Source organism: Triticum urartu, chromosome 7A (assembly GCF_056163025.1).
Source record: "Triticum urartu cultivar PI428250 chromosome 7A, HENAU_Tu73, whole genome shotgun sequence".
Classification (NCBI taxonomy): domain Eukaryota; kingdom Viridiplantae; phylum Streptophyta; class Magnoliopsida; order Poales; family Poaceae; genus Triticum; species Triticum urartu.
The window spans coordinates 486,271,665-486,342,267 of record NC_141879.1 but is presented as its reverse complement, the minus strand read 5'-3'; the positions used below and the strand labels follow the sequence as shown (position 1 = coordinate 486,342,267).

Genomic DNA, 70,603 nt, shown 5'->3' with positions numbered 1-70,603 from the left:
AGTCTTGCATACCGAACTTCTTCAGGAAATCTTTGAGATACTTCTCTTGAGATATGAAGATGCCATTCCGTTGTTGTCGTATTTGAAGACCAAGGAAGAACTTCAGCTCCCCCATCATGGACATCTGATATTGCTCTTGCATCATATATCCAAACTCTTCATTGTACTTCTGATTGGTGCAGCCGAAGATAATGTCATCCACATATATTTGGCACACAAACAGTTCACCATCATATGTCTTCGTGAAAAGAGTGGGATCCAGGGAACCAGGTATGAAGCCTTTGCTCTTCAGGAAGTATTTGAGTGTGTCATACCAGGCCCTAGGGGCTTGTTTGAGGCCATACAGTGCCTTGTTGAGCTTGTATACCATGTCAGGATGTTTTGGATCTTCAAAGCCAGGCGGTTGTGCAACATACACTTCTTCAATCTTGCCATTGAGAAAGGCACTTTTCACATCCATTTGATATAGAAGTATGTTATGATGATTTGCATAGGCCAGCAGAATGCGTATTTCTTCAAGCCTAGCCACGGGAGCAAATGTTTCATCGAAGTCAATGCCTTCCACTTGAGTATATCCTTGAGCAACAAGACGAGCTTTGTTTCTGACAACTTGACCATGCCCATCTTGTTTGTTGCGGTATATCCATTTGGTGCCTATTATGTTGTGCTTCCGTGGATCAGGATGCTTAACCAGTTCCCATACATTATTCAGCTCAAACTGTTGAAGCTCTTCTTGCATAGCTTGAATCCATTCAGGTTCCATGAAGGCTTCTTCAACTTTCTTGGGTTTTGATATTGATACGAATGCGAAGTGCCCACAGAAATTTGCTAGCTGAGTTGCCCTTGAACGAGTGAGTGGACCAGGTGCATTGATGTTGTCAATTATTCTGTCAATCTGCACTTCATTTGCAACACGAGGATGTACAGGGCGAAGACTTTGCTCTTGCTGATCTGTGTTGTTGTTGGGAGGAATGTCTTCAGGCTGAGCATTGTCTTCATGTTGATCAGGTGCTGAGATGATAAGTTCTTCTTCATGATGTGCTTCAGAAGGTATAATCTCTCCAGTTCCCATAAGCTTGATTGATTCACTAGCTGGGACTTCATCTAGCACATTTGGCAGTTGCTCTCTTTGTGAACCATTTGTCTCATCGAACCGCACATCCACTGTTTCAACCACTTTGTAATGAAAGAGATTGAAGACTCTGTAGGAGTGCGAATCCTTTCCATATCCAAGCATGAAGCCCTCATGTGCTTTTGGTGCAAACTTTGAGGTGTGGTGTGGGTCCTTGATCCAGCACCTTGCGCCAAATACTCTGAAGTAACTGACATTTGGCTTCTTGCCAGTTAGGAGTTCATAAGATGTCGTGTTCAGAAGCTTGTGAAGATAAACACGATTGATTGTATGACATGCAGTGTCAATGGCTTCAGTCCAGAATTTTCTTGGAGTCTTGTATTCATCTAGCATTGTTCTGGCCATCTCAATGAGTGTTCTGTTCTTGCGTTCGACGACGCCATTCTGCTGTGGCGTGTACGGAGCTGAGAATTCATGTGTGATGCCCAAGGTATCAAGATATGTATCAAGGCCAGTGTTCTTGAATTCAGTGCCATTGTCACTTCTGATGTGCTTTATCTTGGCGCCAAAATTGTTCATAGCTCGATTGGCGAAGCGTCTGAAGACATCCTGCACTTCAGTCTTGTAAAGGATTATGTGCACCCAAGTATATCTAGAGTAATCATCAACAATGACAAAGCCATAGAGGCAAGCAGAAGTAGTAAAAGTTGAGTAGTGAGTGGGACAGAAAAGATCCATGTGGAGCAGTTCGAAGGGTTGTGTAGTAGTCATAATTGTCTTCGAAGGATGTTTTGCCCTTGTCATCTTCCCTGCTTCACAGGCACCGCATAAGTGATCTTTCTTGAACTTGACGCCCTCGATGCCTATGACATGCTTCTTCTTCGCAAGGGTGTGGAGGTTCCTCATGCCAGCATGCCCAAGCCTCCGATGCCAAAGCCAGCATTCTGAAGCTTTTGCAAGAAGACATACTGCAAGTTGTGGCCCTGCTGAGAAATCTACCACATACAAATCATCTTTCCGATACCCTTCAAACACTAGAGACTTGTCAGATTCCATTAGTACTAGGCAACGATATTTTCCAAACATTACGATCATGTTTAAATCGCAAAGCATTGAGACAGACATTAAGTTGAAGCCAAGGGATTCAACAAGCATGACTTTATCCATGTGTTGATCCTTTGAGATTGCAACTCTACCTAGACCCAATACCTTACTTTTACCAGTGTTAGCAAATGTGATGTGGCTCTTGTCGGATGGGCGTAAGGTTGAGTCCATAAGAAGGCTTCTTTTGCCAGTCATGTGATTTGTACACCCACTGTCAATAATCCATTCTGAAGACTTTGAAGACGCTGGTGTCGTACCCTACAGTGCAGTTAGGGGGATAGGCTTCACGAAGAGAATTGTGAAGCAAAAACATTTGACGAACCAGTGGGTTATGAAAACTTAGATCCAGATTAGGACTAATAGGGAGAGTAGCATGCGATTCAGGAACGAAGTACATAATGATGCCATTCGGGCATTTTATCTTGCGCCCTACAAGATTTTTAAGGTCCCCAGCATTAGCGTCAGAAGATTTTGTTTTTCTGCTGGAGACCTTTCCCTGCAAAAGAGAGTTAAGCTTTCTTAACCACCCACATCTTCAAGGGTGGCTTAGAAGCAATAAGTCTAAGTGCAGCATCTGAGAATTTTGGCTTTGAAGCCTTAGCAAACAGTCTTGCAGGTGGACAATAATACTCATAGGAATAAGCAGAATAATTTTTGGTCATATGAACATGACGGTTCGATGAACCGCTCTCATATTCATATGCCTGAGTATGGTTTCCCTGCAAAACATTTGCGTTAGTGTGACTCAGGTGATTCCTTTGTTTGTATGAAGCCTTTGGACCGTATGAAGCTTTTGGTCTGAGGTTTGTCTTCTTCAAGTGAGGTGTCATGAAGACATTCACAGGAAGATTTTCCAGACACTTTTTTGGAACCCAGATCTTCTTCATAGGCGGTCCATTCCTGCAGTTAGTACCAATGTACCTGGCAAACACTTCACAATTCTGATTCTTAAACAGTTTATAGTTTGCATCAAAGGATTCATCAATGATAATGGGGTTAGCACAATTGAAGCCAGATAAATTGGATGGATCTGCTGAAAGTTCCTTTGTAGCAACCCATGTGGTTTTGGGGTACTGCTCAGGTTTCCAGTAAGAGCCATCTGCATTTATTTTCCTTACAAACCCAACACCCTCTTTCCTAGGGTTTCGGTTTAGAATCTGCTTCTTGAGGACATCACATAATGTCTGATGTCCTTTAAGACTTTTGTACATCCCTTTTTCAAGCAATGTCTTCAACCTAGCATTCTCATCAGCAATAGCAGTGGTATCCTCAGCAGAGGGGTTAGTTACCACATCAACAGTTGAAGATATTGCAACAGCAGCAGCAGTGGAACATTCAGCAACAGAATTAGCATTATCACGCTCAATGCATTTAAGACATGGTGGTTCAAATCCTTCCTGAGCGGAACTGATCTGTTTGGCGCGAAGTGACTCGTTTTCCTTTTGAAGATCTTCATGAGCCGCTCTCAATTTCTCAAGTTCTTGCTTCCTTTGAAGATAATCATAGGAAAGCTTTTCATGAGTTGTTGAGAGAGTATCAAGATGATCTTCAAGTTCCTGATACTTAATGTGAAGATTTTTTATGTCTTCAATTAAGGATTCAGATCGAGTCATTTCAGCACCCAATAGATCATCGCTTCTGTCTAACAGTTTTTGAATATGTTCCATAGCTTTTTGTTGTTCAGTTGCAATTTTAGCAAGTGTTTTGTAGCTGGGTTTTGAATCACAGTCAGAGTCATCGTCACTGGATGTTTGATAGCGAGTAGTGCGTGTGTTTACCTTGGCACCACGTGCCATGAAGCAGTAGGTAGGAGTGGAGTCGTTCTTGTCATTTGCATCGGTGTCGGTGATGAAGTCATTGTCTTCAGTGTTGAAGATGGACTTGGCGACATATGCTGTAGCCAGACTCGCAATGCCAGAATCAGACACCTCCTCAGACTCCACCTCTGCCTCCTCAGAAGCGGACTCCTCCTCTGAATCCATTTCCTTGCCAACAAACGCACGCGCCTTGCCAGATGAGCTCTTCTTGTGTGATGAAGACTTTGAGGAAGACTTGGAAGAAGACTTTGAGTATTTCTTCTTCTTCTTGTCGTCAGAATCATATTCCTTGCTCTTCTTCTTTCTTCTGTTCTCATTGTCCCACTGTGGACACTCAGAGATGAAGTGTCCAGTTTTCTTGCACTTGTGACACGTTTTCTTCTAGTAGTCATGAGCAGAAGCTTCATCATTCCTTGAGCTTGATCGTGAAGATTTTCTGAAGTCTTTCTTCTTGGTGAATTTTTGGAACTTCTTCACTAGCATTGCAAGTTCCCTTCCAATGTCTTCAGGATCATCAGAACTGCTGTCAGATTCTTCTTCAGATGAGGAAACAGCTTTTGCCTTCAAGGCACGAGTTCGCCCATAGTTTGGACCGTAGATGTCTCTTTTCTCAGAAAGCTGAAACTCATGTGTGTTGAGCCTCTCAAGTATGTCAGACGGATCGAGTGTCTTGAAATCAGGACGTTCTTGAATCATCAGGGCTAGAATGTCAAATGAACTATCAAGTGATCTCAGCAGCGTCTTGACGATTTCATGTTTGGTGATCTCAGTGGCGCCGAGGGCTTGAAGCTCATTTGTGATGTCAGTGAGCCGGTCAAATGTGTGTTGGACATTCTCATTGTCATTTCGCTTGAAGCGGTTGAAGAGGTTGCGAAGAACACTGATTCTCTGATCTCTCTGGGTTGAGATGCCTTCATTGACTTTGGAGAGCCAGTCCCAGACCAGCTTGGATGTCTTCAAGGCACTCACACGGCCATACTGTCCTTTCGTCAGATGACCACAGATGATTTTTTTGGCAGTAGAGTCCAGTTCAGTGAACTTCTTGACATCAGCAGCAGTGACACCTTCCCCAGCCTTGGGAACGCCATTCTCGACGACATACCATAGGTCGACGTCAATGGCTTCAAGATGCATGCGCATCTTATTCTTCCAGTAGGGATATTCAGTTCCATCGAAGACGGGGCACACAGCAGAGACTTTGATTATCCCTGCAGTCGACATAGCTAAAACTCCAGGTGGTTAAACCGAATCACACAGAACAAGGGAGCACCTTGCTCTGATACCAATTGAAAGTGCGTTATATCGACTAGAGGGGGGTGAATAGGCGATTTTTATGAAAGTCTTCAAAACATGGGAGTTATGAAGACAAACAGCGAAGATTATGCCTATTACTATGCAGCGGAAGTTAGATTACACTAGGCCAGCCATGGTCAAGTATTCAATAGAGTGAAAGCACAATGACAAATAGCTGTAGTGTAATAAGGATCAGGAAGGAAGAAGTTATGAAGCCAAACAGATCATACATTCATGTTGTGAAGACAAAAGATAGAGCAAGCATGCAATGGCTTCACAAAGAGTAACAGTAAGAAAAAGGAAGTGAAGATGAAACCAGTGACTCGTTGAAGACAATGATGTGTTGGACCAGTTCCAGTTGCTGTGACAACTGTACGTCTGGTTGGAGCGGCTAGGTATTTAAACCTTAGGACACACAGTCCCGGACACCCAGTCCTGAACACGCAGCTCGGGACACCAAGTCCTCACTGTATTCTCCTTGAGCTAAGGTCACATAGTCCTCGCCCAATCACTCTGGTAAGTCTTCAAGGTAGACTCCCAAACCTTCACAAACTTCGTTCACTGGCAATCCACAATGTCTCTTGGATGCTCTGAACGCGACGCCTAACCGTCTGGAGGATTCACAGTCCTCAAGTGTAATAAGTCTTCAGATCACACAGACAAGAAGACTTAAGTGATGCCCAATGTTCTCTGGCTCTGGGTGGTTAGGGCTTTTCTCCTCGCTAGGAATTTTCTCTCAAAGGCTTCGAGGTGGGTTGCTCTCAAACGACAAAAGCCGTGCACTGAAATCTGAGCAGCCAACCGTTTATGGTTGTAGGGGGTGGGCTATTTATAGCCACTTGGCAACCCGACCTGATTTGTCCGAAATGACCCTGGGTCACTAAGGAACTGACACGTGTCTCAACGGTCGGATTTCAAACTCTCATGGCAACTTTACTTGGGCTACAAGCAAAGCTGACTTGTCCGGCTCTGGTCAAGATTCGCTCTCATTGTCTTCACTCGAAGACATAGGTTTTTGGTTTAGGCATCACTTCGGTCATTCTGACTGGTTCTCCTAGACCCCACTTAACAGTACGGTGGTTCCTATGACTCAACACAAAAGAAAAAGAACTACGAAAGATCTAAGTCTTCGAGCTCCATAGGCTTCATAACGTGTCTTCATTTGTCATAGTCTTCAATGTGAATATCTTCATATACCACCTTTGGCTTCAATGTCTTCATACATTTTTAGGGGTCATCTCTGGTAGTAAAACCGAATCAATGAGGGACTTCTACCTGTGTTATCCTGCAATTCTCACAAACACATTAGTCCCTCAACTAGGTTTGTCGTCAATACTCCAAAACCAACTAGGGGTGGCACTAGATGCACTTACAATCACACCTCCCTACTTGCTGTTCGTGCGCCAAGGGGGACTCCTGAGCATCGCGACTCAGGAGCCTAACTTGTCACGTAGCCCCTCACTCCTTGGTCCCGTCCTGGTTTCCAGTCGGGACTATTGCTGGGTGAGGTACGCGCGGGGCCGGGCTCTGCCGGCGTAGAACCTAAGGAAGTAGGAAGGAAAAGCGCAAATTTCAAGGAGTTCAAAAGCAAATATTACAGTCCACACTGTTATCTCGATGCCCAACGCAAGTTTAAACGCCTCCCCGAGGCATGATACATGTGCAGGAACTAAAAGCAGGACAGGAGCCGCGACGGAGTCACTTATCAGCGGTGGAGCAGCGCGGATCGGGTTCGCCTCACGGAGCAGCGGGGTCGGCAGCACCTTGCTCCGGCTTGGTGCTGAAGGCCCGGAACTTCCCCAACCGAGCCTCCGCGCGACCCTTCACGGCCTCGGCAGCGGCAGCGGCACGCTCACCACTCACTGGCTCCAGTAGGCCGTCGAGGTCGACACCGGGATCGCGAAGGTAGATGTGGGTGAGGACCCGCGTCAGTGCTGCAGAAGACAGGACACGCGCCTCGGCCTCGGCCGTGGGGCCAAGGCCAAGGGCGACATCTTCAAGAGTGTGAACCAGGAAGGGAAGCAGCTTGGCGGGGCCGTCCTCGGGGCCAGCCAGTGGTCTCTCCAGGCCGCTGTCGTAAAGCGTCCTCAGTGAGGAGCGAGCCCTCGCTTCCATCTCCGTGAAGGCCACGCGGTCCTCGGCAAGAACCAGGGCCTCGTCGTCCAGCTTGGCCTTCCTCGCCCCCAACTCCTGCTCCAGCGCGCCTAGGCGGTCGCGGCGCTTCCTGAGCTTGGCCTCCCGGCCCTCGACGGCCACCTCGCGAGCCTTCACGCCTTCTTCCTGCTCTTGGCGAAGGCGGACCTCTTTCGCGAGCTGATCCCGCAGGCCTTGCAGCTCGTCCTCCAGCGCCTTGCAGCGACCACGGACGTCGACCACCTCCCCCAGGGCTGCATCACGAGCAGCCTTCGCCTCCAGGACGGCCTGCTTCTCCTCGTCGCATGCCGTTGAGGCCTGGACCAGCGTTGCCCGAATCGAGGCGTCGGAGCGAACCCATCCTGAAGCCAGCTCCAAGCGCCCGGCCACCAAGCGGGGGTCGGCGCCAAGAAGATCCTGACGCAGTCGGTCCAGCTCAGCAACAGCACGATCCAGAACGGCAGAGGGAGTCGGAGAGACAGCGGCCGGTGGAGTAGGAGGAGAAGGCGGCAGCGCAGCCATGGCATCCTGAGGCGGAGTCTGCCGCGCCCCAACAGCTGTAGTGGCAGCGGCAGGCAAGAGCACCTCGGGATCCACTTGGGCCGTGGGGGCTGAGCTCGCCCCAGCCGGCTCAGCCAGGCCTCGCGAGGACGACCGGGCAGGAGAAGCCTGTGCGTCGCGGTCACCCTCCTTCGCGGGCAGAAGCGCCGCCATGGATGGAACCTCGGGAGCCCCCTTCAGCTTCTTTGCTGCGGGCGCCAGCCTATCCAAAAGAATGCGGACGTCAAGCCTCAGAAGCAGAGCAAGAGATAAAGACAAGAATCGAATGCTTACGGGTCGTCGCCAGTGAGCTCAAGCGGCCTCCGGCCAAATTTGAAGCCTGAAAGCCGGCTGGAAGGGTCAACCTCGGGAAGCTTGGAGGCGGAAGGTGCGTCTGCGGTTCGCCCCGGTGCCGGGGGAGACCCGCGGGAAATCATCCCGGTCCTGTCCTTCTTCGGGATCGAGGGCGAGCTCCCGCCGTCCTGCTCGTCGTTGTCCTCGTCGTTGTCTTTGCCGTCATCCTCATCGTCATCGCTCGGAGAGAGGCGGAGAGCGCGGGACCTGCGCCGGGGGAGGGGAGCCCTCGACTCTCCGTCAGTCGCCTCAGAGTCAGGCCCTTTTCCCCGCTCCCCTCCTTCCTCCTCTTCGCTGGAGTCGTCGGAGGGCACGTCCACCGGTCCCTCAGGAGCTTCCAGGGGCACAGGCCCCTCCCCGTTGAATACGGGCATGGACTTCACCACCCGCTCCCAGTCGTCGCGAAGAAACAAGGGCGTAGGAGCGCCCTCCAACCTTGCCACATTGCCCCCGACCAGAGATTGGAGAACCGCAGCCAGGTCTCCGTCGGCCAAGGCCGCGGGGCTCAGACGGGGCCTCCACATTGGAAGTGAGTACTGCTGAAGCGGAGCCAGCTGGTGCTCCAGGAACTCCCTCAGCAGCGACGCGCCGGTCAGCTTCGCCGCCGCCATGTCGGTCGGCCTCAGATCCGCGTCCATCTTCTCCAACACCATCTTCGCGCGGGGATCCGCAAGCTCCACTCGACCCCAGTCGCTGGAGCTCGTGGGCTGCTCTGTGGGCAAGATCAGCCGAGGGTGGATGCGCCCAGCATCCACCAAGATCCACATGCTCCTGAAGCCCTCAATCCTTTTCCCAGGATTCGAGATAGCAATGGCGCCACCGTACGCGATGAAGCTCGCGCACGCGGAAGTAGGACCGCGAGAGGTCCAGAGGTAGAAGTAGTGGCGCAGCAAGGCCATTGAGGGCTGCACCCCAACGTGGGCCTCGCAATAATAAGCAAAGATTGCCAGGAGAAGGACGGAGTTGGGATGGAGATGCAGGGCCTGTAGCTTGTAATGGCGGAGGACAGAGAAGAAGAACTCGGAGAAGGGAGGCACCCGGCCAGCAACAATGGCACTTACAAAGAGCAGATAGAAGGTGCTCCTTTGACCCTCAGGGGTGGCGGAGCCGGCCTTGAACACCTTCGCCCCGTCGATGCCCCGTGCCGTCGCCATCCGGCGCAACCGGGCAAGGCTCGCCTCCGACACATTCGGCGGGTCCAGGGCAGACGAGTACCAAGCTGCGGCCGGGGGCTGGCGAGGCGCCATGGCTTCCTAGGTCGCACGTGAAGGAAATATGCCCTAGAGGCAATAATAAAGTTATTATTTATTTCCTTATGATCATGATAAATGTTTATTATTCATGCTAGAATTGTATTAACCAGAAACATAATACATGTGTGAATACATAGACAAACAAAGTGTCACTAGTATGCCTCTACTTGACTAGCTCGTTAATCAAAGATGGTTATGTTTCCTAACCATGAACAATGAGTTGTTATTTGATTAACGGGATCACATCATTAAGAGAATGATCTGATTGACATGACCCATTCCATTAGCTTAGCACCCGATCGTTTAGTATGTTGCTACTGCTTTCTTCATGACTTATACATGTTCCTATAACTATGAGATTATGCAACTCCCGTTTACCGGAGGAACACTTTGGGTACTACCAAACGTCACAACGTAACTGGGTGATTATAAAGGAGTACTACAGGTGTCTCCAAAGGTACATGTTGGGTTGGCGTATTTCGAGATTAGGTTTTGTCACTCTGATTGTCGGAGAGGTATCTCTGGGCCCTCTCGGTAATGCACATCACTTAAGCCTTGCAAGCATTGCAACTAAATGAGTTAGTTGCGGGATGATGTATTACAGAACGAGTAAAGAGACTTGCCGGTAACGAGATTGAACTAGGTATTGGATACCGACGATCGAATCTCGGGCAAGTAACATACCGATGACAAAGGGAACAACGTATGTTGTTATGCGGTCTGACCGATAAAGATCTTCGTAGAATATGTAGGAGCCAATATGGGCATCCAGGTCCCGCTATTGGTTATTGACCGGAGACATGTCTCGGTCATGTCTACATTATTCTCGAACCCGTTGGGTCCGCACGCTTAAGGTTACGATGACAGTTATATTATGAGTTTATGCATTTTGATGTGCCGAAGGTTGTTCGGAGTCCCGGATGTGATCACGGACATGACGAGGAGTCTCGAAATGGTCGAGACATAAAGATTGATATATTGGAAGCCTATGTTTGGATATCGGAAGTGTTCCGGGTGAAATCGGGATTTTACCGGAGTACCGGGAGGTTACCGAAACCCCCCGGGGAGCTATATGGGCCTTAGTGGGCCTTAGTGGAAAAGAGAAGGGGCTGCCCTAGATGGGCTGCGCGCCACCCTCCCTCCCCTAGTCCTATTAGGACAAGGAGAGGTGGCCGGCCCCCCTCTCTCTTTTCCCCCTCCGCGAATCCTATTCCAACTAGGATTGGGGGGGGAATCCTACTCCCAGAGGGAGTAGGACTCTCCTGGCACGCCAAGCTTGGTCGGCCAGCCTCCCCCCCTCTAGTCCTTTATATACTGAGGCAGAGGCACCCCAGAAACACACAAGTTGATCCACGTGATCTATTCCTTAGCCGTGTGCGGTGCCCCTAGCCACCATATTCCTCGATAATACTGTAGCGGAGTTTAGGCGAAGCCCTGCTGCTGTAGTGCATCAAGATCGTCACCACGCCGTCGTGCTGACGAAACTCTTCCCCGACACTTTGCTGGATCGGAGTCCGGGGATCGTCATCGAGCTGAACGTGTGCTCGAACTCAGAGGTGCCGTAGTTTCGGTGCTTGATCGGTCGGATCGGGAAGACATATGACTACTTCCTCTACGTTGCATCAACGCTTCCGCAGTCGGTCTGCGTGGGTACGTAGACAACACTCTCCCCACTCGTTGCTATGCATCACATGATCTTGCGTGTGCGTAGGAAATTTTTTGAAATTACTACGAAACCCAACAGTGGTATCAGAGCCTAGGTTATTTATGTTGATGTTATATGCACGAGTAGAACACAAGTGAGTTGTGGGCGATATAAGTCATACTGCCTACCAGCATGTCATACTTTCGTTCGGCAGCATTGTTGGACGAGACGACCCGGACCAACATTACGCGTACGCTTACGCGAGACCGGTTCCCCCGACGTGCTTTGCACATAGGTGGCTTGCGGGCGACAGTCTCTCCAACTTTAGTTGAACCAAGTGTGGCTACGCCCGGTCCTTGCGAAGGTTAAAACGGAGTCTATTTGACAAACTATCGTTGTGGTTTTGATGCATAGGTGAGATTGGTTCTTGCTTAAGCCCGTAGCAGCCACGTAAAACTTGCAACAACAAAGTAGAGGACGTCTAACTTGTTTTTGCAGGGCATGTTGTGATGTGATATGGTCAAGGCATGATGCTGAATTTTATTGTATGAGATGATCATGTTTTGTAACTGAGTTATCGGCAACTGGCAGGAGCCATATGGTTGTCGTTTTATTGTATGCAATGTAATCGCGATGTAATGCTTTACTTTTATCACTAAGCGGTAGCGATAGTCGTAGAAGCATAAACTTGGCGAGACGACAACGATGCTACGATGGAGATCAAGGTGTCACGCCGGTGACGATGGTGATCATGACGGTGCTTCGGAGATGGAGATCACAAGCACAAGATGATGGTGGCCATATCATATCACTTATATTGATTGCATGTGATGTTTATCCTTTTATGCATCTTATCTTGCTTTGATTGACGGTAGCATTATAAGATGATCTCTCACTAAATTATCAAGAAGTGTTCTCCCTGAGTATGCACCGTTGCGAAAGTTCTTCGTGCTGAGACACCACGTGATGATCGGGTGTGATAGGTTCTACGTTCAAATACAACGGGTGCAAAACAGTTGCACACGCGGAATACTCAGGTTATACTTGACGAGCCAAGCATATACAGATATGGCCTCGGAACACGGAGACCGAAAGGTCAAGCGTGAATCATATAGTAGATATGATCAACATAATGATGTTCACCAATGAAACTACTCCATCTCACGTGATGATCGGACATGGTTTAGTTGATTTGGATCACGTGATCACTTAGAAGATTAGAGGGATGTCTATCTAAGTGGGAGTTCTTAAGTAATATGATTAATTGAACTTAAATTTATCATGAACTTAGTCCTGGTAGTATTTTGCAAATTATGTTGTAGATCAATAGCTTGCGTTGTTGTTTTCATATGTTTATTTTGATATGTTCCTAGAGAAAAATTGTGTTGAAAGATGTTAGTAGCAATGATGCGGATTGGATCCGTGATCTGAGGTTTATCCTCATTGCTGCACAGAAGAATTATGTCCTTGATGCACCGCTAGGTGACAGACCTATTGCAGGAGCAGATGCAGACGTTATGAACGTTTGGCTGGCTCAATATGATGACTACTTGATAGTTTAGTGCACCATGCTTAACGGCTTAGAATCGGGACTTCAAAGACGTTTTGAACGTCATGGACCATATGAGATGTTCCAGGAATTGAAGTTAATATTTCAAGCAAATACCCGAGTTGAGAGATATGAAGTCTCCAACAAGTTCTATAGCTAAAAGATGGAGGAGAATCGCTCAACTAGTGAGCATGTGCTCAGATTGTCTGGGTACTACAATCACTTGAATCAAGTGGGAGTTAATCTTCCAGATAAAATAGTGATTGACATAATTCTCTAGTCACCATCACCAAGTTAGTAGAACTTCGTGATGAACTATAATATGCAAGGGATGACTAAAGTGATTCCCAAGCTCTTCGTGATGTTGAAATCGACGAAGGTAGAAAGAGCATCAAGTGTTGATGGTAGACAAGACCACTAGTTTCAATAAAAGGGCAAAGGGAAGAAGGGGAACTTCAAGAAGAACGGCAAGCAAGTTGCTGCTCAAGTGAAGAAGCCCAAGTCTGGTCCTAAGCCTGAGACTAAGTGTTTCTACTGCAAAGGGACTGGTCACTGGAAGCGGAACTACCCCAAGTAATTGGCAGATAAGAAGGATGGCAAAGTGAACATAAGTATATTTGATATACATGTTATTGATGTGTACTTTACTAGTGTTTATAGCAACCCCTCAGTATTTGATACTAGTTCAGTTGCTAAGATTAGTAACTCGAAACGGGAGTTGCAGAATAAACAGAGACTAGTTAAGGGAGAAGTGACGATGTGTGTTGGAAGTGGTTCCAAGATTGATATGATCATCATCGCACACTCCCCTATACTTTCGGGATTAGTGTTGAACCTAAATAAGTGTTATTTGGTTTTTGCGTTGAGCATGAATATGATTTGATCATGTTCATTGCAATTCGGTTATTCATTAAAGTCAGAGAATAATTGTTGTTCTGTTTACATGAATAAAACCTTCGATGGTCATACACCCAATGAAACAAGTTCATTGGATCTCGATCGTAGTGATACACATATTCATAATATTGAAACCAAAAGATGCAAAGTTAATAATGATAGTGCAACTTATTTGTAGCACTGCCGTTTAGGTTATATTGGTGTAAAGCGCATGAAGAAACTCCATGCTGATGGAATTTTGGAATCACTTGATTATGAATCACTTGATGCTTGCGAACCATGCCTCATGGGCAAGATGACTAAGACTCCATTCTCCGGAGCGAGCAACTGACTTATTGGAAATAATACATACTGATGTATGCGGTCCGATGAGTGTTAAGGCTCACGGCAAGTATCGTTATTTTTTGAACTTCACAGATGATTTGAGCAGATATGGGTATATCTACTTGATGAAACATAAGTCTGAAACATTTGAAAAGTTCAAAGAATTTCAGAGTGAAGTGGAAAATCATTGTGACAAGAAAATAAAGTTTCTACGATCTGATCGCGGAGACAAATATTTGAGTTACGAGTTTGGTCTTCAATTAAAACAATGCGGAATAGTTTCACAAACTCATGCCACATGGAACACCACAGCATAATGGTGTGTCCGAACGTCATAACCGTACTTTATTGGGTATAGTGCAATCTATGATGTCTCTTACCGATCTACCACTATCATTTTGGGGTTATGCATTAGAGACAGCTACATTCACGTTAAATAGGGCACCATCTAAATCCGTTGAGACAACACCATGTGAACTATGGTTTGGCAAGAAACCAAAGTTGTCATTTCTGAAAGTTTGGGGCTGCGATGCTTATGTGAAAAAGCTTCAACCTGATAAGCTCGAACCCAAATCGGAGAAATGTGTCTTCATAGGATATCCAAAGGAAACTATTGGATACACCTTCTATCACAGATCCGAAGGCAAGATTTTTGTTGCTAAATTCGGAAACTTTCTAGAGAAGGAGTTTCTCTCGAAAGAAGTGAGTGGGAGGAAAGTAGAACTTGACGAGGTAAATGTACCTGCTCCCTTATTGGAATGTAGTACATCACAGAAAACTGTTTCTGTGACACCTACACCAGTTAGTGAGGAAGCTAATGATGATGATCATGAAACTTCAGAACAAGATACTACTGAACCTCGTAGATCGACCAGAATAAGATCCGCACCAGAGTGGTACGGTAATCCCGTTCTGGAAGTCATGATGCTAGATCATGGTGAACCTACGAACTATGAAGAAGTGATGGTGAGCCCAGATTCCGCAAAGTGGCTTGAAGCCATGAAATCTGAGATATGATCCATGTATGAGAACAAAGTATGGACTTTGGTTGACTTGCCGATGATCGGCAAGCCATAGAAAATAAATGGATCTTCAAGAGGAAGACGGACGCTGATAGTAGTGTTACTATCTACAAAGCTAGAATTGTCGCAAAAGGTTTTCGACAAGTTCAAGGTGTTGACTACGATGAGACTTTCTCACCCGTAGCGATGCTTAAGTCTGTCCGAATCATGTTAGCAATTGCCGCATTTTATGATTATGAAATTTGGCAGATGGATGTCAAAAACTGCATTCCTGAATGGATTTCTGGAAGAAGAGCTGTATATGATGCAACCAGAAGGTTTTTGTCGATCCAAAGGGAGCTAACAAAGTGTGCAAGCTCCAGCGATCCATTTATGGACTGGTGCAAGCCTCTCGGAGTTGGAATAAACGTTTTGATAGTGTGATCAAAGCATTTGGTTTTATACAGACTTTTGGAGAAGCCTGTATTTACAAGAAAGTGAGTGGGAGCACTACAACATTTCTGATAAGTATATGTGAATGACATATTGTTGATCGGAAATAATGTAGAATTATTCTGCAAAGCATAAAGGAGTGTTTGAAAGGAGTTTTTCAAAGAAAGACCTCAGTGAAGCTGCTTACATATTAAGTATCAAGATCTATAGAGATAGATCAAGACACTTGATAAGTTTTTTCAATGAGTACATACCTTGACAAGATTTTGAAGTAGTTCAAAATGGAACAGTCAAAGAAAAGGTTTCTTGCCTGTGTTACAAGGTGTGAAGTTGAGTAAGACTCAAAGCCCGACCACGGCAGAAGATAGAAAGAGAATGAAAGTCATTCCCTATGCCTCAGTCATAGGTTCTATAAAGTATGCCATGCTGTATACCAGATCTATTGTATGCCCTACCATTGAGTTTGGCAAGGGAGTACGATAGTGATCTAGGAGTAGATCACTGGACAGCGGTCAAAATTATCCTTAGTGGAATAAGGATATGTTTCTCAATTATGGAAGTGGAAAAAAAAAGGTTCGTCGTAAAGGGTTACGCCGATGCAAGTTCTGACACTAATCTAGATGACTCTAAGTCTCAGTATAGATACATATTGAAAGTGGGAGCAATTAGCTAGAGTAGCTCCATGCAGAGCATTGTTGACATAGAAATTTGCAAAATACATGCGGATCTGAATGTGGCAGACCCGTTGACTAAGATTCTCTCACAAGCAAAACATGATCACACCTTAGTACTCCTTGGGTGTTAATCACATAGCGATGTGAACTAGATTACTGAATCTAGTAAACCCTTTGGGTGTTGGTCACATGGCGATGTGAACTATGGGTGTTAATCACATGATGATGTGAACTATTGATGTTAATCACATGGTGATGTGATCTAGATTATTGACTCTAGTGCAAGTGGGAGACTGAAGGAATATGCCCTAGAGGCAATAATAAAGTTATTATTTATTTCCTTATGATCATGATAAATGTTTATTATTCATGCTAGAATTGTATTAACCAAAAACATAATACATGTGTGAATACATAGACAAACAAAGTGTCACTAGTATGCCTCTACTTGACTAGCTCGTTAATCAAAGATGGTTATGTTTCCTAACCATGAACAATGAGTTGTTATTTGATTAATGGGATCACATCATTAAGAGAATGATCTTATTGACATGACCCATTCCATTAGCTTAGCACCCGATCGTTTAGTATGTTGCTATTGCTTTCTTCATGACTTATACATGTTCCTATAACTATGAGATTATGCAACTCCCATTTACCGGAGGAACACTTTGGGTACTACCAAACGTCACAACGTAACTGGGTGATTATAAAGGAGTACTACAGGTGTCTCCAAAGGTACATGTTGGGTTGGCGTATTTCGAGATTAGGTTTTGTCACTCCGATTATCGGAGAGGTATCTTTGGGCCCTCTCGGTAATGCACATCACTTAAGCCTTGCAAGCATTGCAACTAAATGAGTTAGTTGCGGGATGATGTATTACAGAACGAGTAAAGAGACTTGCCGGTAATGAGATTGAACTAGGTATTGGATACCAACGACCGAATCTCGGGCAAGTAACATACCGATGACAAAGGGAACAACGTATGTTGTTATGCGGTCTGACCGATAAAGATCTTCGTAGAATATGTAGGAGCCAATATGGGCATCCAGGTCCCACTATTGGTTATTGACCAGAGACATGTCTCGGTCATGTCTACATTGTTCTCGAACCCGTAGGGTCCGCACGCTTAAGGTTACGATGACAGTTATATTATGAGTTTATGCATTTTGATGTGCCGAAGGTTGTTCGGAGTCCCGGATGTGATCACGGACATGACGAGGAGTCTCGAAATGGTCGAGACATAAAGATTGATATATTGGAAGCCTATGTTTGGATATTAGAAGTTTTCCGGGTGAAATCGGGATTTTACCGGAGTACCGGGAGGTTACCGGAACCCCCCGGGGAGCTATATGGGCCTTAGTGGGCCTTAGTGGAAAAGAGAAGGGGCTGCCCTAGATGGGCTGCGCGCCACCCTCCCTCCCCTAGTCCTATTAGGACAAGGAGAGGTTGCCGGCCCCCCCCCTCTCTCTTTTCCCCCTCCGCGAATCCTATTCCAACTAGGATTGGGGGGGGGGGGAATCCTACTCCCATAGGGAGTAGGACTCTCCTGGTGCGCCAAGCTTGGCCGGCCAGCCTCCCCCCCTATAGTCCTTTATATACTGAGGCAGAGGCACCCCAGAAACACACAAGTTGATCCACGTGATCTATTCCTTAGCCGTGTGCGGTGCCCCAGCCACCATATTCCTCGATAATACTGTAGCGGAGTTTAGGCGAAGCCCTGCTGCTGTAGTGCATCAAGATCGTCACCACGCCGTCGTGCTGACGAAACTCTTCCCCGACACTTTGCTGGATCGGAGTCCGGGGATCGTCATCGAGCTGAACGTGTGCTCGAACTCGGAGGTGCCGTAGTTTCGGTGCTTGATCGGTCGGATCGGGAAGACGTACGACTACTTCCTCTACGTTGCGTCAACGCTTCTGTAGTCGGTCTGCGTGGGTACGTAGACAACACTCTCCCCACTCATTGCTATGCATCACATGATCTTGCGTGTGCGTAGGAAATTTTTTGAAATTACTACGAAACCCAACAGCACGGTCAGAGCAGATCTGGAAATTTCGGAGGGAGGAAGGAGAGGCGCAAGAAAGGGGGATCTGAGCAGCAACCGGGGAAAGCAAGAAGCAGGGCCTAGACGGATGCCACTCCTTTATCAACTCGCGCGGTTGCTAAGGCGCCCACGTCTAGTCAACCGCCACGTGGCGCCCAAGGCCGCAGGCTGTTAGGGCCCTCGGCGCTTCGCTCTTGCCCTTCTGCCTCCCTGCACGGCCAAGTCCGGGCGCGCCTTGGGCCCGGGGGCTACTGTCGGTGTTCTAGGAACGGGGCTCCCCAGACTTGCCTACCTGCGGCCTGCGGCGTGGCTCAAAGGGGACCCCAGCACGGCCCATCTTCACCAACACAAACCCAAGACCCTCGCGAGGGGCCAAGCCTCGTGGGGCGGACGATGCGGAGCTTCCTCAGGCACGGCCTTGTCAGGCTGGCTCACAAGGAGGCGGAGAGATCAAGGCGGGGTACCTCACAAGGTGCCCGTGACGCAAGCCATGACGACTCAGGGCGCCAGGTGGGTGCCAGCCCGCGCAGCGTCCTCCTTTCCTCTTTGGTGCAAAGGGGGCAAGCGCAGCCGCGGAGTACCGAGGCATCAGGCAAAGGTTGCCATTTCGGTGCAACGAGACCAAGACCAGGAGGACTACGAGATGGAGGTCACCGTGGAGCCCAAGACGACGTCATCACCAGAGCTTTGCGCAGGCGAAGACTACTTTTGTCAGGATAGCTGATACTTGTTGTTCCCCTTCAAATTAGCCCGCCAATGTTGGCTCCTTTCCCGCTCGATATTTGGGAAGAGGACCAGGGCCTCTATAAATAGGACCAGCCACCCACATAGCAAGGGGGTTCGGTCGGTTGGAGGAAGCAGAGAGAGAGAGAGAGAGAAGGGTGATTGAACTCCTCCGAGCAGTTCATCGCCCTAGCCAAGAACAGACCCTCGCGAGGCTGTTCTTCCTTGTATTGTTCATCATCATCAGCCCAAGAGGCAATCCACCACACCACACACTGGAGTAGGGTATTACACCACAACGGTGGCCCGAACCAGTATAAACCCTGTGTCTCTTGTGTTGTTCTTTCCTTAGTTTTAGATCCTAGCATGGCGGAGGGGTGCAAGTAGGTAGGAGGCAAAATCTCCGCGCGCACCCCAGTGTTCGAACCTCAAGGGTCTGCCGGAACCCGAAATCCGACACAACCACCCTTCCACGGGCACCCCTCCACCGTCTACTGTTCATCCAGCCCTCCACACCACGGGGTCCTGTTCAACCACCCCTCCACGGGCACCCCTCCACCGTCTACTGTTCATCCAGTCCTCCACCACATCATGGGGTCTTGTTCATCCAGAGGCAACGCCACCGCTCACTGTTCATCCACCCCCCCCCCCCTCCTGCAACGCTCATTGTTCATCCAATCAATCAGCTTCAGTTAGCAGCAGTAGCGAAGGAATCGCTCGATCGGGTTCAGTTAACAGCCATCGATCGATCGCTCGGGTTCAGTAATGCGTAGCCTGCAGTGCAATCGCTCGGGTTCAGTTAGAGCCCAACGCCTCGCTCGGGTTCAGTTAGATCCAACGCCTCGCACACACGCGCGTACGTGTACGAGAGAAACGCACATCGCTCGGCCCCTGACCTCCCACTGTAACCGGGAACTCCCTGAAATTTTCCTCCCCCTCGCTTCTATCACGGTTTTTTCCGTCATGGAAGGCCCAAAGAATGTCATGCAGCTGCGTCTCCGGCCCGCCCAGGACGAAAAGCCCATTTTCTGTCATGATTTTTTGTCATAGAAGTAGGAGCCCACCACATCTATGATGATACCGGGGTTTGTCACAATTATCGTCATAGAAGTGTCATATGTATGACAGAAAAAAATTTCGTTTGGCCCAAAATGTCATGGATGTGTCTTTTTTTGTAGTGATACATATTGAAAGTGGGAGCAATTAGCTAGAGTAGCTCCGTGCAGAGCATTGTAGACATAGAAATTTGGGAAATACATACAGATCTGAATGTTGCAGACCCGTAGACTAAACTTCTCTCACAAGCAAAACATGATCAATCTTTGTGTGTTAATCACATAGCAATGTGAACTAGATTATTGACTCTAGTAAACCCTTTGGGTATTAGTCACATGGAGATGTGAACTAATCACATAAAGATGTGAACTAGATTATTGACTCTAGTGCAAGTGGGAGATTGAAGGAAATATGCCCTAGAGGCAATAATAAAGTTAATATTTATTTCCTTATATCATGATAAATGTTTATTATTCATGCTAGAATTGTATTAACCGGAAACTTAGTACATGTGCAAATACATAGACAAACAGAGTGTCACTAATATGCATCTACTTGACTAGCTCGTTGAATCAAAGATGGTTAAGTTTCCTAGCCACAGACATGAGTTGTCATTTGATTAACGGGATCACATCATGAGAGAATGATGTGATTGACTTGACCGATTCCGTTAGCTTAGCACGATGATCGTTTAGTTTGTTGCTACTGCTTTCTTCATGATTTATACATGTTCCTCTGACTATGAGATTATGCAACTCCTGAATATCGGAGGAACACTTTGTGTGCTACCAAACGTCACAACGTAACTGGGTGATTATAAAGGTGCTCTACATGTGTCTCCGATGGTGTTTGTTGAGTTGGCATGGATCGAGATTAGGATTTGTCACTCCAATTGTCGAAGAGGTATCCCTGGGCCCTCTCGGTAATGCACATCACTATAAGCCTTGCGAGCAATGTGACTAATGAGTTAGTTACGGGATGTTGCATTACGGAACGAGAAAAGAGACTTGCCGGTAACGATATTGAACTAGGTATTGAGGTACCGATGATCGAATCTCAGGCAAGTAACATACCGATGACAAAGGGAACAACGTATACCGTTATGCGATTTGACCGATAAAGATCTTTGTAGAATATGTAGGAACCAATATGAGCATCCAGGTTCCGCTATTGGTTATTGACCGGAGATGAGTCTCGGTCATGTCTACATAGTTCTCGAACCTATAGGGTCCGCACGCTTAACATTCGGTGACGATCGGTATTATGAGTTTATGTGTTTTGATGTACCGAAGGTTGTTCAGAGTCCCGGATGAGATTAGGGACATGACGAGGAGTCTCGAAATGTTTGAGACGTAAAGATCGATATGTTGAAAGGCTATATTCGGACATCGGAAAGGTTCTGAGTGGTTTGGGTATTTATCGGAGTACCGGAGAGTTACGGAATTCGTCAGGGAATATATGGGCCTTATTGGGCTTTAGGGGAAAGAGAGAGAGGAGGCTGCGCACCCCCAAGGCCTAGTCCGAATTGGACTAGGGGGAGGGGTGGCGCCCCCTTCTTCCTTCTCTTCTCTTTTCCTTTTCCTTCTCTCCTACTCCGGTGGGAGTAGGACTCCCTAGGGTGCGCCATAGTAGAGGGCTGGCCCTCCCCCTCCTCCACTCCTTTATATACGGGGGAGGGGGACACCCCATGGATACACAAATTGATCAGTTGATCTTTTAGCCATGCGCGGTGCCCCCCTTCACCATAATCCACCTCGGTTATATCGTAGCGGTGCTTAGGTGAAGCCCTATTCCAGTAGCAACATCATCACCATCATCACGCCGTCGTGCTGACGAAACTCTCCCACGAAACTCTACTGGATTGTGAGTTTGCAGGACATCACCGAGCTGAACGTGCGCAAATCACGGAGGTGTCGTACATTCGGTACTAGGATCGGTCGATCGTGAAGACGTACGACTACATCAACCGCGTTGTCATAATGCTTCCACTTACGGTCTACAAGGGTATGTAGACGATACTCTCCCCTCTCGTTGCTATACATCACCATGATCTTGCGTGTGCGTAAGAAAACAGTTGAAATTACTGCGCTACCCAACAAACGACTCCGTGATTGACCTCGCCGAGACCATCATCGACCCCTAATACGCCAACATGAAAAAAGACAACGATACAAAGGACTTGAACACGTGGGAGGTACCTTTGAATCTAGCCTACATAACCTACGCGACCAAGGACACATACACATGCTACGACATGTACAGGCGGATCTTGGACATGAGGGCATGTCTGCTTCCCATAACTGACGAGTACATGGACAGTCGCAACGTCATGATCAAGCGTGCCAAGAAGGTCTAGATGTTGTACTTTATCTGTTTATAAGCACCTTTATCATCTGAGTGTTTCATGCATTAGCCTATGTGTCGTAATTATCTATTTTGTCTGAAATATTTTTTTAAGAACCCATTAATCTGTTTGCTTTTTTAGTGGCTATTTGCTTATATATGTAACTAGTTCACTTGTCCATTTTAAAAAAAACTAGTTCACTCGCCTGCCGTGCTTTGAATCTCCTTCCTCCCAACATATTCCCCTTCTCAAGTGGACCCAGCAGGTCTCGTACACAGATATATGGGACCAACCACCTATCCATTTATATTTCTTTATTTTGTTTAATCTTTCGTCCTCTTCCTATACAGCGGCCGGCCATTATAGCCTATGGCGTTGGCCAGGCCATCTCTCTACTCCCACACATTGTTCGGTGGTGGCAGCTCCACGAGCCCACCCTGCACCCGAACAAGTCAACCCTTGTACTCCCCTCCGCCTGCATCTTCCCTCGCTCCGATTCGTTCGGTTCGAGGTCTCGACGTCATCCTCTGCCTTGGTGTTCTCGTCGCGGTGCCGCCGTCTGTCATTCCCAACATGGTCAGCAAAACAAGAGGAATCGAAAGACAATTGTTCATCGAGAGGCTGACAGTCCCGGGCCCACCAGGTCCATGGCCTAGGTTTTGTTGTTTAACATGGGCAACCCACGACATGTTTCAACATTTTTTGGATCCAGCAGTATCAAGCGGCCTCTGGGCCTCCCGACCTAGCTTGTCTATAACATCAGTAGTCTAAGTTATATTTTTTTTTCAAGACGACGCACAGCTCAGTTCTATTTTTCTATAAGAATGCAAAACTGAATCTATGTTTTCTATAAGAATGCAAAACTGAACCTATATTTATATTTTATTTTATTACATATATATATATGTATAATAGAAACAACACAAGGTTCCGTTAAACCTGTCGTTCGTACAACCATTTTATAGACCATCCCACTTCCTTTATTTTTCGTTTTCATTAATCCTATATCTGAATTTTCTCCCATTTTCTTTTTCAATGTAAACTGAGTTTTCTTCCAATACTTTTTCCTAAAACCAACTCAAGTGTCCCATGTCTAACCTAAAAAATAATAATACCCCACATCCTATTAACTCATCAAATTAAAATGATATTTTATTTCGTAAATTGAAAGTTTTTACAAAATAATAATAATAATTGTTTATATATAACTTGGCAAGTTAACTCCTAATGATTGTGTACATAAGCTTGCAAAGATTTTACTGACCGATGCAGTAATAGACGTGCAATCATGTGTTTATGTTTTTATAACATTTCTCCGTCCAGCCCAACAGGATATTTTCACCCAGCCCAGCAAGTTCGCGGATTTCAAGAAAAATACAAATGGGTTTTAAATTCTACCATATATATAAACGGGCTACATAGATGCTACATCATTGTTTCACCCAGCCCACCAAATAGACTAAAAACAAATAGACTGGCTGACATGTGGGCCAGTAGGTCAAAGCCTAAGCAAGGCATTGGATTTACATCCAACGGCCGGCATTCTTCTTTAATCTCTCGTCTTCTTCCCCCAGCGCTGTCGGGACCTCCTGCTACAGCCTCCCGCGTCCAGCGGCGTTGTTTTGTGCGCCTCAGCGAAACGCTACCCCGCCGACGGCCAGGCCATCCCTCCACTCCGCACCTCCTCTTATTCTCTACCGAGTGTAGGACCACCCCGCACCCGAACCAATCAAGTTCCCACTCCTCTCCGTCTGCGACTCCATTGCCGCGTCTTCCCCATCTCCGGGTCGTTCCAGTCTGGGGCCTCGCCGTCGTCCACCACCTCGCTGCGCTCGGCGCGGGGTGGTCAACAAACGAGAGTCATCGGAAGAGGACTGTACGTGGAGAGCCTGACGGCTGGGACCCACGAGGTCCATGGTCGCATGTAAGGAAAGTTCCTCCTTATTAAGTTGTTTCCTCCCCCTGACAGCTGGGACCCATCGGCTGTACCTTTGCACGGAAGGAAGTGCCTCCTTGTTATGCGAGAAAAACCATTCCTCCCGATGACAGCTGGGACCCGACAGATTTGGTGGCTGACTTGTGGGCCTACTAAGCAGACGTGTACACGGGGCTTTATCAACTTAATCAACAAATGATTCTAGCAGCTGGACCATTGGATGTTAATCCAACAACCGTGCTCCTTCTTCAACCTCTGTTCTTGCTCCTGTCTCCTGTGGGTGGCAGTGCTGCCGCGCACCCGAACCAGTCAAGTTTCCCACTCCTCTCCATCTACGACTCCACTATCGCGTCTTCCCCATCTCTGGGTCATTCCAGTCTGGGGCCTCGCCGTCGTCCATCGGCCTTGGTGCGCTCGGCACGGTGTGGTCAATGTGGTCAACAACCAAGAGTCATCGGAAGATGACTGTACGTGAGAGGCTGACAGTGGGGACGCACCACGCCCATGGACGCATGCATGCAACTGCATCCTTTTTACCCTGAAAATAATGTTTTCTCCCCCTAACTGCTGGGACCCACCAGTTACATCTTCGCACGCAAGGAAGTGCGTCCTTATTACGGGCAAAAAAATCCCCCCTGACAGTTAGGACCCAGCAGCTATATCTTCGCACGTAAGGAAGTGTGTCCTTATCCTCCCTGACAACTGGGACCCACCCGGTCGAAGCGTACGTACCGTTGTCTGTCTTGTCGGAACATGTACGTACATACTGGTCGATCGGTGTCTCTAGAAGTATGAACCGTGGCCGAGTAAGTAGCGGCACATGTCATAGTAGATCCCCTACGTAGCAGTTCAGGTTGTCCCGTCTAAACCGTGTACACGTGCATACAGCCACACGCCAAAAAATACGGCCACGTATGTACAACATACGGGCGAGGTCTCGAACGCCTACTCGCGCATACGTACGGCCAGGGCTCGTATACATGACTGGGTTGGAACGGAGAAACTGCGTCGCCGTCGTGTTCATGGGGAGGCAATGGAATGCGTCATGTTCATCGGGAGGCAACGGAACGCGTGCTGTTCATCGGGAGCCAACTAGCTTGGATGGAACAACCAATGCAAACGAGGCATGTCGTACTGCAGAACGGAGGAAACAGCCTTGTGTTTAACCGGCCACGGTCGAGACAGGATCATGTTCATCGGGAGGGGTCTGGCGTACCGCAAAACGGAGGAAACGGACTTCTCTTGGACCTCCTATGGTGGAAACGGGGTCCTGTTGATCAGGAGGGGTGTGGCGTACCGCAAAAAGGAGGAAACCAACTTGTGCTGGAGTGCTACGGTTGAAACGGGGGTCCTGGACATCGGGAGGGGTGTGGCGTACCGCAAAACGGGACTCCACGTGATACTGTTCATCTCCATCGTCGACTGCCTCCACGGGCTACTGTTCATCCACCGTCAACCTCCTCCAGCCTCCACCTGCGACTGTTCATCCACGGGCTCCTGTTCATCCAGTCTCCATTACGCGCTCCTTCACCGGCTACTGTTCAACCAGCCCTCTCCACGGGGTCCTGTTCAACCACCCCTCCGCGGGTACTGTTCATCCAGCCCTCCACCGGCTACTGTTCAACTAGCCCTCCACGGGGTCCTGTTCATCTAGCCCTCCACGAGGTCCTGTTCATCCACCCCCCAACCGGCTCGATCGACCGGGGTCCTGTTCATCCAGCGGCAACACCAGGGGTCATGTTGATCCAACCCCCCACCGGGAACTGTTCATCCAACCCCCCCCCCCAACAACGCCCACTGTTCATCCAGGGAAGGAGGTAGCACAGTTCGATCGGCTTCAGTTAGCAGCGGTAGCGAAGGAATCACTCGGGTTCAGTTAACAGTAAGGGATCGATCGATCGCTCGAATTTAGTAACGCGTAGCCTGCAGTGCAATCGCTCGGGTTCAGTTAGAGCTCAATGCCTCGCTCGGGTTCAGTTAGAGCGCAACGCCTCGCACACACGCGTATACGTATGAGAGAAACGCGCATCGCTCGGCCCACGACCACCCACCGTAACTGGGAACTCCCTCGATATTTTCCTCGCCCTCGCTTCTACCATAGTTTTTTCTGTCATGGACGGCCCAAATAATGTCATGCAGCTGCGTCTCTGGCCTGCCCAAGACGAAAAGCCCATTTTCTGTCATGGATTTTTGTCATAGAAGTAGGACCACACCACATCTATGATGATACCGGGTTTTGTCAAAATTATCGTCATAAAAGTGTCATAAGCATGATAGAATTTTTTTTCGTTTGGTCCAAAATGTCACGGATGTGTCTTTTTTTTGTAGTGGACCCCCGTGCCTACGGGGTCTAACCCCCCGTGTGCACGGGGTACACCGGAACTTTCTGCCTTGATTTGTTCAACTCCTCTGCCACCGGAACTTTCCCAAGGAAGAGTGAACTTGGGGATAAAATCCGCGTCCTCGCCTCACTTGTGGTTAATCCTTTCCCTCATTTTACTTTGCCTTTATGCTCGTTGGCTTGCTAATTAGATTGTTGCCTAGCATATTTTGCTTTAAGCTTGCTTGTCATATATGTTGTGTTCACCTAGTTGCATATCTAGTGAACCCTATTTATCCATTAAATCTTAAAATTGACAAGAAAGATTAAAATTGGCAGTCTCCTATTCACGGTGGGCTACGGTTTTCTGTGTGCGTGGTAATGGCAGTCAATGCAATGGACTAACTGGACGACGCGGGCATGAACCGCTCGATTTTACCATGCGCACAAATGTGAATCGACTACCACGTTATTTCATGAACGACCGTCGTCAGCATCGCTATAGGGACAAAAATATATCGAGCGAACGAGCCGCTTCGCCCTGCTTCACTCGGGCCCAAACAACCCGGTCCGACCTGGTCGTTAATGGAGGGCCATCTAGCCTGTCGTCAGTTCGCGGTTTGCCATGTCAAAACAAGTTTATTTTTTGGCTCAGGCTTAGTTTGGCAGCACTGTTTTTTAAAAACCATAATAATCCAAAACCTCAGTTTTTAAATGCATGGGCAATGAATACTTCGGTTTCTAAAAATCATAGTATTCCTCAGTTTTCACAAAAGCACCAATGAGTTTGGCAAGTCATGTTTTGACTCGCTGTGCATGTACGTGCGCCTATATGCGCTTAGAATTGATTGTGTAGCCAGCTTTAACCTGCTGCGTACGAGTGCTCCAACGACCAATCGTTATACTCCACGAGCAAGTTTGTTTGAATCCCGCGATTACTCGTGTATTTAGCAGCCAGTGATCGGATAGAAGCTTGCAAGATCGCCAGAAGAACGTAATTAACATGCGCGTCCTCTCCGTAGACAAACTAACAACCAAACCTGAAACGCCTAATAATCAGGAGCACTCTATTGAAAAGACAATAGATAGAGGAATCGGAGACGGCAATCGCATTTAATCATCTTTGGACGTAGACGAGCAGGCAACGAATTCTCTCAGTTCAGTTTAGAAAAAAGAGGTCCCGACCTCTTTTTTAGATACCGTCAAAAAACCACAGTATGGCAGATATCTTGGTATCTGAAACTACATTATTTATTTTATCCAAACACTTCAAAGTATTTAATACCAAAGTTTTTTCAAAAACCACAGTATTTTCAAAAAACTGTAAAAAATACTTTACATCCAAACGCACCCTCAGTGTTTTTTCCTACTGTCAAATTTTGATACGGTGCAAAGTGCACCAATTTGAAAAGTGGTGGTTTTGTACTAATTGAGACACAAATGTGGTGGTTCTGTGGATTTAACTCACGCACGGAGCTATTGCAATTTCCTGTTTTCTATTATTTGGCAATGGCTTCACAATCTAGGGACCTAGTGCCAAAGCCCCAAAAATGAATTTGGCATACATTGCGCCTGCCCTAAGGGCCTCGTTGGGCAACAACTTCCTATCTAAAAAAGCATAAATTAACTGTAAATGATTTTCAGTAGCAGCACTAACCGTACAAGTTCACAGGGTGAAACAAGAGGACATGCAAATCAACGATTTCTTTATTATTCATCAGGATTTGGCATTGGCGCATGGAGCTATCCTGATTCCCTGTTTTTTTATTTGGCAATGACTTCACAATGTAGGGAACTAGTGCCAAGGCCCAAATAACGAATTTGGCATACAATGTGGTGTCCTAAAGGCCTCATTCTAAAGTCAAGCAACAACTTTGTATCTAAAAAAGCATAAACAAACTGTAAATACTTTTCATTAGCAGCACTAACAGTACAAGTTCATGGAGTATTCGATTCCTTTTTTTTTTGGCAATGGCTTCACAATGTTAGGAACTAGTGCAAAAATGAATTTGGCATATATTGTGGGCGCGCTAAGGGCCTCATTCTAAAGTCGAGCGATAACTTCCTATCTAAAAATTGTATCTTTTATTTGGCAATGGCTTCACAATGTTAGAAACTAGTGCCAAAGCCCAAAAAATGAATCTGAAATACATTGTGGGGTGCCCTAAGGGCCTCATTCTAAAATCGAACGACAGCTTCCTATCTAAAAAGAGCATTCATTAGCAGCACTAAAAGTACGAGTCCATGGGGCGAAACAGTGCCAAAAAGAAAGTGAAAAAGATGGAAGTCATGTGAAAAACAAGAGATAAAATATAGAATGAGGCCCTTAGGGCACCCACAATGGCATATATTTGGCAATGGCTTCACAATGTTAGAAACTAGTGCCAAAGCCTAAAAAATGAATCTGAAATATATTATGGGTGCCCTAAGGGCCTCATTCTAAAGTCGAGCGATAACTTCCTATCTAAAAATTGTATCTTTTATTTGGCAATGGCTTCACAATGTTAGAAACTAGTGCCAAAGTCCAAAAAATGAATCTGAAATACATTGTGGGGTGCCCTAAGGGCCTCATTCTAAAATCGAACGACAGCTTCCTATCTAAAAAGAGCATTCATTAGCAGCACTAAAAGCACGAGTCCATGGGGCGAAACAGTGCCAAAAAGAAAGTGAAAAAGATGAAAGTCATGTGAAAAACAAGAGATAAAATATAGAATGAGGCCCTTAGGGCACCCACAATGGCATATATTTGGTAATGGCTTCACAATGTTAGAAACTAGTGCCAAAGCCCAAAAAATGAATCTGAAATACATTGTGGGTGCCCTAAGGGCCTCATTCTAAAGTCGAGCGATAACTTCCTATCTAAAAATTGTATCTTTTATTTGGCAATGGCTTCACAATGTTAGAAACTAGTGCCAAAGCCCAAAAAATGAATCTAAAATACATTGTGGGGTGCCCTAAGGGCCTCATTCTAAAATCGAACGACAGCTTCCTATCTAAAAAGAGCATCCATTAGCAGCACTAAAAGTACGAGTCCATGGGGCGAAACAGTGCCAAAAAGAAAGTGAAAAAGATGGAAGTCATGTGAAAAACAAGAGATAAAGTATAGAATGAGGCCCTTAGGGCACCCACAATGGCATATATTTGGCAATGGCTTCACAATGTTAGAAACTAGTGCCAAAGCCCAAAAAAATGAATCTGAAATACATTGTGGGTGCCCTAAGGGCCTCATTCTAAAATCGAACGACAGCTTCCTATCTAAAAAGAGCATTCATTAGCAGCACTAAAAGTACAAGTCCATGGGGCGAAACAGTGCCAAAAAGAAAGTGAAAAAGATGGAAGTCATGTGAAAAACAAGAGATAAAGTATAGAATGAGGCCCTTAGGGCACCCACAATGGCATATATTTGGCAATGGCTTCACAATGTTAGAAACTAGTGTCAAAGCCCAAAAAATGAATCTGAAATACATTGTGGGTGCCCTAAGGGCCTCATTCTAAAATCGAACGACAGCTTCCTATCTAAAAAGAGCATCCATTAGCAGCACTAAAAGTACGAGTCCATGGGGCGAAACAGTGCCAAAAAGAAAGTGAAAAAGATGGAAGTCATGTGAAAAACAAGAGATAAAGTATAGAATGAGGCCCTTAGGGCACCCACAATGGCATATATTTGGCAATGGCTTCACAATGTTAGAAACTAGTGCCAAAGCCCAAAAAATGAATCTGAAATACATTGTGGGTGCCCTAAGGGCCTCATTCTAAAATCGAACGACAGCTTCCTATCTAAAAAGAGCATTCATTAGCAGCACTAAAAGTACAAGTCCATGGGGCGAAACAGTGCCAAAAAGAAAGTGAAAAAGATGGAAGTCATGTGAAAAACAAGAGATAAAGTATAGAATGAGGCCCTTAGGGCACCCACAATGGCATATATTTGGCAATGGCTTCACAATGTTAGAAACTAGTGTCAAAGCCCAAAAAATGAATCTGAAATACATTGTGGGTGCCCTAAGGGCCTCATTCTAAAATCGAACGACAGCTTCCTATCTAAAAAGAGCATCCATTAGCAGCACTAAAAGTACGAGTCCATGAGGTGAAACAGTGCCAAAAAAAAAGTGAAAAAGATGGAAGTCATGAGAAAAACAAGAGATAAAGTATAGAGAAAAAAGGTCCTACCGGGATTCGAACCCAGGTCGCCAGATTCAAAGTCTGGAGTGCTAACCACTACACCATAGAACCTGTTTAATTAATTGGAATTTTTAGCCTATTAGTACGGAATGTTCATCAGAAGTATTGGTTGCACACGCCCAAGCATCCTTGCACTAAGCTGATTATGGCTCTAACTTACCGACAAAAACAAATACTGATCTTGTGTTTGCTTCTTGTTCTTAATAATTTGTCTTCTATATTCTAGAGTAGATGAATTTTTTTTGTCTCACACTATTTTCTTGTGAAAAAACTTCCGATCTATTTTTCATCAATCACGACAGTACAACAAATATCACAAGTAACAAAAATTACATCAAGATCTCTCTGAAATTTTTTAAAGAGAAAGGAAACTGAAAATATAAAATTATGAAAATAGATAAAGCCAGCTGTGATTCATGATTGGAATTCTTCTTTATCAGTTCTCTTACTTCACTCTCAATACTCTGCCTTAGGAAGTTTGACCGTCACTTGTATGATTCTTCTAAAATGGTAGAGCCATGCAACTGGAAATTAGTACTTTTGAGTGATGGGTCCTGTATAAATCAACACATGAATCACGGAAGATCAAAATCGATCATTGCAGACCATCTGGTGTTATGATTAGTGGATGTTGCTATCGCGGCCGCTCCAATCTCTCAAGTCACGCAATATGCAAACTAGACTGATTACTCGTGCACTTGCACGGCTAGGTTCTGCGTACCATACGGACAAGGACATGCATAGACATCCAAGAATATATATATATATATATATATATATATATATATATATATATATATATATATATTTAGATTAGATGATGGAATAGAAATCATCTACCTCCCTTATAGGCTTAAGGTGCACACGACACAAGCACTCGGATATGCAATGCAAGATGATGTACTTATGTGTTGTAAGCCTTTTTTTTCTTCTAAAAAAGAACGGCTAGTTTACCCCATCCTCAGAAGATACACATAAACACATATTATCAAGTTCAGAGTATCAAGCATGCATACATATTCATCTACAAAATACAACCGGATTCACTCATTACAATGACAATTAATTTCAAATGGAGTTTCAATTCACTCATTTCGACGGTTAATTCCAAACATGGGGAGTAGTATCACTCATGTAACTAGATAAATAAAGCTGAAAGCTCGAAGCAACCAGGCTCCAACAAGATATAAAATAACTTAATCACATATTCCATAGGTGGATCTCCAAACTGTTGCGCCCAAAGTTCATGGATCCTCTGTCCTCCATACAAATGCTATTTAAGCTACGCAAACAACTTAATAGTACATATGCGGAAGATCAATATAAGTCTGCGGCACACGGGAGCGCGCGCTCCTGGTTTTTAAAATATGTTATAAACGTATTTTGAAATGTTAAAAAATTTCAAACAAAAATTTGGCGCGTACATCTCGATATTGTACATGCTCACAAAATCGTTTCGCGAAAAACCGGCAAGTTATGTGTAACGTGTAAAAAAGACAAAATCTGGTGTTAAAAAGTGCTTTTCACAAGACATATTTTTGTCTTTTTTACACAAGCCACAGAAAATGACGATTTTCTTCAAAACTTGACATGCACAGATATAATGTCAAGATGTATGCACCAAATTTTTGTCTCGGATTTTTTCACACTTTGAAGTATTTTTTCTGGTGGCAGGAGCGCGCGCTCCGCTCCCGTGTGCCAAAGCGAATTTCTGCGCAATAGTATATATAAGTTGACCGAATTTGTAATTTTCATAAGTCAATTTTAAGGGAGAAGGAACGGTTAAAGAAGGGGGGAAACAGGAGTAAGAAGAAAGAAAGAAAGACAATATATAAGTCTTACTGTGTTGACAAAATTCCAAACAACTGAATAAAATCGCTCTTTACGTGCCAACGCAAGTATACAATGATGTAGTGATGTGAGCTTCATATGGAGAAATTGACATGACAAAGGAAATACTAGTTAGCTAACTAGGGTTGATCAATCCTGAGTTCCAAATCCCATTACTGAAATTACATATATATGTTGATGTATTGTAAGTATATTTGTATATATCATCCTATGCCCTAGAATCAAAGTGGAAACTAATTAGCCACATGTAAAAATGGCAAGTAGTCGTCAAACATACATACTCCGTCGTATGATCAAATTGTCAACAATTAATCATCAGTCAAGATAATCTGGATCCTCCGGCTCAAATATTATGTCGTTAAGTGTTCTTGGAGGAGCTCGAATTGGCTGCCGGCGGCGGCGTCATTGTCTGGCCGTGGAAGAGCTGTGGCGCCGTGGACGGCAGCAAGCTGCTCCACAGGTTCCAGTCGATCGTCCCAGCAGCAGCCGCCAGCTGCTGATCCGCACTGCTACACCCACCGCTGATCTGCGAGATGTCGCCCTCGCCCTCGCCGTCGAAGGTCGGGCTCTGGAGTGGCGGCGGCAGGTCGGAGGGGAACAGCTGCACCTGCTGCTTGGACTCCGCCGCCAGAACATGCTGATCATGTGGCGGACCCCCGCCGGCGACCATCAGGCGCGCGTTAGGGTTGTCGTAGTAGTAGTAATTGGAGGCGGAGCTGTAGCTGCCGTTCATCGTCGGGTACCCGCCGCCGCCGTAGGACAGCCTGTGCTGCTGGCTGGTCACCGGCTTCACGAACGCGCGGCACACCACCCACCCTTCCTCCTGAACGATCAAATCAGCCCACAAAATTAATTAGCACTGCAATTGAACAACAAAATTCGTTGCATGCATGCATGGAGATGAATCTTGAATCTGCATGGATGGAGATTTGCATGCCTGTGTGGGCGCGTGCTCGTTGGACTGGAGGCGGTACTCATGGATGATCCAGTCGGTCTTGCGGCCGTTGGGGGCGCGGCCGCGGTAGAAGACAAGCGTCTTTCTCATGCCGATCACGGCCGCGGGAGACGACGAGGACGAGGAGAGCACCGGCTTGTCCCTCCCGGTGGCCTTCCAGAAGCCGGCGGCCGTGGCGCGGTTGGTGCGCGTGCCGCTGGGGTACTTGCGGTCCTTGTAGCTAAAGAAGTAGTACTCCGTCGTCGGATCTTCCTGCCCTCCTCCGCCGCCGCCGTACTTGCCGCACCTCTCTGCCATCAACCAACACACACAGCTCGGTCAGCCTCCATTAACCGCTGCAAAAGCAAACCATCGAGCTCTACAGGGTCGGCGATCGAAGTGGCGAACGAATTACGTACCTTGAAGATCCCACGGCTCGATCCGGTAGAGGTCGACCTCCTGGATGATGTCGAGGTCGATCTTGTGGGAGGAGACCTTCCGGGCGAGGTAGTAGCCGACGAGCTCCTCCTCCGTGGGGTGGAACCTGAACCCCGGGGGCACCGTGTTGCAAGAGGACTCCTCCATTGCCAGACCACCCCGATCCCTCGATCAGACGACGATGCTAGCGCTCTGCTCTAGAACATGCAAAAGCTAGCGGGTTCAGGTCTGAGCGAGCATGTGCATGTGTATCTGAATGGGCCAGGCAGGGAGAGAAAAGGTCCTAGAAATAGGGAGGCATGCACTGCACTCCTCATGCAATGGGATTCAGGATGGCATAGCACGCCGACCTAATTAGTTGTTGCACCACACCTAAAGGAGTCGTACCCGTACATACAATACAATACAATACAGACAGACAGACATCATTCTTTTAGGAGAAAAATCTAGGTACTGGCTATCTAGACAATCCGTGTATTGTACAGTACTGTACCACCTAATAGCTACTATTTCGGTTTCGGACATGAGACATGGACTGGTCAGTTAATTAGGACGGCAGGCTCGATCAGCTTGTGCCATACCAAAGCAGGAACGGAATTTAGTGCAAATCCAAAGTGGTACTAGTTTTTGGACGGTGTGTGTAGTGAAGTGAAGCTTTTTGGAAGGTAGAGAGAGGGTCTCCTATAGCTAGCTAGCTTGGAGTGCACTTCAGGGCTGATCTCACTCACATCCACCATCCAGATATACTAGCAGATAGTACTGACCCTTCTCTGTCACCTACAGCCTTCAGGACCTCCCACATAACATAATACCTGTACCAATAAAAAGGGACTATGTATGGCTGCCATGCATACACCGCAGGTTGATGGATCGGACATGAGATATGAGATATGATTATGACAGATGTTGCAACAAACGATCAGACCATGACTATAACAAAACAAAGGCATGTTTTGTACTTATTGGGTATATATATTTAAGCTCGTCGAATTAAGATACTCGTTGATGCTTGGCCTGGTTGCTGGAGGAGCTTTTAAAAAAAAATGAACTAGAGGAGCTTGTGAGAGACAGATGTGGTCAAGAACTTGAACCTGATGTAAACATGAGGTCCGCATGTTACAGGCACGCGTGGAGCGGAGATCTGCAACTAGCAGCTACAGCGCGTGTAGAATCTATCTATCTATCTAAAGAGAGACAGAGATCGATGGAGAGAGAGAAGCTTGCTTAGTCGGTTAATAAGTCGTCAACAAGCGACCACCCCCACCATCATTGTGAAAGGGACGCACATTTTTCCCAGTTGAGAGTTGAGCAAATTTGAGTGTACATATATATGTGCAAGCAATTACCTTTTCCCGAAAAGGAAGGGGGTTGTGTTCTAACCCAAGCCACCCCCGCTCTCCCCTCATCACCATCCTACCTATTGCCCCGATTTTTCTTGGGCCGTGGTGTTGCAAGGGTCGTGCCAACTTTGGGGATCTATGGGTTGTGCCGTCCTCGGCAGTGTAATATATTTGTGCTTAATGAATTACAGTTTTGCTAAAGCACATCTAGATGTGCCATAAGTATTGCATATCTAAGTCATATGTTATTGATTTTACATTAAGATTCGTGTGAATATTTTCTTTCTTTTTTTTATACTTGATTCACTCACTTAGATGTGCAATAACTAGAGCACATCTAGATGTGCCCTAGACACACCCAAATGAATTACATGCATCTCCCGCGCTCTCGTTCATGGTTTGAAAAAAGAGAGATAAGGGAGTGCTCTTGGCCTCTACAACCGTTTTTATTGAAATTGTTTATTACGAAATATCAAAGTCATGCAGTTACTATTTGTTTTCTTTTTCCTTCTCTATCTATATTGGAAAGCTAGGGAGCGAACGTTTCGATTTTGTGCTCAGGGCGCGATGTTTTATAGGGAGGAGATGAGCAGTGGATAAGTAGGCAAGGAAAAGGAAGGGGCTGACAAATAAGGTGGAGGGTCAATAGCGATGCCAACGTCGCAGAGCTTGATCAGGAGACAACGGTAGATCAAAGGAGAAAGACAGAAGGGGGGAGGGGAGCACAAGGGACGAGGAAAGGAGGGGTTCATGAATGGACTCCACGCAACATCAACTCAAACCAAATCACTATATATGTCCCAACCAAACTGCCGTCTCAAGTAACTGAAAAAAACTAAAACAATCAGAGAACAAATGAAACCGAGGTATTGGAGAGCTAGACCATCAATCAAAATCAAGGACCAATTAACCTGCAGTCATCCAAATAACATTCATCCAAAGCAATGCATATACGATGAACTTGGCTCCTGCAGCCATCCAAATAACATTCAGAGCTCCCTACACAAACATATCCCTTAAATTTGACGAACAGCAGCTAATACATGTGTAAAACCGTGTGCTTCGGTACCAGAGACGAAAAGCTAGACCATCAATCAAAATCAAGGACTAATTAATCTTCCACTTTACTGTTCCAATCAAACTTCTCCGTTAGATCAGCAGCTTAATCGCCTACCGCACAACAGATCCGCAGTTCAAGGGCATGTCAGCAGCATCACTCCTGCTTGCTGCGGGCCTCACGAGCGCGGTGCTTGAGCTCGGCCCTTTTCCACCTTACCATCAGCATGCAGAGTGTCACAAGGGTGTTCACCTGCAGAACAAGCGCACAGCAAACGCACAGGAGGCAGTTGCGCATAAGCAAAGCGGAAGGGGATGCAGACTGACACCAGTGAATGAGACGGCAGGCGATGCGCTTACCAGAATAAGTATCGTAATCAGAAGCAGGGGGCCAGACCACATGACCGAGATGAAGAGGCCTTGGGGATCAAAGTAATTCTGGCTTGAGAAGCTCTTCCAGTTTTGTCCTAGGAACGTGTTTAGTTTCTCGGCAAGGAATACACCAGAAACTGCAATGAGTCGAGTACATCAGGTAAGCAAAGGGGGTAATCTAGCGTATTACAAAAGCTATTGCTTTGCTGGCGCTTTGCCTCTAAATCCCGACTTGCATTGGAATGGAAAGAGGAAACATTATCTCTCAATGTCAAGGTTACATTTACTAATTACTTGTTGAAATATTCAAACTACTTGTGTGGTTAAATTTTACACCGATGTAAAATAACAGGCACAATAGCAAAGAAGGTGAAGGTCTTCTCATCTCACGTACAGTACACATTTAGAAACCGGAGAGAAAAACGCTACACTGAAACCTCGCTGACATGATTAAACCAACATTTATGAAGAAGTTGGAAGTTGCCAGTGCCGCTGCAAATTAGATAAGCTTTACAGAGTTGACATGTGCAGTGTGATTATTTTGACGGTTTCAAGGCGACACAATACATAAAACTGCTAAGCTCAGCAATCATAAAAAAATATCGATACTTTATGGTCGGTATAGCATGACATTCGGAACTAGTATGACATGAATGATGTACACATTCTACAAAACTAGCTAACGGTACTAGGAGTCTGAAGGCCAAATAAATGAACAATGATAGGAAAGTAATACTCACATGTTAAGGCTGACAAGATAAGTTGGAAATTGATGTTCCTCCTGGAGATGATGGTTACCAGTAGCAGAATGGCATGGAAACTTATCATGCCGATCAACCAAGGTTCCTGAAGACACAGATGGAGCAGATTAGTCAAGGTAAGAACAGGGACGACGATTACTCATCAGATGAGGCGAAGTTGATTATTTTTACACAATAAAACATGAACCGACATGCAGCGGTCGATTCAAGAAAACAATGGTATATGACTACACAGAACTACAGAAGTACTAGTTACTGAGTATCATGTGGTAAACCATCAACATGGAAGCTCCGAAATTGGAGTAATCACAAGCGGCATTATGTAACTTGCACCCTGTTGCGGACTTCATTCTTAGATGCACAGCGGTGTTGTTCCATTGATTTACTAGTTCACAGGAATGAGGAGGCAGTGGAATCGCGCGGAGATGAACCACATGAAATTGTTCGTCCTACATAGCATAACTACCCAGACAATCGCTGCCTCTCAAGAGAGATCCAGGCGAGGCCGGCGGTGAAAAATCACAGCGTCCGTTGGATTTAGTCGGCAACGAGCACACTGACGTCGGCGGTTGCGGCAGCGGCTTCTGCTTCCCGGTGGACTAAATCCTAGGGTCAAGCGAGCGAAGCAGGGGGTGAGGGAGAAAAGACGCACCTTCCAGTCGACGGCGTGGAAGAAGCCGACGAAAGTGTCGACGGCGGGGCCGAACCCGCCGCGGAGCTCGGTGGAGACGCGGCCGAAGAGCTCCGCCACCACGTCGGCGTGCTCGTTCAGCGCCGAACGCACCTCCTCGACCGCTCGCCCAACCGCCGCCGCCGCTGGGGAGGAGGAGGACGCCGCCATCTCGTCTCGTGATCTGATCTCCTCCTGCACTGCTCTCCTCCTTTCTCTGCAAGAGACGCAAAGGCAAAAGGCCGTTCCCTCTGCTAATTCGGGACCACACGTCAGTGACTTTAAACGCTGGAAACACTTGGGCCGAGTTCTTCCTTAACTGGGCTGGGCTTGTTTAAGCATCTCGTGCCCATTCTGCTTGCACCTCGTTTGATTTCCTTCCCTCAAAAAAGAAACCTCGTTTGATTTCCAATAATCGAATACGATTCAATCAATTTCATTCAAAATCTAATTCCACTAGAATTTCAACTTTAAAATTAAAAATAAATATTATATGTAATACCATATTTTTATTGATGTTGCAAAAATGCAAACTAGTTAATTTGTAAAATTTTGGTATCTAGAATTTTAATCCCTTGTACACAATTTAAAAAGTTGCTCCAAACTAGTTGGAACTTGACCAGCATTATCCACGTGGAAAGGAGGTACATTGATCTTATTTGGAGACCGAACCATGCCAGAGTGTCTCGGCAAGCTATGTACTCATTGGATCCAGTTTGTGCTCCACTGAGGAGGAGAGGATGACGAGCACGTGTGGGCACCAATGCGCCCTTTGATTTCGCCAATGCCACCGGGCTGGGAGCGTCCTCTAGCGGCAACAGCGACGCAGGGGTTGGGCGGATGTGGAAGGCCGCCGAGCAGCGACGAGGGGTGCGGCTTGATGGCGAACCACGTGCGGGCGGGCAACACCGCTGGCGAGGGCGTTGTCCAAGCTGTTAAAACTGCAAGTGTTTTCGCAATGTGGGAGAAAAGTGTGAAGGAGGCGTTTAGGTCGCGATAAGGATAGCGGTGAAGTGGCGCCCCATGCAAATGCGTGGCAATCGCTCAACGCGATGGACGCAACCTGATTATTAGTCGATTGAAGCCAATTATTTTTCTTTTCGTAAACTTTTGGTTTCACAAAAAATTCGAGGTATGGCATGGGACACGTCCAACATATGCGTAGGCCTGATAAGTGTGTGAGAGTGAGACTCATGAACTAATTTTTTTCCAAATTTTTACAATAGAAATCTGTTTAGACTTCGTTTGATGTAGACACTGTGCTCAAGGAACTGGAGTGGGGTCCATTACCAAATCAATCATGATATTGAAGTGGGCTTCAATTCGAATTAGTGTGCTTGTTTCCATGGCATGTGAAACTGTAAATTGAACCGGAAACAAATATCATTTCCAAGGAATGTAATGTCACTCCTCTTGCCTTTGGTGCATTCTTCCTTTTAGGGCCAGATGTTTGCCCAACATGAAGCAAAGGATAATTGGTATTGTCTAAGTCATAATGCGGAGCTACTTGACCATCATGAATGTGTTTTAAAAGATGCATCACAATGAAACAACCAAGGTAGTCAGATTACGGACTCGACTCATAAAATCCTATGATGTCACGACTCTACAGAAGCATGTCGATTCGAGACCCACTATGAATCTGGATCAGGTAGAATCTATGTTGAGTCGTGATCCAAATCATAGAATCCCGTACAAAATTGCAGAATCCCAACTATGCTATGGACTATATCCGATGCTACTAATTTATTTAAGTCATTTTTAAATTCTAGCAGAATAGTATGCCATGATCCAAACCATTTTTCACATGCCTCATGGCCCTTTATTCCCTTCCCAAGCCTAAATAGACCGAAACTAAGAATTGACGTGACGCCAAGGTTGATTGTAGAAGAAAAGCAAGACTCTTGAAGTTTAAGTACTGCGGGTTAGCTATACAAGTGATTGGCTATTCATAAACTCTAAAAAAATCTTTTAAGTAAATTTCATGCATTGAAGATTTAAATTTTCTATATATTTCCTCTCATGTGTGTTACATACATGCAAGTTAGATAGTAGGTTAGCCATGAAAAGAAGTGGAATACAAGTACCATTGATGTGTACGGTTTTTGCTCTACATTCGGTGTTAAGAATCTATAGAATATATATAAATTTTTGGCGTAGGTATAAATTTTTTTACTATTTGAGTATTTCTAGTAGACTCCTCAGTTTCACAACTTGATACTATGAATCGATTTTGTCTAAGGAAAAACGGTCCGACTCCGAATTCTAACTCTGACTACCTTGAAAACAACCATCCTAAAATTGATCTAAAAATGCACATGAAAAAACATGTGTATCTAGGTCCGAAATTTCATCAAACATGACGAGGGCATGCCCAGTATCGGTGATTCCTGACATTCTCCGTGACCGTTGGAGTTGTGGTGACTCGTAAGCCGTGTCCTCGACGTCGTCCTCCTGGCCTCTTTCGTCCGTGTCCGGACATCAGACATGCCCAACCATTATGTGGCCGAAACGATGTCGGGTACAATCATGGACGAGTGTAGGTACCTTCTCGCCGGCGAGGCAGATGACATGTGCAGCAAAGTCGAGGTCTATGGCCTCCTTCAACGCAACTCCCTTCACTGCTACTATGCGGACGCTTCGCTCCCTTCGGGCGATGGTCTCCGCCTTTCTCACGAGGGTTGGGGCCCCCACGAACTCCGTCGAGCCATCGTCCATGGTGGTGGTGTTAGTCGTCGACATTTGGCACGGGGGTGAAAACGTGGAGCAAGGGTGAAGGAGGGTAACAACTCGAAGGTTGGAAAGGAAGGACGAACACGGGAGGGCAGTGGATTTGATGGGCCTTATCATTTTGGAGGAACTTGAAGTATGTCTAGCCTATCGGGTACGGCATGATGATAACTTCTATGACAGTCACAAATCCACCTCACATATGAACCGCGTTTGAGGATGCTGGACAGGCCAGACATATGGTCTGACTTTAGGGTTTCAGTTGACGTATGAGCTGACTTTATGGTTTCGTTGAATGATGTTTTCTAGTCCAGACGATGCCGGGAGTCTCCGGACTGTCCGCCCGAACATTTAGGTAGAAATGGGTCCGGTTGTGGATGCTCTGATAGATGCCCACACGTGTGTGAATTTCCTCCCACACCTCCCATCAGCTCGCCGCTGGCCTGAATGTTCCGGATGAGACGATAGATAATACCGCGTCGGTGGCTTCGTTCGACAACGCTTGTGATCAATTCAGAGCCGCAAAAATCATCAGCGTCATAAACATACCACGAAGCCGACGTGAGGCAAAAGAAGAAAAACCCATTGGACGAAACCAGAAGAGGAGAAGTGCAACAAGATTCTTGCAGGGCCACCAGTGACAGACATCTAGCTAGCTGGAGCGGCACACAGATTAATCCCTAGAGGCACCGCCGCCGCCGCTGGTTCTGGATCCAGGACGAGGATGCCGACAGCCATGGTAAAATAGTTAAAAATCCCCACGGATAGAGATGGATGGGCGGAAAACATTACACACTGAAAAATCGGATCGAGCGGGGCACCAAACCTGCGATTTCAATTCCCAATCTCGACTTCTCCTCTGCCCCTCCCTCCGCCTGTCCCCCCCCCCCCCACTGAATTCGCCGTCAATCTCGCCACCTATGCGTAATCCCACGGCCGGTTCCCCCCGTCCCGCCCCTCCCATGGCAGCCGACGTCTCCATCCTTCTGGTCTCCTCACAGCCGCGCGCCCAGTAACACCGCCGATTCTCGCCCCCTTCGTCTTCTCTGTTTCCAGGTGAAAAATCCCTCCTTTTTAAAGATTAGATTCGAAAGCCAGGCTAAATTTGGTCAAGTTTTTGTAGCCGAGTCGCGAGATGCCACCGCTATTAGTTTCTTTTCAGCTCAATTCCAGCTAAAAGTGCCATCCTTTGGCCGAATTGCTTTTCTCTCTAAGTTATTGGGTGCTGATTTCACACCCACGGATTGATAGGATTCTGTTCTTCTCCGCATAATTTTGGAGTCTACCGAGGTTTTGGGGCAGGTTGCGTCCTCCCATGAAAACATCTTCTTTTGTCTAATAAATAAATTTTAGAGGTTTCTCCTTTGTGTGCTACATTTGAATGAATGCTATAAAAGATATGTACAGTTACTGGTTATTAGTTTGATGGCTCATTTTTTGGAATGCAATTGCAGGGCTAGTAGAGGATCGGTGCTTTGGAGCGAGAGAGTGTTGTCTCACAGGTTTTGAGTTCTCATTTGGCGGGTCGGTGTTTGCTCTTCTCTTGGTTGGCACCAAAGGAAAGGAGGTCTGACAAGATGAACCGTGCAAGAAGAGGAGGGAGATCATTTTCCCTCTGGTTATGTGCAGTGGTTTGTCTCATGGCTCAGCCGGGAGCTTGCAGTGTGGTGCTGATGGCGAATAACACAACCTTGTCTTTCAGTGATGTCGAGGCAACATTTAGTGAGTGCTATAATAAATTAACCAATTCCCCTCTGTTTCAGTACCAATCAATTATCAACTCACTACTATTTCGTTTCGTTGTTACTGTACATTTGTTTTTATTATCCTGAATCCATAATTCGAGTCATCACTGATGAATGGACTGATTGCTTGTCGTGCGTCCTGGTAGTTAGACTAGTATTTGGCAGTGCTGCTTTTATTACCTCTTGTATGGCAATTTGCACATGCTTTATAATGTTATTACCTCTTGTATGGCAATTTCCACATGCTTTATAATGTGCAAAGCTAAGTTAAAGAAGAACTTATTGGTATTTCAACATTTTGCAGCTCCAGAAGTGAAAGGTTCAGGTTTAAACGGTGTAATTTACACCGTCGAACCTCTTGATGCTTGCAGTCCTCTGACAAAGAAAGCAGTCGAAGGGCCTGCATCACCATTTGCATTGATTTTAAGAGGCGGCTGCCAATTTGATGATAAAGTCAGAAATGCTCAGGATGCCGGATTCAAGGCTGTGATAGTATATGATAACAAAGACCACGGTGTCCTTGTTTCAAGTAATGTTCCTTGACTTCTCCTTTTGGTCCTGACATTATTTGTTTTTCTTTTAGTCTGTATATCTTTAATAACGTGTCGCTCATGATCACCGCATATAAGATGGGTGATTCATGATGCTTTGGTAGCTAAACATTAGAGAGGTCAGAGGAATAACAAGTAGGTATACAAATATCTGATCCTGTATCATGAAATTTAAATGGTTAGACGCACCTGTGACCTTTTTCAGACTACACCTCGCTAAGAAAAAAAGAAGCAGAAATCAATTGTAAACTTGATCTGGCATAAAAATGTTATGACAATTGACATGTGTTTTTTTCAATAGCCTTTTGTTTTCTCCAATATTATCTATTCTGTGCACATATTTTCAACAGTATTTAACTAGGAAGTGTTAACAGTGGCTGGAAGCTCATCCGGTATCGACATATATGCGGTCTTCATCTCTAAGACGTCAGGAGAGGTGTTGAAACTATATTCAGGTCAAAGTGATGCTCAGGTGTGGATAATATCAACGCGTGATAACTCAGCTTTGTCAATCATGGCAATATCTTTCACAGCACTGCTTGCTATGTCTGCTGTTCTGGCCACTTGTTTCTTTGTGAGAAGACACCAGATGAGAAGGGACAGGGCTCGAATACCTGCAGCACGAGAATTTCATGGAATGAGCAGTCAGTTAGTCAAGGCAATGCCGAGTCTTATTTTTACAAAAGTCCAGGAAGACAATTGTACTTCGTCAACATGTGCCATTTGCTTGGAAGACTACAGTGTTGGTGAAAAGATAAGGGTGCTGCCTTGTCGTCACAGTATGTTCTTCTCACATTTAAATATCACAATTATTTTCTAGTTATTGCATAATAGGATCTGATGGTCTGAGATCTCGATGCCTGTGCAATTTATGTACAACCAGATTAATCTGTCTACTAGTCATTGCTGATTTGAAGTTGGGAATTAGAATATACTTGCTGCATTACTACCAGAATAGTAGCAAGAGAATGGTGTCATTGATCAAAACTTACATCATAATCACAATAACTCCACGTAATATCCCTTTGTATGTTTGATACAAACTCAATTGAATATGGTCTTGCTAGATTTCATTTGTTTCCTGGTCGCTTAATGTAGATAAATCTACACTACGAATTCTACACTATAGATCTGAAAATTAAGTATTGCAGTGCTACCGAACCCTCTGTTATGTGAAGCTTTTTTTTTCAACCAGTGCACTGATACTTGGCTGTTTCATCTTACAGAGTTCCATGCTGCTTGCGTGGACCTGTGGCTCACATCATGGAGGACATTCTGCCCTGTATGCAAGCGAGATGCAAATGCTGGAATGTCAAATCTCCCTCCATCAGAGTCTACCCCTTTGCTTTCTTCTGCTATTCCCTTACCAGCTGAATCGACAGCTTTGTCTTCTTTTCGTTCAATGGTAGCAGCATCTCCTCCAAGGACAATAAGCCGGCATCCTTCATGGCAGTCCATGTCCCGCACTAACTCCAATTCCAGTATCCTCCACACCCGTAACCCATGCAGATGTTTTTCCAACTCACCTGCTATCAGTACAAGTAGGAGCAGTGTAGACCTTGCAAACATGTCATCGCCATGGTCTAACACTCCGCACCTTGCATCCGCGCACTCCCTGGGTGGAGGGCATTTTTCTCCGCCGATCAGCATCGGATACACATCACCACATGTCTCCCCTTTCGGCTACAGATTCTCTGGACAGTTTGTAGGTTCACCCCACATCCCCCGTTCTGAGAACGGGCCTCCAAGTTATTATCCTGGCTCTTCAGGGCAGCAGTACCCTTACCTGAGGCATCGCACAGAGTCAGGGTCAAGCTTATTTACCATGGTGCCCCAGTCGCCACAACAGATCCTGCTGCAGGATGGTGGCGACTCGGCAACGAGTCTATCAGCTTCAGCATCGACCCAGTCGCTCCGTCAGGCCTACCTGCAGCATTGCCCTGATTCTGATGTGAGCTTATCTGCTGCAACATCGGCTCAGTCGCTGCCAGGGTGCTGATTGCCCTTACAGGTTCACCATTGAAGTCCAGTTAGACCTGTTACAATAGAATAAGCTCTCCATGAGGCGTTCAGCGGCGGCCACCATTGTGAAGCGGATTTGAATGAGCAATAGGAAGCTGCCTGGGTAGAGCCGGTGACCTTTAATCTGACCAACTAGCAAGGATTGTCTTGAGGCGTGTGTGCTACTGATGATGCCAGGAGTGTATATTATTGCAGTTTAATAGGGATCTACTGTTAGTTGCAGTCAGAAATGCCTTGTGCTAGTAAGATGACGTATATATTCTGTTCATGAATGCTTCAGAGAAATATATTAATCTTGTTCGTTCTCACTCTGGTTTGAAGGGTTTACCAGTGCCTATGGCGGACCTGTAATCATGTTTATACTGCTTGTATGTTTTTTGTTATTGGTTTTTGGTCTGGCTTTTAGTTATTTGTTCTGGGTCTGGTTTTTGGTTGCCTTCGCATACATAAAGAACGCAATGCAGTACAAAATACAACTAGAGAAGTATATACCGCAGAAGAAGAGGTACACCTAAGACTGTAAAAAGATATAAAATAGAAAAAGAGATTGGGGCAACCGAAGCTTCCCCCGCCTACAGAGATCACTTCCAAGAAGAAGAGCCCGTACTTCAATTAGTAGAGAATTGTTCAAATCCTAGTTGTAATCCTTTTTGAAATCCATGTTGAAATCTTAGATCAAATCGTTGTTGAAAGAAAAACTTTCATTGGTGTGGGGAATGAAGATGTCTTCTAGCCATTGATGAACAATTCCCACATGGATTTCTTGAGGCAGCCAATATGGCGATTCTGACTTTGCACTTTGCCTCGACGGCCTGCACAATGCATATGGAACGCGCCATATGCAAGGCTACTATTATGGCAACTCTACTAGAGTTGCTCTAAGCATGTCGGTTTTCCTTAAAAAAGAAAAAAAAAGGGGGGGGGGGGGGCTACTAGAGTTGCTCTTAGCGTGTCAGTTTTCCTAAAAAAAGGAGTTGGGGGGGCAGCTAGACTCGGTTTATCTTTTCGGTTTAGGATAGTTTTCTGATAGCTGTCATGTATGTTTTGTGGTGTGCAGTGGGCGTGGTCCGTGCTGCCTCAGGGTGGCTCAGTTGTGGAGATGGTCACTTGTGCACTGGCCCGGGGCCCATTCGCTCCATCGATGGAGCTAGGTCGCCACGGTATCCGGCAACGGAGCGGAAGCAAAAAGTGGTGTGGCGGGCCGAGGGTGGATGGGGACGGTCCTAGTGGTGGCATGGGTGCTCAGGCATTTGTGATGGCTGTAGAATTCAGTTGTGGTGGTGTTATGCCTATGTGTGGACTTGCCTCCAAGATGTCATCATGGCTCGATCAAAGACTCAAATTTGGCGGCCATGGTCTGCTACTCTTAGTGTGATGCAGGAAATGTCTCACTTTCAATTGGCAGTGGCTTGGCCCTTGGGGCTTGGGTAGGTGGAAGGCTTAGGTATCTAGGCAAAAACCTTGTTTTTCGATGGGGATCGATTGGTACCGACGATGATGGTGGTGGCACCCTCTTCCTTTGGAGCACCTGAAGGTGTCTCCTCTTCACTAGACCTTGATTAGCCGTTTCTAGGTTTGTCATTGTGGCTTTTGATGTGGTCGGCTTTTTCCCAATGCTTACAGTCTTCGATGAGGTTTTACGCCGGTGATGATAATGTCTACATGCTTCATTTTTCTTTTTTGAAGGTGTCTACAAAGAGCTTGTTTATTTCTCTTTGGGTTGTGGCATGTTAACTAGGATGTTAATTTTATCCATGGGTTTTAATATCCAGGCATGTGTACGATGTTTTATCGAAAGACAAAATCATGGGTAACCTGGTTAGTCATGGGTCGGAGTATGGATAGTACTTCTTGTGCATGGGTTGGAGCATGGATAGTACTTCTTGCCCATGGCTCGCCCAATTAATATTTAAATAAGTAAATAAATATTTCTTTATTACATGTGCTTTGTGGACCACAGAAGATGTATAACACACATAATTGTATACTCTAATTCCTAATTGTAATACCCTGTAGTTGTGGTATAAGTAATTCGTTAAGCTTATTTTCTATTCCATGGCTTACCCATGGTTTAGGAAATTCAGAAACATAATTTAAATATATCATTACATTTTTAAATTCCTAACCTTTTCTTCATAATTATGAACATTTACTAAAACATTGAAGATTTTTCAAATAAAAATATTCATTTAAATCAATGAACATTTAATTAGCAATCAAATTTTAAAAATCTTGTACAACTATAAAACTTATGATTTTTTAGAATTCATGAATATTTTTCAAATATTTTAAAAGAATGTTTTAAATATACGAACATTGTTTAGATACTCGATTTTTTTTGAAACATTGTGAACATTTTTTAAAATTCACAAAAAAATAAAATTTGTGTGTTTATTTAATTATTTAAAAAGTGCTTTAATGAAATGTCAGTTCCTAGTTCCTATACTGTCCTGCGAGACACATGATTTGGCTAGACCCGTAGGCCTCCTTTGGTTTGTAGATATTTTGTAGAAACTCTATAGGATAGGATTTGCAAAGGAAAAATTTCTTTGAAGCCCTTTGATTTATAGGAATGGAGTCCTATTTCTATGTAGGATAGGAATCAATCCTTCACATTTTAGAGGAAAAAAACATTAGCCTAGACTCAATGAAAAATTCCTATCCTATCAATCAAATGACATCTCTTTTTTTATAGGAATTAAGATGCATGTCATTTCACTTCCTATAATTTTTCTATTTCTGTAAAATTCTTATCCTATGAACCAAAGAAGGCCTTAGGGTCTACTTAAAAAAAACCTTAAAGTCCCTAGTTTATTCTAGAGGCTCAATATAATTTTATTTCAAGTCTACTATCAGTTAACAACCGTTAATTAGTAGCCTTTAAAAAATTTAACCCTTAATTGTTAAGTATTTAAATAAAATTTTAGTACGGGCTTCTAGAATAACTTGGGAAAAAAGGCAACTTATTTCCATAGCTGACAATAAGCTAAAAAAGAGACTGAAAGGAGGCAACTTATTTTAACAACTGACAATAGCCCCAAAAGAATTGACCCTTATCAATTACAAGGATAGTGTGAGGCAATTAAGTCCTTTATTTCTAGAGCATAATAATCATATAAAATAGCCGATAGCAACCAGACATTCATGTTGAGCTTAGTAATTACTTCAAATACATTCATTTGAGATAAAACCGATAAAGTATATAAGGATAGCCTGGAGCAACCAGGCATTCAAGCTGCACAATGAATGCTAGAGAGCTTAGTAATTGTGTACGCTAGGCTTTTAGGCTGCATAAAAATATGCTAGGCTGCATCCTACATTGGAGAGCGAGCCTAGTAATTGTGCACACTAAAGATCTTAGTACTCCCTCCTTTTCGGTTTATAAGGCTCAATTCAAAAATCTCACCAACCAAGGTAGATGATGAGTGGTGAAATATTTTTTGCAGTTTGCAAAAGCACTCAATTAATGCTCTTGTTTTCCTCAAAAAATTATGTTTACGAATGCATTAATTGCAATGCATGCATGCATAAAATGCATGCATTGGTCAGTTTTCTCTTAATACTTGTATGCAATGATTTAATGCACCTTAAAGTCTGAATATGTGATAGGGAACAATCAAATTGAGCCTTATAAAATGAAAAAACTAAAATTTTGAGATAAACCCTATAAACCGGAAAGGAGGGAGTACTAGAGAGCGAGCTTAGTAATTGTGTATGCTAGAGAGCTTAGTAATTATAATTGTGTATCCTAGGCTGCACAAAAATATACTAAGCTGAAGCCTACATTGGACGCTAGAGAGCGCTCGCATCCTTATCGTCGTGTATATCTTTTTCTGTTTTGGGGGGCCCGATTCTGTACATCCTTCCCGTAGTATAAAATGACATCCTTATTCTGGTGTATATCTTTTTTTGTTGTTGGGGGCTTGACTCTGTACATTCTTTCCGTAGTGTAAAATGGCATAGCTTTGTGCCTCTTTCCTGTAGAGTAAATGCGTTTCTGACGGACCTGGCTGAGAGTGTTGTAAATTTCGTGCAAGCCAATTTCTACATGCAACTCAGACAATCAAATTGCTCAGCATTTAGCCGTCAAAGTTTGGTTAGACTTGATACAGCCTAACTTAGTTAGGCTTGATGCAGCCTAAGCCTATCAAACGCCTCATAGGCTGCACAAGAACATGTAACACATTGGAAGAGAACATTTCGTTCGAAAACTACTTTAATCATTTAAAACATTGTTAATAATATAGCCAGTTACTGGTTATATGATGTTGGATAATGTCATGTCATATATAATCATCTATAGTCATTCATATAAATATCTATAGTCATTCATGTAAATCATTTAGAGAATTCAAAATCTCTTTTAACTATTTAAGCATGATTAATAATACAACCAGTTGCTTGCTATATGATATTATCATGTTATAAGTATATGGTTATCTTTTATAGTCACTTATGAAACAAGGTTGAGTACTACTCTCTCTATAAATTAATATAAAAGCATAGTGATCTAAACACTCTTATATTAGTTTACAGAGGAGTACTTTATTTCAGCTTTCTTCATATTTATTATAGCTGTCATACTTTGTTTCACCTTCTATCCATCTCTTTCGTGCTTTCTTCATATCTATTATAGCTGTCATACTTTGTTTCACCTTCTATCCACCTCTTTTGTTTCATATTTATTGTATTTTTTCTTCATTTTTATTGCATTTTCTTCTCTCTATCTCATTTTTCATACTTATTCATTAATTTTTCTTCATATGTATTGCATTTTCTTCTCTCTTATCTCTTTTTTCATACTTACTGATTTTCTTTTTTGTACTTACTCCAACTATTTTTGCCCACTTCCACCGACGGAAGTTATGTAAGCAGGCTATAAGTCCATTATTATATTCGCTCTTCATCATTTTCTTATGTCTCTGCTCCACATAGACATCATTTTCTTATGCCTCTTCTCCACATAGAGGAAAATATCGTGCAAGTGTAAGTAAGCTATAAGTCAATTATTGTACTCGCTCTCAGGGCGATTTACTTACACTTGACTTATGTCTCTGCTCCACATAGACATCATTTTCTTACTTGCTATCTCTATAAGGAAATAAAGATGATAAGTCCAGCTAATTGATCACCAACACTGTGGTTCATTTATCTTCTACAGCTCCTCTTATGCAGGGTGAAACTTATGACAAAAGCAGCTAGCTGGTGCTTCTCACACGGTTGACATCAGATGGTACATAAAACATACAACAGCGGCCGTCCGGCCGGCCGGCGGCCTCGGTAACTTTATTTCTAGGTAGCTCTACATCGCCGTGGTACTACGGCTAGCTAGCCAGCTACTGGCGCCCGAGCTGACGTCCACCGGCGCCCATCCCCTGCCGCGCCTGCGCCCGCGGCTCCTCCGCCCCGGCCTTCCTCCCTTCCTCCTCCCCCAGATCACGCCGCGGCTGCTGCTGCTGCTGGTGCGGCGAGGCGTCGGCCACGTGCCGCGCCTGGGCGAAGAGGTCGACGGGGTCGGAGTCGGCGATCTTGCCGCCCTCCAGCGGCGAGCCATTGAAGTAGCCGGTCCTGAGCTCGTCGTCCACGGTCAACCTCGCCTGGGCCGTGCCGTGCTTGATGTCCTCCTTGCTCGTCGCCATGGCTCTCGCTGATGTGCCTCGCTACGGATGAGCTGAGTGCCTGGTGCGGGTGTGTCTCTGTCTCTCCGATCCGTGTACGCCTCGTCGTCCTTGCGGTGCACTGCGCTGTTATAAGTGAGGTAAGCTGGCGGTGAAGCTCGCGTGAAGAGGACACGCCGCACCGTGACGTGGCTGCATGCATGCCATGCTAGCTCGCTCTCGAACCCTCTACAGCATGGCCCGCATGAAGCCCATTGAACGACTGATAATGGCATTCCCAAGCTTGTACGAATTCAAACTTTCAAAAATAAATGGCACGCTACAGATAAATAATACTCCCTCTGTTCTAAAATATAAGATATATCATTATTTTAAGTCAAACTTTGTCCAAATTTATAGAAGAAAACATCATTATCACTAGATTCCTCATGAAATACAGATTCTAAGATTTTAATCCTTATCACTAGATTCGACATGAAATACATATTTAAAGATTTTATTTATTTTGTATTGTAGTTCTTGACATATTTTGCTATAAACTCGGTCAAACAAGGTGGACTTTTGAAAAAAAATCAACACACCTTATATTTAGGAGCGAATTAAGTAGTATAGGTACCTTTTAATGTAACTAGTAATCCTATTTTACCCAATATGATTTGAACTTTTGAATCCATAAATCTAATATCATGTATTTTCCTCAAATATGGAACTTCTAGGTTCAGAAACTTACTTCTGCAAAAGTAAATCTATGAAACAGAAAAAAAGAAGATTATCACAATGGAAATATTTCTAAACTTGTGAATATTGTATGCATATTATTCACCACTTGTACATCTTGCATTCATAATTATTTCACAGCGTGTTTGTTTCGCGGGAGTTTGTATCGGGGAATGGGAGTTCCTGCGGCGCCTGACTTAAAATCCCTTGCATGATTGGAGGACATGAGAATTAAAGAAGGCGGGGGAATAAAGGGAATTAAGGGGTGCAACACCCCCATATCCGGCTTGCCTGCTCCCTTTCCGTGCTCCCATCCGTGCTCCCACCTCATCCAACGGCTGTTTTTTTTTCTTTTTTCTTTCTAATCTAATCATCTCCCCCCCTGATTTTAAGGGATGGGGCCGGACCTTATTTTGTTCCAATCAAATCAAGCCACGTATGCGGGAGCACGGATGGGCACACGGGAAGGGAGCAGGCAAGTCTCGTCCATATCTCTTCCCTGATGGGGGGCTGCTAATTGAGTTGGGGAATGGAAAGTGAGAAAATTGTTTGTTGTCCACGCCCCGCAAGCAACGATACTAATTAATCCTCTCTTAAATTCCCACAAACTATCCTCATCCATACCAAACGTGGGCATGGGACTAATAAACCACTTCCCAAATCTAATCCCTCAACCAACTCCCTCTCATAAATTCTCATTTCTTTTTCCTTAAACCACCAAACACGCTGTCAGAAGGTTATGATTCCCACCCAGATCCAAACAACTACATATAGAAGAAGAAAAAAATCTCAGCACCACATAGATCAAAGATCAATTATTCAGGCCTCTAACCAACCGCAACGTAGAGTCAGAGGAGTTGAGAAGCTGGAGGGCTCCCTAACACGTCCTAAGTCCCCTAAGAAAATTGTACAACGATTTTTCTGGGCTGGGAATGGTGCGCCCCCAACCACACACACACACACATGAAATAATTTGATTGTCGAGCTACACAAAATTTTTTATGGACTTTGAGAATGAAAATGCATGTGTTGAAAAAGCACAGATTTTTTTTGTGTGTGTACTTCTCATTTTAGTGTATTTCATCATGGAAATTTATGCAAATGTACATTTTGTATCTGGGTATATTATTTTTTCAAAAAATAGAAACGTAAAAGTATGATTTTGTATCTGGGTACTTTATTGAGGAAGGAGGTGCTACAAGAGTACTAGAATGACCATGTGCACCTTCTCACAGTATTTAACTGCATGAAAGCATGCATCGTATGGTTGTTGCACCACATGATATTGAATGTAAACGTACAGTCTTTTATTTAGGTGGTGTTTGGTTCTCTAGTCCTAGGACTTTTTCTAGTCCCAACTAAAAAGTCTCTAGTCCCTAAAAAGTCCCTCCCTGTTTGTTTTCAGAGACTAAAAAGTCCCTCCCTGTTTGTGTAGGGATTAGAAAAAGTCCCTGGAAACAAACACCCCCTTAAGCACACGAAGAGAGATGACGCAAGATTATAATCTCAAAGAAACGATCCTGTGTACCTAAGGGCAAGCAAGGAGTAGAGCTCGATTGTTTCTATGTTCATATCAAAATACATCACGTATGCAGTGTACCACATAAATTTTTCAGCTAGTTGGAAACTTGGAATTGCTTTTGAATGCTGTAGAAACCCACAGACATCCTAGGAATTGGAAGCATCAGGATTTGCGACTACACATGACTCAAATCGTACACGATGTGGCATCACCGTGATGGTTAGAGGGAGACGGGTTGTTCTTCTTGCTTACGTCCTGAAACTGGCACACTTGGGTGGGATAGCATCCGAGTTACATAATGTTTTTAGTTGAAGTCATGGTACTAGTACATTTCATAGGGCCTAGTGCTAAGAATGACCCAGATGGCTGCGATTCACAGTCTTCTAGGTGGAGATTCAAGTTGATTGCCTCATGCTATTTCATGAACTGATTACGTTCAGGTTGTTCGATGACGGGAGACAGGTTGTTCTTCTCTTATTGTCCTGAAGCTTTGTCCTTTGAATGTGAACAAACAATACTGTAGCCACGAATCCAAGCAGTTGTAGGCCCTTGGATGAAGCTCACAGAAAGACTGATATGCATTCCGAAGCTTGTATTCAAACTTTCAAAACCGGCAGACTACAATAAGCGTACATGCATCTTTTACTGAAACTAGCAAACTTTACCCAATAGATGATGTGAATTTTTTTTATCCATAAATCTACTGTCATGTATCTGCCTCAAATATGAAATTTCTAGATCTCAAAAAAAAAATCTAGGTTCAGAAACTTACTTTTGCAACAGTGCACTTGTGAAATACAAGAAGATTATCACAATGCAAAATATTTCTTAACTCGTGAATACTGTATGCATATTATTCACCTTGTAAACAGCTACATATAAACAATTTTCTCTAGCACAACATCGATCACAGATCCATTATATGTTAATAACCAGTCCTCAACAAATCCCAAACTTCTGTATGTTCATCTTATTTTCCTCTCATCCGCCTTTCCAATGATTGTTTACACTGCGTATATGGTTGCAGAATACTTTGTTCCAGTGTGGAAGACATCAAGCTCGAAAAGACCTGAAACTAATGGTCATACCATATCATTTTAATAAATAAAAAGGACATTACTAATTACCATGGAAAAAATTATGTACCTTCGTGTAAAGAAATCGTTGGGGATGTAAAGCTTGGAGCTTTAAACATTTTTGGGCAACAACAAATATAGCACTGCAAAAAGATTATTGAAAAATAGAGCTTGAAATCACTGTAAACTATTCAGCTAGTAACTGATTATTTACTTGCATAAATGAAAAATAGTCTACTGCATATTGAGTGATAAAGTAAAAGAAAACAGCCAAAAATATATATTGAAGCAGCATACTTTCAAATCTAGCAAAGAATTATGTTGCCCTCGAAACAACGAAGATTGTTATTTCCAGTTTTGTCAATAATCAGAAACTTTATGATATGCCTTCTCATTTTCTCCTAAAGTCTTGGAAGAGCTTAGACCCAAGATATCATGTACTCCCTCCGTCCCAAAATATAAGAACATTTTTAACACTAGCATAGTGTCAAAAACGTTCTTATATTCTGGGACAGAGGGAGTAATTTCTAACAGCATACCAAACCTATCGTATACACGACCTTCTCAAGAAAATTTGCCAATTTTTTCTTAGCAATTCTTCAAGTAAATGCAATCGTAATGACAGATGTAAACATATTATTAATATGCAGCAAGAAAATATTGACCAAATGTACAAAGGGTCAAAGGGATAAATATGTACTCCACAGGTGTTGCAGTCCAAGTTGTCAAGGGGCTTCTGAGTAATCTAGTTGTCGAAGGAAACCTCAAGACATGTTACACTTCTGTTGTATGCTAGGCAGTACTAGATGATTATATCAATGTTACAATGCATTATTGGAGTATAACAGAATAATTTACTGATCCATCACCAATAATCAACACATGAACAAGCCCCGTTATAGAAATGATGAAACCTGTGGTTGTCTCTCAGTACTATTTTTCTTCCTGTGACGAGGGAGAAGTATTTGTATGCAGAATGGCAATCACCACAAACACGGAGGTTCTTCATGATGCGGAGTGTGTCTCCAGAAGGAGAAGCCAAATCCCCAAAAGCAAAGGCCAGCTTTTCGCAGTGATAACGTAGTGATTCTTCTCTTCTGTCTTTTTCTGTGCTGTGTGTGGCAAAACTGGTATCAGGCACATAACCTGCAGCCTTGATACTACCTATCAACCTATCCAAATTCCTATATATCTCCTCGGAGATGGGGTGTGAACGGTCATCAACACCAAATCTATGTGTCGTTTGGCCCATTTCGATCCAACTAAAGGCATCATCCCCATCTATACCTCTCTTTTCCATCAAACTTCTAACCTTTTCTGCTTCTGTCCACCTTCCTAATCTTGCACAGATGTTACCAAGTAGTATATAATTTGTTGGCTCATAAGGTTCCATCTCAAACAGCATTTCTGCAATCTTGATGCCCGTTTCAATGTCACCGTGTTTGCTACAAGCACCAAGAACAATCCTCCATAAGGATGTTTCAGCTTCAAAGGGCATTTCCTTAATTGTTTTCATGGATTCCTCGATTTCTCCTGATCGAGCCAGCATGTCGATAACACAGGCATAATGTTGATACGTCAGTTTTATGCCCTCCATATCCAACATGGAATCGAATAAATGCAAACCTTCATGAATAAGACCAGCATGGTTGAAAGCGGAAAGAAGATTCAGTAAGGTGACCTCATCAGGTATCAAGCCAGAAAACTTCATCCGCTTGAAAAGTTCAACTGCTTCTTTCGGGCGTGCATGCTGCCCAAGAGCCAAAATCATTGAATTGTAGGATATTACATCCAAAACGTCGTTCGAATTGAAGACTCTCCATGCATCATCAATGCATCCACAATCAGAGTACATGGTTAAAAGTGCATTTGTCATGGCGGCATCCTTGTCAGTTATGTTCTTCAGGCTGTGGGCATGAACTTGCCTGCCCGTCTCCAGCATCGACATGCTCCCGCAGATGGCAAACAGGCTGGAGTAGACAAACTGCCTCGGCTTAATATCTTGGCACAACATCTTGTAGAATGTAAGGAGAGCAGCTTCTTCCTCCTTGCAGTTGACATACGCGGAGATCATAGAAGACCAGACAACCGGGTCCAAAGTATCCACATCATCAAAGACGGCCTTCACATCTTCCAGTGCTCCTGTAGCCGCGTACATAGAAACGAGGGAAGCACCCACAAAGGGATCCTTGTCCAGCCCGGATTTGACTACCTGCGCGTGCACGGCTCCCCCGAGTTCTTGCACGCAGCCGCCACCACGGTTCCTGCCAATGCCGGACAGCAGCGCCGGGAACGTGTACTTGTCGGGGGCGACACGGTCCTGCCTCCTCATGCAGCGGAACAGCGCCAGCGCCTCGTCCCGGCGGCCCGCCTGCGCGTACCCTTTGATGAGCGCGTTCCAGGTGACGGCGTTCCTGCGTGCCATCCTGTCGAACACCTGGCGCGCAAGGTCGGGCTCCCGGCATGAGGCGTAGAAGTTGAGGATGGCGGTGGAGAGGATGGTGTTATCCCCGTCGCCCAAGAAGCCACGCACCACGGCCTGCGCGTGGAGCTGCGCACCCAGGGAGTGGGAGGGGGAGGAGGATGAGGCGGCCTTGAAAAGCGCGGAGAATGCGCGGGGCGTGGGGGCGTTGGCGATGAGGGCCGGGGCGGCGGACAAGGCCGATGAAGAGGACGCGGTGGTGACACTGATGCGGCAGCGTTGGCGGCGCGTTGTCGGCTTTCGGTTCCGGTGAGGAATGGCGTCGCCGGCGGGGAGGGAGGTCGAATTGGCAGCGCACGGGGTTGGAGGAAGAAGAATTGGCGGCATTGGTGAAGGAAGGCTACCGGCTGAGCAGAGCCAAACGAGTGGACAAAACATTCGCAAGTTCGCTACGGGGAAAATATGCAGTGATCAAGCCCGTGCGGTGATACGATGCTCCGGGGCCTCTATATATGCATATGTACACAAATGCCCGTGCGTTGCCACGGATATAGGTTACAATGTATTTTAATTCATGTAAATATTTCACCTCTTAACCAGAGTGATATGGTGAATGTTACAAATGATGTTTGATCAAGCAGGAGATAGAGCTGCCGAGCTAGAGATGCAGGCTCGCCCTGCAGCACGAGCAGGAGCTACGAGCTGGGGGTCCTGTTCATCTTAACATATGTCCAGCAGAAACCTCATTGTCCAAAAGAGAGCCTTATTGGTAGTGTATTTGTATTAATAAATTAGCAAGGTATTCTTTTTTATTTTTAGGAAAGTGTTTTTGCATGGAACTGCCTTGGCATGCATTCAGTAATTCACCACCATGCGAAATTTCAGACTCCAATACTAGGTGACCATGAAATATTTAGAACATATGAAATATTGTCTTGAAGGACAACATGAAGAATATCATCTTACAGTGGTTCTGCTTTAACATGTATTTCATTCCATAAAAAAGCTCACTCCAGCAACACAGACCGCATTGTCAATCAGATGTTCTATAATAATTAAAATAATTGCATCGGTAGCCGCCACTATTGTCCTGGAATAACTCTTCACATTGCAAATCTACATTCTTCCACATAACACAGAAAACAAAGAAACGTAACTTTTAGAGTTAACTCAATGTGATGGCATCACTGACAATTAACTCAACAATCGAATATCCTTGGAAAAAACATCAAGAAATAGACCAATAATGGTGAAACTCACTTATGTACCATCGTATACACAAACACATAAGAAAATTGGGAACAGTTGGGTTCAGTCTCATGGAAAGGAATTTGAGGGTTCACATAACATGAGAGAATACTATACTGCCCATGCGTTACATTCTGTCAAAGATCCATGACTCTGATGATACTGCATGGACCAGCGCACTGATAAAGAACGCAGAATATTAATAAGGCGAAAGAATTTTGCTAGGGACTTACCACGTTCCTCGAACTGATCAAATCCTAAACTACAGAGAAGGTTCGCTGATCCAATCACCTGCAGCAGGGAAGTTACACGATGAGGGAGTTAATGATTCTTCAGTTGAGGCAGCTGTTACCTTATCAAAAAACATCTAAAGCAAGATGCAACAGTTTCGTTCAAGACAATACATTCGGCCTCTAAGTACCGTTAAAACGGCAAACCAATTTGAAACTCACAACCGAAACTATATAGTTTCAGGAAGATCTCACAAAGTTAACTGAAACGGATAGCAATGTTAAATTACTCCTTGTAGACGCAATAAAAAATAGTACTTACATCCTCTGTGGAAAGATCAAACAATGAATTATATCTATGTTAACTGTACTCTAGACAGATATTTTAAAATGCCTCTCAAATCTCAATACAGAAAACAGTAACTGTCAGAAGTTCAGAACAGAACTCGCAATGGACAGCAGCATTCAGAAGGTTGTATCTTTCACTATACTCAGCGAAAATTTGAGAAAACATTCTCCATGGAAATTTCAAACCAAATACTGAAAATACATCCATAGCCCCATGGAAAGATTCAGCCTTGAAGTTACTTTGAAACGCCGCGCAAAATAGGAAGTCATGCCTAAAACTGCAGTCTGACGAAAACTGACAGTAACTTCAGATAGGCATTATCTCCTAGAATACCTGACGAAAAATTGCAAATAAATATTCGTTGGAAAGGTCTTGAAAAGATATACAACTTTTATTTTAATGGCCCGGTCATATTCGACACCTAGAACCCTCAAAACGCAATCGATCAGTTACTGCACGCACTGCAAATAGAGTTGTGCAAAACAGACTTGCGAAAACAAACAGCGGGACAGGAAGGATTACTTCACTTCATACTTACAACAGATCACGCCCCTGCCCTCTCTATTTCGCTCTTTCTATCTCTTCCCTGCAGCAAACCTTCTTTCAAGCTGCCTCAAACACCATAGATTTGGATTGGTGTCCTCCTGAATACTCTGGCCCCTGAGGCTTTCTTCTCCTTCTCAGAATCTGAACTTATCAAAATCACGCTAATTAGTGGAAAAGGATGCGGATTGACCTCTCACTAACACAGCCACGTGTGCCAACAAATATTTTAACCACTCACCCGGCTCATTCATTGGTACAGAAAAATCACAACATAATTAAGCATATTATGCACCAGTCGAGAGAGCCGAATTAAGTGATCGGTGGCACAGCGGGATAGGCGCCCCCCGTGTGGAACCGCCCGACTCTGGAACCAACGACCAGAGCTCCGACGACAGGCGCCCTCCACGGCAGGACGGCGGGCCGAGCAGGGCGCGGCCACCACCGGGATCGCATTAGGCTCAGAGAAGTCGGTCAGGGTGGAGGACGTATCCGTGAAGGCTGCAGGACGCGACGTCGTCTGTGGTGGAAGGGCAGAAGGAGGCGCGCACGGGCGTGGGAGGGCGCTGGTAGCCCCTGCGCCCCATGGACGGGGCCTGCCCGCTAGACAAGCGGGGCGGCGGCGGCGGCAGGGGAGACGGAGGCCCGCGGGTGTGGGAGCCGGCAACGGCCGCGGCGTCGAGTGTCGCCGACGGTAGAACGCCGCGGGCGTGGGGGGCAGTTGGGGTAGGGGTAGGAGTCCCGACGGGGTAGGCAGTGGCGGCGCGCTGCGGCGGGGCTGGGGTCGTCGGCTCGCGGCAGGGGGTAGCGCCGTAGCGGCACGCTGGAGACCGTGATGCGATTTGGAGTTTTTTTTTTCTAATCGCTCGTCGGGTTGACCTCATCAGGACTGCGGGTTGATTCATACTAACTTCAGGGGCTTTTATGCAAAAGTACTAATGACGGACGATCAGAAGCATTAGCTGCTTTATTAATATTAAAAATTAAATAAAATTAGGGAAAGACTTCCTCCATAAACTAATATAAAAACATTTAAAACATTACTTTAATGATCTAAACGCTCTTATGCTGAATTCCCACTACAACACGGTGAATAATTGGAGGCATAATCTTAGTGGCGTTTTCTGAAACGCCTTGTAACCTGTTGTACGAAGGCGTTTTTAGGGATCGCCTTAAAATACAGAGTATACGAGGCAGAACGCCTCCGAATCCATGTGCAACAGAGGCTTAACTGCAAAACGCCGTTGTTAGGCCGTGCCTATGAAGGCGGATCAGTAGAACACCGTGGTTAGATTTTGTTCAGCGGCATCTTGCAGAACGCCCTCCCGTATTATTTGCGGCGTTTAGAGGCAAAACGCCTAGCTGTAGAGATCTAATCAGCAAACAGCGGCAGAAGTTTTTCCTCTTCAGATTAACTAGCGGCACTTTCTGAAAATACCAGCGAGCTTTCGAAGGCGTTTTCTAAAAGTGCCGTGGAATGTCTAACTTTCGGAGGCGTTATGTTAAAACGCCTTAATTAGGCTTTGCCTTCGTGACTATCTCTAGCATTCTTTCTAAGCGCCGTCAAACAGATTTGAAGGCATTCTGAACGCTTTTGGAGGCGAAAGCTAAATAAACTCGCTTCATGTCTGGTGGGCAACAGTCCGAAACAATCCGAAACATTTTTAAAATACATTATTTACGAAATAATTTACAAAATTCCAAAAACATTATTTAAAAAATGTAAGACAATTTTAAAAATACAAAATATTTTTCATAGCATGTGAAAAACTGTTGGAATTCTGAACATTTTTTGATAAATGTGATTTTTTTGAAATGCTAATAGAGTTGATTTTGTGCGAAACACGAAATTCCAAACAGTTTTTAAAAACACAAAACGAATTGAATTGGTGCAAAAAATAGAAAACAGAAACATTTTTAACTTTTGAGCAATTTTAGAAATGTGCGCACATTTTTTTAAACCTCACGAATTCTTGTTGTGTTATAGTGGGCCGACCCAAATTCTAGTCCGTGAGAGTAGCTGAAATCCCGGCCGGGATTGTAATCTTCTCAGTGTGCCAAACTGGTCTACGATCCAAAATAGACTGAGATTACAAGTTTAGAGTACCAATTTCCGAGATTCAAAGTTCAGGGTTTAATTTAGCTTTCGTCTACAACTTCAAGATTTATTTTGAATTTTTCCCTTTTTTAACGCCTCGTAACACCGGCCGTCTTGTAGTGTCCATACGCACCAGCATGTACAGTCCCTCGATGTTCTATTTTGGAACGGAGGGAGTATATATTGCATGCATATATAGAAACCAAATCAGGCAAGCATGATGTGTGAGATAACCAAGAAAAGTAACTTGCCTGACTCTGAAAAGGTAATCAACAAAATACAAACACTGAAGACAGCATGTGCGTTGATGGATTTTCGTAAGCAGCAGCGTAGAGTAAAGTATATTATGATGGATGTTGCAAAATCTCATTTCACCAAACACTTTCTACACAAGCAAGCAGCACTGTTTTATTTCTGCCAAGTTCCAAAACACTAGAACAAAAGGTAATATCATCGAGAGTCATAAAACTTGCGCTCAATGTTCAGATTGGTGCTAAAACATTGAAAATACGGATTTGTGATCATTCAACTTACGTTCTCGTGCAAATACGGTGCTTCTGCTCGTATGCAGCCATATGGCCTGCTCACATGGCGTGCTAGCCTGGCAGAGGCCCACCTGTCAGTGGCTAGGAGTGCACAAGGCGTTGGGTGACCCTTGCAGGCTAGATTTTTTTATAGAAAACCCCCTCAAAATTTATTTAATTACATGCAAAAGGCCTCAATATGATGGGAAAAAGATGGTTCAGATGAGGTTCGAACCAACAACCCGTTAACAAAACACTCAAATGCAAATAAAAAATACACTCAAACGTACCTCCATCCACCATGGCCGATTGATGTTAAACATGCACAACTAAACTTTATTTAATTATAAACAAAAGCCAGAAGTTGGTAGGCGCATGGATAAACTAGCAAAAAAAAGGAAGCATCAGAACTGATCTCTAGACCTCAAGGGTGGAAGCGCAAGGGGTAATCACTACACCAAGTATTTGCACGAGAATGCAAGTTTTTTTTTGAGGGACACGAGAATGCAAGTTTTTTTTGAGGGATGCACGAGAATGCAAGTTGGATGACCATAAATCCGTATTTTTAAAATTTTAGCACCAAACTGAATATCGAGCACATGTTCTGTGACTTTCGGTGATATTATGATCACTTAGCACTACTTTGAACTGAAAGGCCATTCTCAAGAAATGTTCAGAGAAACCAAGGTAAACTGCTAATCGATGTTCGGCCATCACTATACTGTCAAATTGAGGGCATGTTGATGGTACTATCCATTGGTGGAGTTCTTGGTTGATTCTATCCTTTTTTCATTCAGCATCAAGATCTCGAAACCGTAGTCGGTCGTGCCCTGGAAGGCTGGAACCAAGTGATAGAGGTGAGAGGTTAGAACAGTAATCAGAATAATCCAAGTCATATGCTCAAGAGGTGGTGCAAAGAAGATGACCACTCATAGACTATGATATAACGCTATTTTCATCAAGCCATAATTGTTTCTTGTATTAGTATAAGGTATATCTATAGATTATCATATAACACTATTCAACATTCCGTTTAGATCTATATATATACACTGGCTAGTTGGATACCTCCGACTGCTAGCAAACTTTAAACTAGTAGTAGTGCATCACAATATTATGCAATCACATTATAACTCCCATGTATTTTCCAGTTGAGCATTTGAAATATCACATGCTACCAACATAGTTACAAACTCAACATATCAGATGAACAATATGAATAGTACAATTATAAGATCTAGCTCCTTCCGATCATCACTGTATCCGGCACTGTTCAAGATATCTTCTGATATTCTGATAAATCGGCCGATTTATCTCTTACTGGTGTCTGATCGATAAGAGAAATCAGCTGATAAATCAACCGATATGGCGATAAATCGGCCGATATGCCGATAAAATGGCCGATTTACCCCTTATCTTGGGTTGACCGATAAGTTTCCGATAAGCGATATCCCTAACATTGGTATCCGGATAGTCTTTCTAATATAAATAATATATTGTATTCAACTAATAATCGACCAGCTTCCTTAAGCATATAACCTAAGTGTGTTCCAACAAGTGATAATTTCATGATAATCATGTAAAGTAATTTCATGTATAAATACATATATAATTCCAAAACAAGGTATTTTGAATATTAGTAATTTCTAGTAATTTAAATATAGTTACAGGACACGTAATTCCAACAGTCTCCACGCTCGCCCTGATCACGTCGAATCTTCCCAAGAGCAACATGTTCGTGAAAAAAAGAATATATCCAGCTCACTATGCAGAGCACGGGGTTGGAGGAAGAAGAGTTGGCGGCATTGGTGAAGGAAGGCTACCGGCTGAGCAGAGCCAAACCGAGTGGACAAAACATTCGCAAGTTTGCTTCGGGAAAATATCCAGTGCTCAGCCCGTGGGGTGATACGATGCTCCGGGGCCTCTAGGTGCATGTGTACATATACTAATCACAACCTGATGGATTTCATACGCAACAGTAGTAAAGTAAAGTATATATTGCCAGCATATTAGAAACCAAATCGGGCAAGCATGATGTGTGAGATAACCAAGAAAATTAGCTTTCGTGACTCTGAAAAGGTAATCAGCAAAATACACACACTGAAGACAACATGTGCGTTGATGTATTTTCGTAAGCAACAGCGTAGAGTAGAGTATATTATGATGGACGTTGCAAAATCTCATTTCACCAACCACTTTCTACACAAGCAAGAAGCACTGTTTTATTCCTGCCAAGTTCCAAAACACTAGAACAAACAACATTGTCTCCCTACAAATATGAAGTTCCACAGAAGGGTTGATCACTTAGCACTACTATAAACTGAATGGCCATTCTCAAGGAAACTGTATACAATTGTATGAAATGTTCAAAGAAACCAAGGTAAACTGCTAATCGATGTTCGGCCATCACTCTACTGTCAAATCAAGGGCATGTTGATGGTACTATCCAGTGGTAGAATCCTTGGTTGATCCTATCCTTTTTCTTTATTCAGGATCAAGATCTCGAACCGGCAGTCGGTCGTGCCCTGGAAGGCTGGAACCAAGTGACAGAGGTGAGAGGTTAGAACAATAATTAAAATAATCCAAGTCATATGCTCAAGAGGCGGTGCAAAGAAGATGATCACTGTTAGATTATCATATAACGCTATTTTCATCAGAAAATAATTGATTTTGTATCAGTATAAAGTCGATGTATAGATTATCATATAATGATATTCAACATTCCGTTTACATCTATATCTATACACTGGCTAGTTGGATACTTTTGACTGCTAGCAAACTTTAAACTAGTACATCACAATATTATGCAATCACATTAGACAAACTCAACATATCAGATGAACAATATGGATAGTATGATCTTAATTTACAAACTGTATACCTAAGAGAACATGTGTAGTTCTATCCTCCAACAGCAGAATAAACAATCAGAGTATGATTATCACCTGGTATGCCAACTGTAAACATCATGATTTCTTTCTACACAGTGGACAGATAAAATCAAGAATTGGAGCAATATAAAGAAACTTTTGGGAAAACCATACATAATTAAACATGAGAAATGTGTCAACACTTTTTGTGGTGCCAAATAGCCTTCATGCTTGTCATAGAAGACCATGATCTTTCATGTTTCTGGAACCACAAGACCATGTAAAAAAAATCATAATGTTGAATATCGATATCATGACATGCTCACAACAAACTGACTTATATTCACCTTCCTTTTCTTTTTTCTACTGATTGTTGGCTCTGAACCATGATTCATCTTTGCGCCACTTTCGTGTGACACGAAAACTTCGAATGGCATGAACTAGTATGTTAATTTGGCACGAACCAGCGGCGGAGCTATGTGTAGTTCTAAGGGGGGCATTTGCCCCCCCCCCCCAATTGCATATTTTCTCTTTGGCACCCCTTCGATTCTCCTCAAGCTCCGCTAGTGGCACGAACAATTGGTAGTCTCGCTGATCAGTGGTTGACCAACTTGCACTTGGCCCTGGTTGGGCAGGCGGCTCCGGTCAAAGGGTTGATTTACCACTTGGTCACCGCAACTGCGAAATCAGCGAAAAACAGAGTATTGTTGCTCCTGAATTGGTTCACCACCCTGGCCAGCGACTACGTGTCGTTGCCGCTGTAGAGCTCCTGGTACGAGTGGAGCAGACCGCGTCGGACAGCGAGGTTCTGGTAGTAGCTGGACGTTGGCCTCCTTGTAGACACGGTCCTGGAAGTTCCGGCATTGCGCGAAACCAACGGTGTGCGCGGCCATCTCGCGCAGCGTGAGGCCCTTCCTGCCGAACACCGCAATGAGGCCGCTGATGTTGGCGGACGGCGGCGGGAGGTCCACGTTCTCTAGGTTGAGGCTAGCGTTGGTGGAATCTCGTCGGTCAAGTGGCACCGCCCACGTTAGCCCGCCGAGCAGGACGGAGCCGTCCCCTGCGGCGAGCGTGAGGATGTCGGCACAGGAGACGACGCCGGGGCACGCGGCCTCTGTTAGTAATTGTTAGGGTTTGTGTTCTCCCCCTATTCCTCTACGTTTATCTGTGATGCCGCTCACAATTGGCAATACTGAGCTTAGGGTGTAGGGACCTTCTTGTATTGTCTTTGCAAAGAGTCCACCTCTTATACATATAAGATTCCTAGTATTTTCAACTAGTTTACCAGGATAGACTCCAGATCAAATTACCAATCACGATCTAATTTGTCTGTTAACGAATTCTACTAGTTGTGTCCCCGGAGCACGCACGTGTGAGCAACCCGTCATTGTTGGGATCTACGGTAGGGTGCGTTGACTGCAGATTAAAATTTCCTACGCGCAGAACAACCAAGAACATGCTACGAGAGATGAATCATAGTTCGTTACCACTAGACGCGCAGTGCCGTGCAGCGGAAGAAGAGTTGGGGCAGCGCATCCGCATGGATCGTTTCCTCCTCGTCCGATCTCCCTCGTACAACCGGTGGTCGGTTCCCACGTACAGGTTCGCCAGAGCGACACAAGTGCACCGCCTCTAACGGTATCCGCGCGTGCAAGAGGAACATCGTGCGGCGGACTGCTAGGTCCGATCACACAACCAGCGGCGAGTGGAGGTGTCTATTCGCAACACATGCAAACCCTAGTGACAGCGCCGAAGCGATCAACTGCGTGAGTGTCCGGCACCTCCACTATATATATAGGCGTCCGTCACGGGCTCAACACTTGGGCCTCGCACGGACCCTAAAGCCCATAAGTCTACTCGGCCACAATCCGAATACAGTTCGGATCACATCCGACCAGTGTCCTCGGATCCGACCTCGTAGGTTCCTTCCCTTAAGCGCGCGACCCCTTAGGTTCAAGTTGGCTTGGTCGCAGTTTGGACCACCTCCGAACTGCACGGTTGGTAGTGGCCTCTAGCAAGGCATGCCGAACACCAAGCAGACTATGAAGCTGGTTAGCGAACCTGTACATCACACTTCCATTCCTTTTGCCACATGATATATGTTGTCAAGCTCAAGACGAGTCTGTCATCCTTGTGCTAGCCCAACCTCTTTCTCGTTCCAGTGATGCCGACCACTGTCCGGATTATCTCATAATGCTTGTCGCATGGCCATGCTTATCCTGGTCGGATCACATGAGGGGCCCAGAGTATATCTCTCCTGATCGGAGGGGCAAATCCCATCTTGCTCGACCACGTCTCGCAGCATGGTTCTGGACAAACCCGAAACCTATATTTATAACTACCCAGTTATGGAGTAGCGTTTGGTCGGCCCAAAGCAAGTCTGTCACCATCCCGAGTACATGCGTCAGCTCAGGTCTTAGGACATAGGTTCTATGTTGTACTAGAGACTCACAGATGACATATCGCTGCGTCTCATAGTTGGGTCTGTCCGACTTGGACCTTATCTCGACTCGGATCCGACTACGTCGAATCTGACCAGATCCTTCCAAGTCCATATTATCCGGTTAGCATCCAATGCTCCATGGCTAGTGAGACCAAGCCATCGACCGTGTCATATGCTAGTCTAGTTGGCTGCGCGTCCACACAGCCTTTTCGACTAGGGACCTTTTAGGACAGTCATCATACAATGCATAGTCCCACAAATAAGTCACGTACTTGCTGATACGCATCATTGATAATGTCCAAGGACTATCTTTATTCATAAACACATAGAAAATATCATCATACATGATTGCCTCTAGGGCATATCTCCAACAATCATAATATAGTGTAAACTTCTAATTATGTAGATCAACATTAGGACTGTAATCTAACTGTAAGATCTAGCTCCTTTTGATTATCACTATACCCGGGTAGTCTTTCCAATATAAATAGTATATTGTATTCCACTGATAATTAACCAACTTCCTTAAGCATATAACCCAAGTGCGTTCCAAGAAGTGAGAATTCCATGACAATCATGTAAAGTAATTCCATGCATAAATACATGTATAATTCCAAATTGAGGTATTCTAAATATTAGTAGTTCCTAGTAATTTGAATATAGTTGCAGGACACATAATTCCAACATCTCCCACTTATCCGAACGATCATTTAAATATCCGTAAACTCATAGCCTTAACATGCTTGCCAAATACCTCTTGACTAAGAGGCTTAGTCAAGGGATCAACAATCATATTTGTTAGAATAAATCTGAGGCGCTTCGTCGATTTATCGAGGACCAAGCAATCCAACGAGCACGACACCGAGATTTGTTAACGAGGTTCACCATCATGTCTACATCTCCGGGGCATGACTACGGGCGCTCCTCCCCGTGACACCGTCACAATACCGCACCCCGGCCGCCCGGGCGCCGGCACACGCCACCGGCTCCCCTGCGTGCCTGTGCCATTATGTTGGCATAGGTTACATCATGTGTCTACCCTCTATATATATGAGAGGCCTAGGATACAAGTGTCCTAATAGGACACAATTCCTACCCTGTCTACACACAGTCCAAAACTGTAACATCCCAAATTTTCAATTTGGAATGTTATACATAAGTCATTCATGCATATCATATTTTATTACATTTTTGCTCTACGATCCTCGAAATTCTAAGCAACTCAAGGACCTACGGAGAGAGTTGGAATTTCGTTATTTTCATATTTGAGTTTTCTCAAATTTTGAAAAGAGGATCATTTGGTTTTAATTATTTTTCCCTGAAAATATTTCATATTAAAATATATGAGAAGAGATAATATGACTTCTCCAAAATAAATGAAATATTAGAGGAAAAATATTAAAATCAAATAAGTTATTTTATTTGGATTTTGTTGCAATTTTATTTAAATTAGGAAAAAAATGTGGTTTCAAAATTGCATTAGAGGTCTAAATAAATGTTCACTTTGTCCGCAATATTATTAGAGGACCGTGAAAATTCATTTCAGGATTTTTGGAGTCCGTTTAGTATTTATTTTTCTACTGCAGGATTTATTAAAAAAAAGGTAACCGACCTACCGGGCCGTGTCTGACCTGGACACTTGACCCGGCCGGCCTTATAAGCCGCGCCCCCACGACCCCGAGGCCCAACAAGCCGCGCCCCTGCCCTAACCCTAAGTCGCCGCCCGATCCGCCGCACCTTGCCGCCGCATCGCCGCGCCGACTTGCCGCCGCCGCCATGCTGCGCCGCCTGTCGCCGTTCCGCCGCCGTCGCACGCCGCCGACCTTGCCGAGGTAGCCGCCACCGCCGGTTTTCACAAGAAAACCGTTCGGTTTTTTTGAAACCCTAGTTCGTTTTTTTAGATCGATTTTTTCGGTTTTTCTCAGTTTAGTTAAATCGCGGACGTTCTTCCGTACGTTTTTAACGAACGTTGTTCATCCATTAGTCGCAGACAGTGAACGTTCGTTCCTTAGCCTGTTCGTCAGTTTTCTTTTTCCAGGATTTTGCCGCGATTATTTTCGATCGCGGTTTCTGTCATAATCTTCATTCTAGTTTATCTTCGCTCGTTTATCCGAATCAGGTGAAACAAGTGCCTAGATCTTCGTATCTAAGCCCTCTTTCCGTTTAAACAACTTGAACAAGATTTTGGTACTGTAAAAATTTGACTTTAGTCCAGATTAGTAATCGGATCTTGTTTTTTTCGTAGTTTGAGTTTTGTTGCTCCGTTTGATTTGATTCTTTTTGCAAATCGGAGTTCTTCAGTTGAACTTTCTGGTTAGATCTTCTTATTTGAGTTTTACCCATGCATCTTTGCTTGATTGCTTATGTAGGCTATTGTTTGTTTGTGATAGAACACCCGGAGTGCGAAGCGTGCTACTACGAGTCTCTAGGTTTTGCGGATCATCAGCCAGGCAAGTAACACTTTGATCAGACCCCTTTATCACCCAGTTTTTATGCATTAGTTTCAACCCTCACACATTGCATGAGTAGGATCTCTTAACATTTGGGTCTGGGAAGTAGATGATGAGGTAGAACCTATTACCTGTTTTATTATCAAACCCCTGGGAGTTACTTCTACGTTATGCTTATATTGCCATGCTATGCTCGTAGACGTGGTTTGGGTTTGAGTGTATCCATGACAGATGTGAGTTGTTAATTAATGGTTCAACTTAAGGTGGCAACTTTAATACGCATTTGGGTGGATTGCTTGTGGGCACCTGGAGAATCCAGTGTTGTCCTAGGATATCCCGGAGTACCCGTGTGATCATCCTACGGTCCGCCACCCAGGCTCAAAGGGATCATAAGATTATTCATGCTAGAAACTTCCGTGTGCAGCCACAAGCCATTATGGGCTCTGGCATAGTTGAGTATGTTGTGTGACCTCTTTCATTGGTGGGCTAGCAGATGTAGGGGAAAGTAGGTGTAACGGTCCACTCAGAGTAAAGAGTTAATGCTTCTGAAAGACCGTGTCTCGATCATCCGTTTCTCAAACACCCTGTAGTGTGAGAAATCCAACGGAGGAGATCGAGTCTTGTGGGGAAAAGTGCACAAACCTCTGCAGAGTGTATAAACTAATCATGGTTAGCCGTGTCCCCAGTTATGGACATCTTGAGTATCTGGTACTTGAATTATTGATTTGATCTCATCACTCTAAATTAATTTGTTGGGATGTTAATGACTACTTTAATTGGGATTGAGTTGGAGGAACCTTCTCAATGATGTTTCAATTACCATGATAGTTAAATAAAATATATTCCTTTGTTGTAGGGAAAAATGGCTTTTCTCAAAAACAATATAACCATAGAGCCTCCAACAGCCATATATGCATGTAGTGATAGCATTTATCTGTTCATTGTTCTCTTGTGTTACTTTGCCAGCATATTCCATGTGCTGATCCGTTTTCGGGCTGCAACGTATCATGTTGCAAACTTTTCAGACGACGAGTAAGATGTCGTAGTAGGTCGTTTGTCATGCACTCAGATATGCCGTTGGAGTTGATGGACTCACTTTATCTTCCAAGTCTTCCACTGTTATCGTAATTAGATGGCCTTAAGCCATACTTATTATAATAAGTTCTCTTTTGAGACATTTGATGTAATAAGTATGCGATTTCTACTCTGTTATAAATCCTTGAAGTACTATGTGTGTCAGCATTACCGATCCAGGGATGACACTGAAGCATAGAAACTTGACCGTCTGAGGTCGGGTGGCTGCAAGATGG

General features: G+C 44.7%; 5 protein-coding genes and 1 non-coding gene across 12 annotated transcripts; 1 reads left to right on the top strand and 5 right to left on the bottom strand.

The window, feature by feature from the left end:
• Positions 1-30,692: 30,692 nt before the first annotated feature.
• On the bottom strand, positions 30,693-30,764 carry TRNAQ-UUG (transfer RNA glutamine (anticodon UUG)). Its single transcript has one exon. It is a non-coding gene; the product is annotated as a tRNA-Gln (tRNA).
• Positions 30,765-32,689: 1,925 nt separating this feature from the next.
• Positions 32,690-34,256, bottom strand: LOC125522033 (NAC domain-containing protein 105). The gene is made up of 3 exons (XM_048687101.2): positions 33,918-34,256; positions 33,502-33,809; positions 32,690-33,387 (listed from the first exon to the last, which is right to left on the bottom strand). The coding sequence occupies exons 1-3, from the start codon at positions 34,081-34,083 to the stop codon at positions 32,923-32,925; spliced, it is 939 nt and encodes a 312-aa protein (XP_048543058.1). The 5' UTR covers positions 34,084-34,256; the 3' UTR covers positions 32,690-32,922.
• A 1,905-nt stretch (positions 34,257-36,161) lies between these two features.
• Positions 36,162-38,398, bottom strand: LOC125523970 (uncharacterized). The gene is made up of 4 exons (XM_048689039.2): positions 38,118-38,398; positions 37,445-37,550; positions 36,693-36,841; positions 36,162-36,585 (listed from the first exon to the last, which is right to left on the bottom strand). Exons 1-4 carry the CDS (start codon positions 38,304-38,306, stop codon positions 36,490-36,492), a joined length of 540 nt encoding a protein of 179 aa, XP_048544996.1. The 5' UTR covers positions 38,307-38,398; the 3' UTR covers positions 36,162-36,489.
• A 3,104-nt stretch (positions 38,399-41,502) lies between these two features.
• Positions 41,503-45,491, top strand: LOC125519708 (receptor homology region, transmembrane domain- and RING domain-containing protein 2). Its single transcript, XM_048684448.2, has 5 exons — positions 41,503-41,921; positions 42,320-42,587; positions 42,915-43,139; positions 43,536-43,940; positions 44,388-45,491. Exons 2-5 carry the CDS (start codon positions 42,443-42,445, stop codon positions 45,158-45,160), a joined length of 1,548 nt encoding a protein of 515 aa, XP_048540405.1. The 5' UTR covers positions 41,503-41,921; positions 42,320-42,442; the 3' UTR covers positions 45,161-45,491.
• A 4,816-nt stretch (positions 45,492-50,307) lies between these two features.
• Positions 50,308-50,940, bottom strand: SMP1 (seed maturation protein). Its single transcript, XM_048686724.2, has one exon. It carries the CDS (start codon positions 50,820-50,822, stop codon positions 50,520-50,522), a length of 303 nt encoding a protein of 100 aa, XP_048542681.1. The 5' UTR covers positions 50,823-50,940; the 3' UTR covers positions 50,308-50,519.
• A 2,848-nt stretch (positions 50,941-53,788) lies between these two features.
• LOC125519937 (putative pentatricopeptide repeat-containing protein At5g52630) lies at positions 53,789-59,781 on the bottom strand. 7 transcript variants are annotated; one of them, XM_087534944.1, is made up of 5 exons: positions 58,904-59,781; positions 58,020-58,077; positions 55,031-57,948; positions 54,187-54,259; positions 53,789-54,115 (listed from the first exon to the last, which is right to left on the bottom strand). In XM_087534944.1, the coding sequence occupies exons 3-5, from the start codon at positions 56,974-56,976 to the stop codon at positions 54,011-54,013; spliced, it is 2,124 nt and encodes a 707-aa protein (XP_087391070.1). In that variant the 5' UTR covers positions 56,977-57,948; positions 58,020-58,077; positions 58,904-59,781; the 3' UTR covers positions 53,789-54,010. The 7 variants fall into 7 exon arrangements, 5 of the variants coding, with proteins under 5 accessions (XP_087391070.1, XP_087391068.1, XP_087391069.1 ...); XM_087534942.1 differs by having other exon boundaries at positions 58,020-59,781; XM_087534943.1 differs by having other exon boundaries at positions 55,031-58,698.
• Between the last annotated feature and the right edge of the window lie 10,822 nt (positions 59,782-70,603).

Excerpts from the sequence above, each read along its gene's own strand:
- SMP1 (XM_048686724.2), bottom strand. The coding sequence starts at position 50,822 with ATGGCGACGAGCAAGGAGGACATCAAGCACGGCACGGCCCAGGCGAGG.
- LOC125523970 (XM_048689039.2), bottom strand. The coding sequence starts at position 38,306 with ATGGCGGCGTCCTCCTCCTCCCCAGCGGCGGCGGCGGTTGGGCGAGCG. Across the intron at positions 37,551-38,117 it reads TCCACGCCGTCGACTGGAAG|GAACCTTGGTTGATCGGCAT; the intron begins GTGCGTCTTTTC and ends CTGTGTCTTCAG. Across the intron at positions 36,586-36,692 it reads TGATTACGATACTTATTCTG|GTGAACACCCTTGTGACACT; the intron begins GTAAGCGCATCG and ends CTTGTTCTGCAG.
- LOC125522033 (XM_048687101.2), bottom strand. The coding sequence starts at position 34,083 with ATGGAGGAGTCCTCTTGCAACACGGTGCCCCCGGGGTTCAGGTTCCAC. Across the intron at positions 33,810-33,917 it reads CGAGCCGTGGGATCTTCAAG|AGAGGTGCGGCAAGTACGGC; the intron begins GTACGTAATTCG and ends GGTTGATGGCAG. Across the intron at positions 33,388-33,501 it reads ACGAGCACGCGCCCACACAG|GAGGAAGGGTGGGTGGTGTG; the intron begins GCATGCAAATCT and ends TTGATCGTTCAG.
- LOC125519937 (XM_048684716.2), bottom strand. The coding sequence starts at position 56,976 with ATGTTTTGTCCACTCGTTTGGCTCTGCTCAGCCGGTAGCCTTCCTTCA. Across the intron at positions 54,260-55,030 it reads GTACTGAGAGACAACCACAG|TGCTATATTTGTTGTTGCCC; the intron begins GTTTCATCATTT and ends ATCTTTTTGCAG. Across the intron at positions 54,116-54,186 it reads AACGATTTCTTTACACGAAG|TTTCAGGTCTTTTCGAGCTT; the intron begins GTACATAATTTT and ends TATGACCATTAG.
- LOC125519708 (XM_048684448.2), top strand. The coding sequence starts at position 42,443 with ATGAACCGTGCAAGAAGAGGAGGGAGATCATTTTCCCTCTGGTTATGT. Across the intron at positions 43,140-43,535 it reads CCACGGTGTCCTTGTTTCAA|TGGCTGGAAGCTCATCCGGT; the intron begins GTAATGTTCCTT and ends AAGTGTTAACAG. Across the intron at positions 43,941-44,387 it reads GGTGCTGCCTTGTCGTCACA|AGTTCCATGCTGCTTGCGTG; the intron begins GTATGTTCTTCT and ends TTCATCTTACAG.